This window comes from Crinia signifera, chromosome 3, assembly GCF_055691185.1.
Source record: "Crinia signifera chromosome 3, ASM5569118v1, whole genome shotgun sequence".
Lineage (NCBI taxonomy): Eukaryota > Metazoa > Chordata > Amphibia > Anura > Myobatrachidae > Crinia > Crinia signifera.
Window position 1 is genome coordinate 278,952,661 of NC_139219.1, and position 60,948 is coordinate 279,013,608.

A 60,948-nucleotide genomic window follows, 5' to 3' on the forward strand; every position below is an offset into this window, starting at 1 on the left:
ACTAAGAGAAGAGATGTCATTGCCAGAAGAAGAGCAGAAGACATTGGCAACAGAGAAAATCACAACCCTGAAGTACATGGAATTCTACAATATAACTTTTTTCCTTTTCTTGCCAGATGAAGACACAGAGCAAAGAATTTGAAAGTCACCTGGATGAAGGCCCTGCACAAGTCAATCTGAAGATCAGGGAGGAGCATTGCCAACTCTTGAGTGAAAGGGCTGTTGCAGAGCATACTCATGTGAGCCCACCAGGGCCTTTCAGACAGGTAAGGCCTCAGTGGGACACCTATCTCAGTAACATAACTTTGGTTTGTAGACAACAATTTGTAACTTGCCCCTTTTCTTGCCAGGTGAAGACGCAGAAAGCTAAGGCTTGGTGAGAGATGCCTGGATAAAGGCCCAGAGAGAGTCAAGCTGAGGATCAGTGAGGAGCATCGCTGACCCTTGTGCTGGGAAGGGCCATTGCAGAGGGTAATCATCTGTGCCTGCCGAGGTTAGACAGACAGGTAAGGCACATCTCTCATTAAAAGATCTACCGGGTCAAAAGGTCAACATAACAATGGCTGATACACACATGGTATACATCTTGTATATTTATCTAGGCAGATTGCTTAGAAAATGGTCTAAAATCGCCCTGTGTGTATGTCCTTTAAGTGTACGTTACTTGAAGTGCTTTCTGAGTATATATTTAGTAATATGTCACCTTCCATTACTGATATTTAGCAGTGTTTCTGTTTACAGAGCACTTAGCTTGGTCAGCGGCTGCTGGAAAGTCCGTAATATTCCATTGTAATATGTGAAGCTGATAACATAGATCTAGTTACAACAGATGAAGGGAGGCAGGCTGAGGGCACATGGATGGCATGACTTGCATGACTGTGTAAATAGGTTAGAATGCCAGTCAGAGAACCAGCGCTAGACTGGGGGAGATGTAGGTAAAGGTGGTATATGTCAAACGTGTTAAACCCAGTGCTATTTGCATACTACCCAACTGTCCTGCTTTTCGCAGGACATTCCCATATTTTGGCACAGTTCTGTGCCCCTTCCGATGGGCTAAGCAGCAGGGAATAAACTCTGTGCAGCAGGGGATAAAGGCAGTGGGGGGGGGGGGGGGGGGGGGGGGGGGGCACCAGGTGAGGACCAGGGGGTGGCAGGGATGTCAGCTAGGTAGGAATGGGGTGGTGAGTGCAATCAGTAACCCGATCATGTATGCAGAGAAACTTGATGCCAAGAGAAACATGATGCCAACATCGCTACTGCTGTGGCCAGTCTGCGTGATCATAGACTCGCTCGTGAAAGCAATATTCTTCATTGCTATGTCGGTGCTGCCTATGTGCACGAAGTTGCTGAGGACTTTGTGATGGCTTCTGTTGGTGTCTATATTATTTTCTGGGCAGAAGCTTCATTGCGGTGATTAGCAATTCCGTAGCCTGAGAGATTTCATCTGTGTAACCGTGTGTGTATAAAATGAATGATTTAGGCCCTAAGTTCTGACCATGTTAATAGCTTATTGAGGCTGAGCAGCTATTTAAAAATCATCTGGTCATGCAACTAGTTCCGTAGGGGGACCATTTATCATTGAATATCCTCATTTTAATTTGCTACTTAATTAGACACAAGTGTTTAGTACTATTACCCTAATGTATTACTGAGGGACAAGAGCAGATATTGAAGATACCGTCTGTGATTCCTCTATTCTTTCAGACAGCCCCAACTCTCTTAGTTTTCTAGGGGGGGGGGGGGGGGGAGGGGGTACCCTGCTGCCTGATCACACTTAACGCTGTAGCCTGTTGTAGCCTTAACATAGTTAACTGTGAGAGGCCGTATCCATTGGTGGACAGTTGCATGTGACTTTGTGCAAATGCATACCTCCCAACTGTCCCGCTAAACGCGGGATTGTCCCGATTTTTGGGGACGTTCCCGCGGCCCTCCCGCGGCCGTTGGTGTCCCGCTGCGGGGGGGGGGGGGGCAGTTGGAAGTTCCCCCCAATCTGACCGAATAGATGCTGTGCACATGCGCACAGCGTCTATTCGCGGCCGAAAACGGGGCGCGGCTTAATTAGCATAAGCCACGCCCTCATTAGCATAGACCATGCCCCCTTTTCGGGCGCTCGCGTGTCCCTATTCTACAATGAAGAACGTTGGGAGGTATGCAAATGCTACAAAACCCTTTGCAGATGCACATCTGCACATTTTTATGTGCAGGGAGTGAGACATCGCCAGCAGTATACGCAGGTGCAGAGGCGGAACTACCATTGGTGCAGCAGGTGCATTGCACCGGGGCCCCTGAGGACTAAGGGGCCCACTACTGCCTAGACAAGCAGCTTGTACCTCTGTCACCCACTGTTGTGGGGCCTAAATTGTACTTTTGCACCTGGGCCCACCACTCACAAGTTCCGCCACTGCGCAGGTGCTGATATACCAATCGTCTTTAAACACACCATCGCAACTAGGGTGGCTAATCCTGGGATCGGCTTGATCTTGGGATTTGACTCTAAAATTGCAGGATTGCACAGATGCTGCCTGGCTGCTCCCAACTCGGCGTGCGGCTTTGCACAGCATCACTTCAGACTTCGGTCACACCGCCCGCCCCAAACCCAGCCACACTGCCTGACTGTGTCGCCCACGCCACTCCCGGCCACACCAGCCACCCATCTCATGGCCACAGTGCCCAACCTCAACGCCCGCCTCGCTCATTGCCACACCGTCCACCTCACTCCCGGCATGTGCAAGGTGCCCAGTTTATTGTTGTTGGGGTTTTTTTTTTTGGGGGGGGGGGGGGGTTGTTTTACTAGGGAAGCCAATCTGGGAAATCCCAGGATTGTGCATTTTTCAATCCAGAATCTCTGGGCATCTTTACTGACATGTCTATGACACTCCCATCTGCGTGCGTGTGCTAGGCCACCTGCCAGTAGCTGCTCAGGAACACACAACTTTTCTGATGCTGTATGCAGAAGCAGCGCTACCCACTCAGCAGAGGATGCAGTGCAGAGAGGTGCCAGGCAGGAGAGGCGCTCTCCTTGCTGCTGTGCTGTCCTGCTGCAGCTGGCAGCCTAAAGTCCAGTTCAGCTGATCTCCGGTCCCTCCCTTCCAGTAGCACAGGCAGGAAGGGTTTATACACACACTCAGGCTGCCACTGCATCCCATTGCTACTTTCTGTCTCCTCCCCCAGTATATGCTGTTGCCCACCACCCAGTGTTGGCGTCCATATGTCTGTGTCAGCATCTGTGTTTCAGTGTCTGTGTGTCAGCTTGTCAGCTTCTGTGTATATGTGTATCAGCATCTCTTTATGTATCAGCGTCCATCTGTCAGTGTTCATGTGTCAGCTGATGTCTGTGCCAGTGTGTCAGTGAGTATCAGCATATGTCTATGTATAGGGGGAATAGATTTTGGAGTTTAGAAAGATGTGAGGCGCTTCTAATACTCTGCTGCCTGCCTTCAATATTCCAGGATCAATCCCTTTCATCCTATAAAGCGTTTTTGATAGGGGTAGAGAGAATCTGAAAAAAGGTGTCTTTTTTCAGATTCTCTGGGCGAGATTTATTGTGTTGACCGTTTTTCAGAAAATGCGATTTTAACTCAAATCGCCGTGTATCGCCATTTTTTAAATTCGCATTTTTTTCCAGAAATCGCGTATTGAATGGCTGGCGCAAAGCCGCCTGAAAAGTGCGATAGATGGCGATAGACGGCGATAAGGTGCGAATTGAGTCGATGTAATACGCCATAAAAGTGCGATTTCCGGGTTAGGTCATGTGCGTATTTGCGGCCAACCGGAATGCGATTTACACCAATACACCTGATCAGCCCATACAACATGCTAACCTATTGGCCCACCTTAGTCCCTTGCAATACGCATCACACCCCCTATATAAAGGGGCGCAGGCGCCATTTTACCCTTTGAAAGGGAGTAAGGCGTTTGAGATGGAGAGGAGAGGAGGATTGGTAAGGTGCAGAGGAGGCAGAGGGACAGCCAGCTTGGGCCCAAATACCCCAACCACTGGGAGAGGTAGGGGAGTGAGAGGCAGCACTGCCAGAGGCAGGACAGGGAGAGCCAGCATGCTCCCAGCAAGAGCTGCGCCAGGGAGAGGCCACATGGTGGAAGCTGAGCAGGTGGCTATGGAGGATGAGGAGGAAGCAGGCACAAGCCAGGTGTCCTCACAGGAGGAACAGAGTGCCAGGCACACAGAGGAGGAGCTGCAAGAGGGGGATTTCTCAGAGATGGACTGGCCTGTGCAGGAGGCAGATGAAGCAGACTTGGAGGTGCTGGGGGAAGAAGCAGGACAGGAGGAGGAAGAGGGTGAGGCTGAAAATGTGGAGGAGGAGGAGGAGGAGGATGATGCAGCTCGTACAGCTAGTGGGAGGAAAGTCAGGTTCTCATATGAGGAGAATATGGCCCTGGTGCGTGCACTCCTGCCCCTGTATGACCGCCTACTTGGTCCTCACCATCACCGCACAAGTGTGGCAAGAAAGAAGGGGATGTGGGACAATATCACCTCGGTGGTAAATGCAGTTAGCACACACAAGAGGAGTGTGCGGAACGTCAAGAAGCGATACAATGACATCAACGCCTCCTCAAAGCCAAGCTTGCCCTGGAGAAGAAAGAGGCCTGTCGCACAGGAGGTGGCCCTAGGCAGGAAGTCAGCTTTAAGGCCTATGAGAGGCTGCTACGCCGAATCATCCCACCGGAGGTGCTTCCCGGCATCCACATTGCCGACACAGACAGGCCCCCCACTCCACCGCCAACTGGTAAGTGTCCACACATGTCAACTACACATTTTGCTATGTCATGTGCGCATGCTATTATGGTGGTATGCTTTATGTGTCCAAAAGATTGCTGTGTGTGGAACTACATATCCCAGCAAAATCACATTTTGCTTGCTTGCATTGCTAAATAATGGACTCTGCATTTTGCTGGGTTATGTAGTTCCACAGATCCAATTAATGTGTGCTGTCCTAATCACTGTAGGCCTGCAGTGTACTTGATTGTTAATCCATATCAATCCTCTGGGTAGTTGGAAATGCACTTTACAGTCACTTTTACATGTGTAATCTGCTGGTCTTTCCTGTTATTTGCAAGTGGATTAAAAATATCGTTCACAGTCATAATACTGAAATAACCACTTCAGTTCAAAGTCTTCACATTCCTTATGTAATCATATCAGAGTAAAAAAGTTTGATTTTGTTAAAGTTTTTATCAGCATATTTGAAAAAGTGACAGTTAGGTGCAAATCAACATTATGGAAAATGTCTTCTTCTTTCAAACAGCTCCATCTCTGGAGTCCCAGCCTGCTGTTGAGCAACATCAGCCACATCCGATTGTTCACACTGTCCAGTCTGCAGGTGAGATATCATAGTGTTACACAAACACATTGCACATTTCACACATGGCTGCAGAGGCGTAGCTACGGTGGAGCCGGCGGAGCACAAGCTCCGGGCGGTGACATGTCACCTGGCGCCCCCGCTGTGCCCGGCATCAGTGGGGTAAAATCCGGCGAGCGTCTCTGATGCACGGGCTGTAGGCACGCCCCTCGAGCTCAGAGACAGCCAATCGGCATCCATCCCGGTCCCCGGCCCGCCCCCTGCCGACTGCTGCATGTTAATGAACTGAGTGTCGGTGAGGAGGCCGGGTCCTAGCTCCGCACGCCCTGCATACACATAAAAATACCGGGGACACCGCGCCGCAGCAGCCTAATCACCGGGGATTCCAGCGGAGGAGCCCTCAGAACACCATTTCCTGTCATCGCCGCCCCCAAGGTACGAGCACCCCCGCCTGCTGCCCTTCACCCGTGACAGGTGCATCCCTGCCAAAGCGTCCGGCCTTTCCCCGGTGCCGGGACCCGCAGAGCTTGCACTCTATTCCCTATGTTAGTGCAGTGACCTGCAGAGTTTACATTTTATTGCCTGTCAATGCTTTGAGCTGCGGAGCTTGCACTCTATTCCCTGTCAGTGCAGTGATCCGCAGAGCTTACGCTCTATTCCCTTTCATTGTGAGTGCTGTGGCCTTCAGAGCTTGCACTCTATTCCCTGTCAGTGCCGTGACCTGCAGAGCTTACACTCTATTACTTGTTGGTGCTGTGACCCGCAGGGGGGAGGGGGGCGCGAAACATGCCCCTGCTCCGGGCACCGTGGAACTTAGCTACACCACTGCATGGCTGTCCCCACCACAGTAGCCTGTGCCAATGCATAATGCATGAGCAACACCTAACCATTCCAACTAAGGTAACATGACCCACCATACACCAATCTGCATAGCATACTTACCACTCTTTTCTCATTTGTAGGCCCTTCACAACCGATGCCTGAACCTACGGATCCCATGCAAAATATGGACGACATGAATGAAATCATCCTTGAGTCGGTGCCATCGTTGGAACCTGCACAAAACCAAGCACACCCAGTCAATGAGGCCCCATATACGCAGTCACATAGGCAGCAGCCCCCAATCAGTGCAGCCACCAACACCCCCACTAGTGCGGAGGAGTTGGCACAATCCATCCATCTTTTCAAGGGGAAACAACTAGCTTTTATGGAGGTGCAGACCACCCAACTAGAAACCGTTAAGGGGTATGTGCGTAACATAGCTCTGCAAATGAGACGAATTTCTCAAAGTGTGCGGGCTAATGTAGGGACACAAATTCGTCTTGTCTCCACACTCGCTTAGCAGAAAGTCCAGGTACACCCTGGCACAGTACCGACGAGAAGCACGGAGTGGTCGGGGTACCTGGATCTGGTGAGCAGCATCATCCCTCCTGCGTAGCTCCTCCAAACGCCCCAGCTCACACACTAGCACCTCCAGTCCACTCTGCAAAATGTCCATCTCAAACAGCCTCTCAGGTGTCCATTATCATGTGGGGGTATTTGTAGGGGAGTTAGTAATTGCTATGTGGGTCACCTGTGAGAGATTTAACCGTTTCTACGCTCAAACGCTGGCGATTTTATGCAAATCGCCACCCTGTACTTGGTCTATTTTTTTGGGGGGGGGGAATCGCATTTTGCTGCCGATTTCCAAATGCGGCAGACATTAAATTAGCGATTTGTATCTTTTTCAATGGGAAAACATCTGGATGTGATGTTGTAAATCGCCACTTCAGAAAGCCACTTCAGAAAGTGCGAATTAGCGGCAAAAAGTGCGATTTATGCTGCAAATCACCACCCATTAAGTAGTCGATTTGGGGAAAAAATGAAAAAACGGCCGTTTTGCGAAAAAAATCGCCAAAAACCCAACATCGATCTCTAATAAATGTCACCCTCTATGTCTAGGTGTTGGCATCTATCAGTGTGTCAGTATCATTGTATCAGGATTGTATGTCTTCATCTGTCTGTGTGTCAGCATGTCAGCACCTGTCTGTGTCAGCGTCTGCATGTGAGTTCCTGCGTGTCAGCGTTGCATGTTTCAATGTGTCAGCGTCTTTGTGTCAACTTGGTAGTGTTCTTACTACAGCATTTGTGTGCAAGCATACATGTGTCAGCATCTGTCCGTGTATCAGCATCTCTCTGTGTCCCAGGGGCTGTGTGTCCACATGTTAGCATCCATATGAGTGTGTCAGTCTGTATGTCATTGTGTCATCTACTGTGTGCCAGCTTGTCAGTGTCTGTCTTTCCCCACCACCTTGCTCTTTAACCATGTGGCTGCTGGGGTTATTCAGACCTGAGCACATGACTGCGATTTCGCAGGCTGGTCAATTGATCGAGTGCATATGCGTATGGCTTGTATTACTCATGCGCAAGTCATCCTGCGATAAAATACTGCTACTTTTTATCACTGGCTTCGCACAGTTTGATTGACAGGAAGCCAGTATTCGGATACAGGGAAGGCATGTGACACGGGATTTCAGGGAAGGCATGTGACGTCGGCTCCATCTCCGAACAGCCTGTTTCTATTGCAGCAACGGAGTAGGTCCTGGGCTATGCACAGACCGCTGTGCTCGCCACGCTTCGGGCTTCGGGCACTTTCTATTCTCAACTCCATGCCGACGTGGATAGTGGGGGTATGAAAAGGTCGTAGGACGCGTACCGCCGCCGCTCGCCACGCTTCGGGTTCACGTTTATAGTGGGGGGTTGGCGTGGGGCTGCATTTAACATCGTAAGCACCCATTTGGGTGCTTAAAAGCACCCTTTAGGGTGCTTATTCAATTTTTAATCGTATAGGGGCCAAAATCGCATCGCATCGCATGCCATCTGTTACATGGCATGGGATGCAATGCGATTAAAACATTGCTCCCTCGCATGCCATCACTGTGCTAGGTACTCCATCACATGTCATCACTGTGCTAGGTGCTCCATCACATGTCATCACTGTGTTTGGTGCTCCCTTGCATGCCATCACTGTGCTAGGTGCCTTCTCACATGCTATCACTGTGTTAGGTGCCCCTTCAAATGCCATCACTGTGGTCTGTACCCCCTAAAGATAAGGGGAATGCCAGGAGCAGGGTTCGTGATATCAAAGTTAAACCAGACAAAGATCACAAATTTTAAGTACAAGTCTACTGAAAAAGAAGAGAGGGTAAATAACAATGAAAATGGATAATAAATTGCACAAAAGTACATGGAAACCAACACACAGCTCTAAAAGAGAAATAAAGAGTTTTATGGAGAGTGTAACACCGATAGGTCTATAGGGATGCTATTCAAGGTGGAAAAACCCAGCCTTTCCCTATAAAGTGAGCAGCCGAACCATTTTAGAATTAGAAGAGGCGGAGAATTTGGCCTCTGCGGTTTAGAAAATAAAAAGGTTGTGGATCTGATTTTTGAATAGTCGTCACAGAGGGATTCTTATTTAGTTTCCATAATTGGGCAATAGCAGCTTTGGTGAGTATGTGACCCATCAGGTATTCATCACCTACTGATAGATGACCAGGGTGTAGGTGGAACAGTGTTGTGATCGGGTCAACAGGTATGGTTTGTACCAGAGCAAAACTCAACAGCTGGAATACCTCTTTCCAAAGAGGTTGTAAAACAGGGCATGCCCAGAATATATGGAAGATATCACCTTTATGTCGGAGCTATCTATTTTGACAACTTCAGTTGATATTACTCTACCACTACAGCAGGGACAGTTCTTTACCTGGCTGTGGCAGCTGCTAGCTGTGGGCTGCACAAAGGCGTAGTTGGTTGGTAGGTGAGACACAGTGAGTCAGCACTAGGCTGTGGGCTCTGGTGGGGATCACCGGAGGAGGAGTTTTCACTCACCCACTCCGGCAACAAGATTTTAATACATCAAGTAGGTTCCTGATCACCTCAGTAAAGAGATGAAAAAGGAAGTTCTGTAGAGGCACAATGATCTATAGCCAACCATGTGGCCAGCTGGTGGCTGGTGATCATCACGCTCCCATGATGATGGGCCTATTTTTATGCGGAGACCGGAATTTGCAGCTCCATCTGCCCCTATTGTTAATCTGACCCTGCATTAGGTAACACACTCTTCACTTGGGTTCCAAAGTGTTTCCACTTTACTTTGCAGGCTTATTCCTGTAGCAATGGTTTAGACCCTTCAATCTAGATTAGCAGGATTATTGCCAATACTGGACCTAATTCAGCATGAATTGCTGTTCAGAGAATTTGCAAATCGCGCGAGTGACTGCGCATCATTTGCATCGCACAGGACCAAATAACGAATAAATAACCCTGCACACGGATGTCGCAGAGTAGACGTAGTTTAATTCACAGGAAGCTGTCGTTCAAGGGTGGAAAAGTGCAGTTTTCTGGGTGTGTTTGCGAAAACTCAGGCATGTCCGGGTGTTTTTAGGGTGGGTTTCTGACATCAGCCATGACCACTTCCAGCCTGATTCTTAAACAGGTTACTGGAAGCCCTAAACTGGCGCAGATGGAAGCAACTATTCATTGGTTCGGTTTTTACGAGTGGATCTGCTAATACATCACTATGGGGGTGGTTTTTATCTGCTCGCTATATAGCGAGTTTGGCCCTGTCCCGATGGTTGTGGGACTGCACATGGGGCCTTATTCTGATCGGTGCGGATATTCCCGCATGCGGACGGACCGCCGATGTTGATCGTCTGCGCATGTGCAGAGGTCACTCTGCGCATGTGCAGGCGATTTCGCCGCACGTATTCTTGACACGCCGCACAGGGGGCGTAGAGGGGCGTGAGGGGCTACTTAGCCTCATTACCCTATGCATACGCCCCGCGTTTCATGGGCGTTCCCATGCAAACGCGGGGCGTATGCATGGTAATGAGGCCGTGACGCGTGGGTACGGGGCGGGCATCTGACATCGCCGGATGTCAGCTGCCCGCCCCCATACATGATTTCACACGGACAAGTGTCCGTGTGGTCTTGTGTTGCGGGACCTGGTGGAGCGTGCGGCCCTGCATTCGATGTTCGGCGACCATCGAATGCAGGGGCTGCTCCCAAGACGGAGGAGGCGTATCCCCGTCCAATTTCATGCGGATCGCCACATATCCGCGTACGGACGGCAGGTGGCGATCCGTATGGAAGGCGGGGATTCGCCTGCACGGTCGCGGCCGCATATTCTGATCGGGCCGCACCGATCAGAATAAGGCCCCTGGTCTTTTATGCCCATGTGCAGGTCCCCGTTGCAAACGGCTTGCATAGTCACCGAGCTGTTTGCAGGAATCTGGGCAGGCTGGGGGAGGATGGTGGCAGGAACAGGGGTCGCCAATGGGAATGCCCAGCAATGCTGGGCGTTCCCATGGCTATGTGTGCATGGGCGCAAGGGGAATGTGATGCTTTTGCAATTTTGGAAGGGACGTCTTTTCTTTCTGTCTGCGCGGCGGCTTTCTGCTCCCAGTCTACTGCGCATCTCTAAATAGCGATCCGTGCTGGAATACGCCCATTGTACCTTGTACCTGCTAATTGCATTTGACGCACAAAGAGAAAGAAATAGTCCAAGTTCTATGCTTATAAAACCATCCCAGTAAAATGATGAGTGTGTCAGGATCGGAACTGGAATATTTCTTAATAAAACCAGTAATAACTAATACCGTACAATACCACCCATATACATGTGATTAAAAACGCTGGTATCAGTTTCAGCATCAGGGCAATGAACCTTATCCTGCCAGGTGATTTTTCTATTGAGCAAAGGGAGTTCTCTTATTTTCTTAATAGCATCGCTAAATGCTATTGGTTGAGTAATTAACTTGAAATGTATCATTTAAGGCAATATATAGGTAGCATTTGGACTGTGAGCGAACTGACCAGCAGAAGCCAGGTGAAAGCACATGTGGCCTTTACTGGAGACATAGGTGAGTGAATGAAAGCATTCTCCTGTTTGCAATGTATGATGCACTTAGGATTTAGATAGCATTTGGTTACATTCTTATCTGGATAAGCCCAACAAATGTTCCAGTATCCGCGAGCACTCACACATTCACCTTTTGTGTATGCAAACAGAGTAAGTCTTTGTACGTACAGTAAGTGCTTGTTCTTTTACGTGTGGTGCACTTAGGAAAGCTAAAAGGTAACATTGCAGGTCACAAACTGGCACAGAGGTAACAGCGTAAAGCAATGGGGGTTATTGAGACCTGATCACAAGGCTGCAAATGCACAGGCCGGGCGATAATCGAATAACTGCGCATGTATGGATCGTAGTAAGCCTGCATGGGCCATTCTGCGATAAAATCTTGCTACTTCTTTTTATCCCTGGTCATACACAAGTGGATTAACAGGAAGCTGTCATTTGGGGGTGGTAATGTGTAGCCAGGGGTGGGCTGTGTGTGGCGGCGGGATGATGTTGTTAAAAGTGTAAGGGGGTCAGCTAGCAATCAGCCTGAGTTGCTGGTTCAGTCCATAGAAGCCCATGTTAAATTCAAAACATGGGCTTCTATGGAGCCACGCAGAGCCTATCAGGTGCGGAAAGCACGCTCCAAATTGGCTGAGGGAAGACCAGGTGAGAATTCCCTCATTCTCAGGGAGGGCCTGCAAGTGTTAACACGCTTACAGCTCCCTCAGTCAGCTGGATATGGTATTCCTTTTTTTTGATCCCTGGATGCTAATTGGACCAAAGAGGATGCGATCTTTGGTGGATGGGAATCCCCTGGAGAGGGGACCCCTTATTGGGGTGCTCCCCACTCTCCCAGGGACCCGGCCCGGGTGGATCAGTCATGGTGCTCATGCTTTGACTGGGGGACCTTATGTAAAAAGTGTCCCTCGGCTGTGGCATGACACTGCTGGCTGTTTGAGCCCGATGGTGGTTTCTGAAATACTAGGGGACCCCTGTTCCTTTTGTACCCCTGTATTTTGGTAGCCAGGACCGGTCCAAGAGCCTGTTGCTGGTTAGAGAAATACAAGGGGACCCCATTTAATTTTTCCGTCTGTATTTCTGCATTGTAAATTAGCTCTATGACCATATACGGCCAAGTTCTGTTGATGGTGTACTCATTTGTACAGCTGAGTTTGGCTGAAGTTGCCGTTCATAAAAACTCGGCTGGGCACCGGGTCCTGGCTGTCTGTCACATTGAATGGGTACAAATAAGTGCATTTGTACCTATTCAATCTTAATACATTTCCCCCACAGCCTTTAATGATAATTGCACTGAATACAAGTTCTTTATAATTGTATAGTGATACCTGGCACTCTTCCCTCTTTTGTTTAATTTGGCATTGGATCCCTTCTCTGGTACTTTCTTCACGAGACTGCATGGATGGGTATTCAAATAGCTGGTACTGAAATATAATTTTCTGCATTTGCTGATGATTTGTTTATTTTTTAGACCCCAAAACAGCTACCTATACTAATTTATTTACTACATACTTTTGAATTGATAGCTGGATTTAAAATACATTTTTCTAAAATGGAAGCATTACCCCTTTTTCCCATAGCAAAACAAGGATGGACTGATACATTTCCCTTTGCAACACTTATTTAGGTATTAAATTTGCCTCTCATTCATCTCAATTATACAACCTAAATCCTCTTTTTCTGCAATGAATAAATGGGCCCATCTGCCTCTATCATATACTGTGTATATATATAAAGGCAGATGCCATCTTTACAAGAGGATTTGCTTTCCAAGATTCCTTTATTTAATACAAATGCTTCCTTTAATTCCCCCAAAATAGCTTTTTCAGCTTTTTTTTTTTTATCATAAATTTTTATTGAATTTTGTTGGTAGTAACAATAAATTGAAAATAAAAAAGAAAAATAACAAGAACATTACATCAATGTGGTGCATTATTCAGGAAATACTGTACGTATATAATATGTGTTTACAATATGATAATCATTAGAAATCATTTACAGTGACAAGAGGGCAGGGAGAGCATGTGGGTAGGCATTGGGTATGGACGGCAAGTCTTCCATTTCGGATGTACTCACAGTTGGAATGGATTAGGAACATCGATCTTGTATATAAAATGTAGAGGTCTTCCATAGCCCCAGATTTTACCGTATTTACCTAAGCAACCCATTTTGGAAAACATAAATCGTCCATGGGATATAGTGGTATTAAAAAGTGCGACCCACATAGTAGGGGATGGAGGATCTGGCCCCATCCTGGTTCTGGCAATACAAACACGGGCTAGAGTGAGAAGGTTATTGACGTATATCCTGTGGTGCGTGGGGAGAATGTCCTCCAAATCGAAACCAAAAATACATATACGGGAATTATAGAGCGGTACCTGCACACCCGTGTCTCGGATATTAGCTAAAATTGCTTCCCAGAAAGAGTACACCTGCGGACAGTGCAGCTCTTTCAGCTTTTAATAAAGTATTGACCAAATTTATTTTGGCTGGTAAAAGCCCACGTATATCTCTTTTTTTAAATTACAACAAAGAAAAGAATTAGGGGTTATTAATCTTCCATGTGTTCGTTTATATGCCTTGGCGGCCAACTATTGCCTGATTAGTACCGCTGACATTGGTCTGGCAGAGTAAATAGGGTCAGAATGCGGATTTACACCTGCGGACTCCTGTCACCCTCTCCTATAAGGAGTGTGATCATTATTGCTACTAACCTTTTGTTTTACAGGTGTCCACTCAGCATTCTATTTTTATTTCACACATAGCCCATTTTGAAGCTCTCTTTTCCATTTGACATAGATATCAATTTAATATTGGAGCTGCTGGTACAAACAGCGTGGGACAAATATCAAATTGTAGACTATTCAGAGCTGATCACTGCAGGGGAATTAAGCAGAGCCCTGCGATCAGATAGCCAGAGTTGAAACCTGCTCTGTGCCCTGTGCAAGGCTGTGACTGACCTGCAAAAATCTCACCGATCAGCGTCTTGCTGCAAATCCATATGAAACTCACCATCAAAGGATTTTCCCCAGCTGTACACTCTGTGCGTAATGCAGAACCGACTGTGCCTGTGCATAAAAAATAGGCTTATTGAGGCTGGAGCTGACGTCAGACACCCTCCCTGAAAACACCTTGACACTCCCAGAAAATGGGGGTTCCACCCCCAAACATCAACTTCCTGTCAATCAACTTGCAAACGGCTTGCTATCCGAAAATACGCTGGATTTCAATGGCCTTGTGCATGCGCATTTCGATCCATATGCATGCACATTCGTTCGATAATCGGCCACGTTGCAAAATTGCAGGGCTGAGATTAGGTGTTAATAACCCCATTGTTTATGATTGCTGTTTCTGTAGGATGTCTGAGCAGAAGTCTCCTGATGGGACTGACCTGAGAGCTCTTCTCAAATGGCATCGCACCGAAATTGCTGTAGCTGTCACCGACCTGTTCCCTCTGCTGCACAGCATGATAGACAGAGACCTTGTGCCCGAGGACCGGTTCCAGGTAGGTGCACTGTTCTGCAAGGGGCCCTTAGAAAATCCTACAATATGTTGCATCTAATTCTCACACTGGATTATCTTTATCAGATGCCACCTCTTACGCACTATGGAACCTATTCTGGTTGCTTAGCAACCAGAATACGTTCGCAGCCGACCGATGGTTGGGCTGTGCGCATGCGCATTTCTGTGCATGTGCATACGCAGGGTGTGTGCACACACGGCGAACATTCTACACAGGGGGTGGAGAGGGGCGTGGGGCGCCGGGCAGCCTCATTACCATATGGCATTCGCCGGACGGGGTTTGGTGGACTCGCAAGGCTGCAAATTTGCAGCCTTGCAAATCAACCAGAATAACCCCCTATATTTTCCTTTATCTCAGGTATTGTGTTCGGCACAATATAAATGACAAAATTGGGCACTGGGTAGCACATGGCATAAGCTAATAGGCTGAACGGGGGGGGGGGGGGGGGGGGCACAAGGTAACACATGGCACCAGGGGGTACTGCCAGGGGTCTGTACAGAGAGACAGGAGGGGGGAAGGACTGGCGTAGTGTTTGGTTATAGCAAGCTGCTATAGGAGAAGTTATAAAGATCTTCTTGGTATAATTCTAATACATTTAATAGCTCAAACTGTGGAGTCAGATATGGAGCATAATAGTTGAGGCTCTGCCTCCCCTGACTGCAAGTCCTTGGTCTAGTTCAGGGCTGGGCAATTGCGGCCCTCCAGATGTTAATGAACTACACATCCCTGGATGCTTTGCATTAGTTTTGCTATGTAGCCATGCTGAAACTGATGCAAGGCATGCTGGGATGTGTAATTCATCAACATCTGGAGGGCCGGTGTTGCCCAGCCCTGGTCTAGTTCATGCTTTAGATTGAGCGTCCACTCAGAAAAGGTCATTTTGCCATCTGGTTGTGATTAGCATTAATAATACAAACATCTGCACATGTTACATCTGCCCCACCTGCAGTGCACATGGTTTTGTCCATTAGCAAACCAAATGTGCTTTGCAAATTAACCTGATTCCTCCCCTATATGTTGTTTTCCTAGGTCTAATATACAGATGGAGCACAAGGACCTGAGCTGACGCAGGCTGGGGGACAGGCATTCCATCTGACGGGGACGCGCGAGGGTCTCACACACTTGCGCATCCCGTCAGAACGGCGGCGGGAAGCAGCTTCCCTGTATGTCTCTGCTTCCGGGAGACAGGCAGGGATTGGGGGGGGGAGCTATGGCAGCTGGGGGGACTGTGGCGGAGGGCTCAGTCGGAATGGGGAACGCAACCGTCTCTTGCGTGTGCGCCCCCTTCCATTGGCTGGCGGCGGCTGGAGAATGGCGCTTCTGTCACCAGGAGCAGCTCCAATGGGAGTTGCTGCATCTGTATTAAAATATATAAATAAAGTACTGAATTGCAAAGCAGAAGTGAACTAGGAGACCGTAGAACTGGAAGTTTCCAATTATTCCACAGCTTTGCTCATATCTACTAATTATATACTTTGTATCATCACCTCCAGGCTCAGATGTGTAATAATGTCTATAATCCTTATCTGCCCCACAGGAGACACAGCGTGCCGGGGAAGGAATCGGAGCACAGAAAGCCTCCCACGCTCTTCTTACCTGGCTTCTCACTTGTGACATGCACTGTGTCCGCGGCTTTTGGTCTCTCTTATCCACAGAGTATATTTTAAAGAGCTACCCTCGGCTATCAGGAATTCACAAAGCTCTTCAGATTGGTAAAAATACCCATAATTCAGTTGGTAGAGAATGATAAAACTTTTCCCAAAAATAAAACAGCTCTATAATTCCTATATTTTCCTATCAGGGGCAAAATTAATAAAATTTGCCATTTGATCTGAAATGTAACATTACTTATTGTTACGTATTGTGGCAGTAAGAAATGACCAGCAATGGACTGGGGATTTAAATGTCTCTGGAACAAAAGTTGCCCTAAGTGGGCATGGTCTAAAGCAAACATTGGTGAGGATAAAAAACCATTGGCCTTAGTACTGACAACATTGGTGAGGATAGCAAACCATTAGCACTAGTACTGACAGCATCCAAGTGAATAACATACAGCATACCACCCATCTTTCTAGTGGAGATTGGGTTCGTGTGTCAAAGGCATATGCCTGGAAAAAGTGATATGGCCTCATGGCAAAAAGCTTGGCACCACACATTCCACTGAGGAACCCAGCAAGCACAATATACATATCATTCAAGATGTATTTTTCGACATACTCTCCATTGATTTCAATACACTTCTCCTATTGATACTCCAACCTCTTGATTCTGCTCAGGAAAAAGTCCAGTAATTGGTCCTCAAACCAGTCGGTAACAGCAGTCGGGCTCTCGTCATCAGGAGCAAAAGTCTTCCCATGAATTTAGGAATAAGTCACTAGGAGCCAGGTCTGGTGAACAGGGGGAATGGTTGCTCTTACCATTTTTAACTTTTAGTTATATTGTTTCATTTATCATTCAATATCTGTAAAACAAAAATCAGAATTTTTCTGTAATTTTTCACATTGTCCTACTAAGACCTCTACATACAGTAATAGGGAAAATCTATACGGGGCCACATCTACTACTATAGTTTATCTTTGTTAATTCTACCAGTTATTATACAGGGTCAGGCAGTTATAACCCATCTCTCTTTCCTCAGCTGCTGCCGGCTTACCCCAGCGGAAGGCTCGGCGATGTACACCTGCCGCCAAACACTCAGAGGATCACAAGCCACTGGCAAAACGAAAAGCTGGTGGAGAAAAGGACTCTGGATGTGCTGTACTTCTATCTGGCCATGGTAGGAGGACCTGTATATTACAAGGATTTATATACAGATATGCAACACAGACATTACCGCTGAAGACAAACACAAGGACGTTAGACCAAGGGTGGCCAAACCGGTCCTCGAGATCTACCAACGGTCCACGTTTTCCAGGTTACCTAGCTGCCGCACAGCTGTAGTCATTACTAACTGTCACATTTTAAAACATGCTGCATTCATTCCTACTATAGATCCACAGGTTGCCTGGAAAACATGCACAGTTAGTAGATCTTGAGGACAGGTTCGGCCACCCCTGAGTTAGACCAACCAGTAGACAGAACTGAGAATGTTACAATGAATCCATATGATAGAGCAGTGGTTCCCAACCCTGGTCCTCACGTACCCCCCAACAGTGCACGTTTTCCAGGTCATCTGGCTGGTGCACTCATTACTCACCGACACATTTTACAAGATCCACAGGTGGGGATAATTATTTCACTTGCGTGTGGAGACCTGGAAAAGTGCACTGTTGGGGTACTTGAGGATCAGGGTTGGGAACCACTGATAGAGATTGCCCCACAGCACCAGTAAGTAGCACCAATATTACAGGAAAAGGGGCAAAGGTTATGTTGTGATTAGGAAAGTTGCGAGCCGGGGTGTTTTAAGGCTTGTGGGGGGCCAGTGTGCAGATGTCTGTAGAACTTACAGCTTATAACTTCTAGAAAACAATAGCTTGAATCGGCGATATATTAAAACTGTTCCCCAGGTTTTAATTCATTGCTGAATTGAGCTATTACGTTCTGTACATTATAACTTTTTACAAAATTGAATTATGTTTTTGCTGGTTTTGGTTATTTATCTAGTAGTCAGTGCACCAATTCCAGGTAACCTACTGCTTTTCTTCATTTGTAGAATTAAATTTAAATAATTGCCAAGGCAGTGCCTCCTTCAAATATTTTGCAGAACTAACTAAACCAAAAGTTAGTTACTACTTCCCTTAACATTCAATAAGGTTTGAGATGTATGAAGCAGTGGTGTTGTCGGGAGTTTTTAATGTAAATGTGAGGGAAAATAAATTGGATTCCTGGGTATTATAGTAAGCCAGTGCAGGGATTTGCATGGTGGCAAGAGGGGAAGACCAGTCTGAAGACCCCTATACATTACCGTGACTTCTCCGAGGGGATACGTTGCAGCCAATCCCCCTTGAGCCAACCGTGAAGGTGGATCACATGCAATATATCGCAAGAGGTCCGTTTGCATGTGATATTTGGCATGCAATCCCATTCCCCGCTGCCGGGCGGCTGATCTATTTGGAGGTTGGACATGCAGGCAGGTGCGATCTCTGACTATGATCCGTGCACTTGTGCACGGGATCGGACATCAGATCGGATCGGATGTCAAACACATCCAATTTGGTCACTTTTCACCCAATTTCTAGGTCCAATCTGTCAGAAATGGGTGAAATGGTCCCAAATCGGACAAGTGCATAGCTAGCTTTACTGTAACAGAAGCAAGAATCGATTGACTAGGGGCAACATTAGTAGGTTGCAGTAGATGATGTAGGAGATGATAAGAGATTAGATTAGAACCTTGGTTGTATTTGGGGAAAGTCTTTGCGATATTTCAAAAGGCGGTGAAACTGGATTGGGGGAAAGAAGGGATGCGACGAGTAAACCAGAGGGCAGAGACCAGGCTAACACCAAAGCAGCAGCCCTAGCTTGCTAAGGATGTTGTGGTTGTATTGGTGGTGCTGCGAGTTAGTGATTGGTCGGAAGGAAGGTGGCAAATTCTGTTTCTCTCATGCTAAACTCTAGCTAGAATTGAAACATTAATTTTGAAATTCTGAGATTCAGTTGATCATGTGATTTAGTGGTAGATTCATTATTTTTGCAGTGTGCACAGTTCTGAAAGATTCTATATCGTTAAAATTATCTGCAAAAGGGGATACTTACAAATATTATTTCATATATATAGGCCCTAAAGCCTAATGGAGATGAAGGGGGAAGCGAGGGAAGTATTTGCATTCTACTGATGACTGATCTGCTGTATAACATTTTGCTTCCAGTTGGACCCCCAGCCAAAACTAAGCCGCCTCGGAAAGCAGAGAAGCTGGGGTCATCACTGTTGTCACAAAAGCAATGTGAGTAATGCAAGTTGTTCTGATTACCAACAATTATTTGGCCTACACATGAGAAGGACAGACAGTGTTCTTTAGATTATCTTAGATGTCCACTAGTCATGTAAGCTGGTGCCTGTGGTGTTCTGTCCCCACTTGGCACTTTGTGGCACAGACACAAATCATGTGAAAGGGGAAATGCCATCCACTCTTTACTTGGATGTCTGCTCTTAGTTTCCAGGGCCGGCGCCACCACTAGGCAGGTTTAGGCATTTGCCTAGGGCGCCGGCCACTGGAGGGCGGTAGTGAGCTGCAGCTGTGCAGCAGCAGCAGCCTGCCGGAAAACTACCGCAGAGGAGAGCCAGCCGGAGGAAGGAAGGAACTGGAAGGAAGCTGCCTGCAGCGATGATCTTTACTTTACAGGCAGACAGAGCCACAGGCAGCTATTCGGTGAGTGATTTCCCCCCTCCCAGTCCCCCCGCCGGAGCTGCCTGACAGTCCCCTCGCCGGTGCTGCCCGACAGACAGTCCCCCGCCGGTGCTGCCCGACAGACAGTCCCCCGCCGGTGCTGCCCGACAGACAGTCCCCCGCCGGTGCTGCCTGACAGACAGTCCCCATTCCTGGCTGCGGCAATCTTCACCGGTGGCCGCCCCAGCCCCCGCCACCCTAGTCCCGCCACAATGCGCGGCGCTTGCCCCCCCCTCCATTTGAATTCCGAACAAAGTATACTGGGCTGGGCACAGTATTATGAAGTTTCAGAAATTGTTGAAGCTGCTTCTTAGGGAAATGCTCTGACAGGCTAGCTGCTAGCACATCAGATGAGAATGTTTTCTGGTGTTTAGTCTTATATTGCGTACAGGCAGGTCATTGTGCAAACTGGCTATTCCTGGTTGAGTTGTTTGGTAATGGCTGCAAGTGTTTATTGTAGGCTGTCATTGATACTTTTATATATATATATTTCTTTTTAAAGCGCCTGCCCTAACAGTTATGAGATGGTGTGCTGTACCATGCACTGACTGATGTAGCACACGTGTCTGCTCTTACAGTACAGAACATGTTTGTCCCTTTAACAACTCTTTTACATAATTGTCTAAAATGATTTACTGGGGCTAATTGTGCTAAAACCAGTAAAGCCCCAACATTCATTATGAAGGAACAATTCTATCACTGATAGCTCTGATAAAGAAATGTACTAGTAATGGCTGATTACCCCCCTAATGCTTTAAAGTGTGTTCCAAATTTGTTTTAGAATATCTTGCAAAGGAAAGGTACTTCCCATGGGTTTGGGAGTATGAAGGCAATCTATGGACACTGTTCCTCTACATCCATGACTCCATAACTGTCAGTGTGAGCAGTGTTACCAGTGAAGTTTAAAAGCTGGGACCAGCAAAATCCTTGCTATCATTGTTGATTTAGGTCCAATGTATATATGGCAAAGTCCCTGAGATTGTGTATGTAATAGAAATATATTTTGAGAGCTATCTATCTCTATCTATCCATGATCCATAAAATACTTCATGGTCCTGGTCAAAATGAGTGGCTATTTTTGGGTCTAAATTTTATAGTGCACAAATGGCTGTCTTGCTGCAGGATGGAAGTTACATTTGTAGTAGATTGTAAGCTTGCGAGCAGGGCCCTCCTACCTTTGGACTGTCTGTAAATACCCTGTTTGTTGTATCACAGTCTCCTTTGCAAAGCGCAATGGAATATGCTGCGCTATATAAGAAACTGTTAATAAATAAATAAATAAATAAATAGTAACCGGGGGGGGGGGGGGCGGTATCCTGTAGGTTTGCCTAGGGCGCCTAGATGCCTTGCACCGGCCCTGTTAGTTTCCTTTACAATCGTACTAGATCATTTAACAATCTTGAAACAAATGGAAGAACATTTAAGGTCCAAACACACTGGGCGACTATGCCCAGCGTGTATGGACAGCGATGATGTCAATCATCGCTGCGGGGAAAGTCGCTCAGTGCATACACACTGAGCGGCTTTCCCCCTGCCCGGCGCTGATGGAGGGGGGAGGACGGTATTGCATAGCGCAGAGCTATGCAAAGCCGTCCTCAACGCCGCTCATCTGCTGGTATTACCAGCAGATGAGCGTCTTTCCCGGCGATGATGCGGGAACGCGCAGCAGCGCTCACCGCTCATTGCTGGGGCATACACACTGGGCGGCTTTGAGCTGAAAGCTACTCAAACAGGCTGTTTTGAACGGCTTTCAGCTCAAAGTCGCCCAGTGTGTATGGGCCATTATACAATGGGCAGTAGTCAATGCTTTGTGCGAGCTGTGAGAGCAGTGCTGACTGCTCGCTCTCACAATTCGCACGGTCAGTAATCAACTGACCCCCGTCTCCACCTCTCTGGGTTTTTACGACGACATAGAAACGGTGTGTGCGGCTGCTAAAACAGCGAGGCCCACGGCTAAATGCATATCTCACCATTTAAGGGAATCTGTCACGGTTTTTGATTCGGACAGGTGAATGCCAGACCGGGAATTGGCTTGACCTGACTCAGGGGTGCGGAGTCTAACCGTACCGGTGGTTTTCGCCAGTGACCCCTCCAAGCGGGATTTGGGCTTCGCTGCACTCGGTACGCCGGTCGCGGTCCCCTGGTCAGGTTTCCCACATGGTGCTGGTAAACACTGGGCGTAAGGCAGGGTAAGCTCTGGAATACTCATGGTCAGACTTGCCGGGTCTGGAACTTGTAGACAGATATAGGTACTATAGGAATAGGCTTGAGCAAGAGTCCAAGTACTAGCCGGGTCATACACTGGGAGTCACAGGATGCAGTACACAGGGAGCGGGCAGGAGAATGGTCACAGAACAAGCCAAGGTCATACACAGGATGTCACGAATGCAGTACACAGGGAGCAGGCAGGAGAATGGTCACAGAACAAGCCAAGGTCATACACAGGATGTCACGAATGCAGTACACAGGGAGCAGGCAGGAGAATGGTCAGGAGAATAGCCGGAATCATACACTGGTAACACTGGATATCAGCCCAAGCACTGGGAATGCTGGAGCAGGTTAGTGAACCTATACTCTGGCAGCTTCTGTCTGCCAGAGACTGCCTTTTTATAGAAAGCAAAATTAGCTGGATACTCACAGGTGCTTTAATCAACGAGGGCTGAGCATGGTCAGTTTACACAGAACTTCCTTGCAGGAGAGATTCACCAGGTGTTGTAACTAATTAGCAGAGCTCAGATCACACAGACTTTCCTGCAGCATGGAGTGGACCAGAAGCTGTAATCAGCATGTAATGTTCAACTATACAGAGCTGCAGCTCTCAACAGCATGAGACAAAGCCAGCAGGTTTTTACAAGCAGGTAACACTGAAATACTTGCATATTGTGACAGAATCCTTACAGTCCTCTGACAGCGATGATGAATACGGTGAGCCGTTTAACCCCTCGCCGGCCGCATTAAATACGGCCCATTGACCTCACCAGCCCCAGTAGCCCTGGCGCTCCTCCTGTGACTCTTAGATAAGTCCTAAAGTAATGGGGCAAAAATAATTAAATCCATTTGTGGAACTACTGCAGTTGCATTACTGGGAATGCAGGAGTGAGCAGAAATATACTTACTGCTATATTGCTTGGGCTGAACAAACTTCAAAGATGATGTGAGATTTATTTAGCGAAGTAATGGGTACCAGCTCATGTAAGAGAATGTTCACCCACTCTCAATGGTGGCTTTAGAGTTTTTGATTCTTTTTATTTAAATAGAGGATTGGAATGGAAAAGTGACTATGTATGTATGTATCATATGGCCAGCACTGCATTGTCGCACCCAGGCACATGGTATGAACCTATTTATGCATACAGTATATATGGTCTCTCTTGTGTGATATTATCCACAGCTCCACAGAAAGTGCCAACTTCAGCGGGGAACAGTGATCTAAGTGAAGAGAAGCCTGTGATGCTCACCATCAGCAAGCCATTAGTGAAAGACAGGAGGACCAGCACAGGTAGCACCAATATATTGTACCCATATCTGACTAAGGCGGTCAGACGGGGAAGTGTCCAGGGATAGGCTACAGGGGTGGGGATGGGGGTTTAAGGTTATGTTTGGAGGTGGGGGGTTAGGTGGTTAGAAGAGGGTGTTATGGTTAGGCTACTAATTAGGTGGCAGGGTATGGGGGTTAGACAATAATGAGGAGGATTAGGGTTAGGCTGCAGGGTGCTAGGATTAGGCTGCAGGGAGGAAGGGTGGTGGGCAGGGGTACATATACTAACCTGACCCCTGTTGGGATTCCCTCCATCGGAATGAGGGTCAGTCTTTCTTATGTATACCTTAAGATGGCACCAAGGACATGTACCTAGATATTTGGGGATCTGAGAATACGTTTTGGGAGTGTGTGATTAATCAGGTGCGCTGAACCCTGCAGCCAAGGTGCACCATCCACGCCGGTTCAATCCTCAGCAAGCAAATGTATGTATGTGGAAAAAATGGTAATCAGCTGGCGCTGGGTTAGATGTGTATAAATTTTCTCAGAAAAAATCAGGATACTGTCCAAAGTAAATTCAGTATATTTAATAAAAATAAAGGTTAAGGTCATATAAAAAAACAGTTCTTAATATCCATACATTAAGTAAGCAGTGTCCATAAAAACAAACACCTGGTGGAAAATGTTGAGCCTTCAAACAGCAGTGAATGTATTTGAGGACAGACACATCCACAGGGCCCTTGGTGTAAAGTACAAAAAAATTATCTTACAGTACCTCTGTTTTTGTCTGGGGCTCCTGTGTCCAGTCACGCTTCTGAATTTGTGTCAGCCGCGTTGTCAGTCATCTGAACTCACATTGAGCGCTGTGTCTCCCAGCTAATACTGTGGTCCCGGTTTTTAGCAGAGACACTGCCGTCTCTCTATGCTGCGTGCACAATGGGGAAAAATGGTTTTCAGATCAACTATATCTCTACAATGATGGCAATTGTTTGAAGAAAAAAATTGTCCAAAAAAGATAAAAAAAAGCTGAGCCTTGAGAAAGATAACCAGTGGGTAGAAACGTGTTGACAGGAGCAGGTGGACATGATCAAACTTTTTCAGCTTTTTTGACTTTTTTTACAATTTGTTTTCTTCAAACAATTGCCATGATTGTAGAGGTATAGCTGATCTGAAAAAAAAAGTTCCCCATTGTGCACGCAGCGTAGAGAGATGGCAGTGTCTGCTAAAAACCAGGACCACAGTATTAGCTGGGAGACACAGCACTTTACTTAATGTGAGTTCAGACGACTGACAGCGCGGCTGACACAAATTCAGAAGCTCGGCTGGACACAGGAGCCCCAGACAAAAACTGAGGTACTGTAAGATCATTTTTGACAGGTTTCCATGAGGGTCATGCACAGTGTGTATAGAAGAGATGAGCAGTAATGTGTGCACACCCTGTACTATGCTTGACTTTGGCCTGGACTGCACAAATGCCAGGGCCGAAAACCAGCTCCAGTCCCTCACTGACAGCTAGGCTTACATGAAGGTGTAAAACCTCTGTATTATCGGACCCTCTCTTTCTTCCAGGTGTCTTTCTGTGTCTATGTGTAGTATAATTAGATCTGCTATTATATACCATGCTGCGATAATCTAATCAATTTGGTGGGACTACCCCAAACTTGGACTTCCAAATGGTATTAGGTGAGCAGGTGACCACTTCATGACATTAAGGGGTACATTTACTAAGATGGGAGTTCTATTGAAGATGAGATGTTGCCCATAGCAACCAATGAACTTCTATCTATTATCGGTACTTATGTATTATCTGGACTCCCATGTTAAATGCACCCCATTTTTTCATACCCCTACTATCCAACTATGCATGGAGTTGATTTTATATAGTGTGGCGAGCGCAGCGAGCCACCGTGCCCGAAGCGTGGTGAGCGCAGCGAGCCCCGCGAGGGGACGCGGTCTCATAAGAAAAACGGGAGTCCAGATATTACATAAGTACCCTATTATCTTCTAGAAAGTACTAAAATAAATAAGTAGATTCTGATTGGTTAATATGGCAACATCCCATATTCAATAAGACTTCCATCTTAGTAAATTTACCCCTAAGGGCCAGATGTATAAAGCTTCAAAAGTGATAAAATGGAGAGTGATAAACAACCAAACAATCAGCTCCTACCTGCCATGTCACAGGCTGTGTTTGAAAAATGACAGATAGGAGCTGATTGATTCTCTGAGTCCATCCTGGTGACACAGCTCAACCTTGGGATGTAGGAGGGTCCGCAGGAGCAAGGCACCTATGCTGACTTCTTTTGCGAGGCAGGCTCCTCCCTTCTGCATCCCAGAATTGCTGACTGGCTGCTGTCTGCAACCATTTTGTGTAGAGTAGCTAGGTGTTTTTTATTTTATTAACATTCAGGAGCAGGTGTCCAGTGTGTTTCTTCCACAGGAAGTCCATTCACACTGAGAGCGCAGCAGAGGTGGACAGAAGCGCGTCCTGTCAGCTCTCTGTGTGCAGAGAGACACAGCTGCGTCTCCGTCTCCTGCACAGCGTTTCAACCTCCGCTACAGAGAGGTTTTTCTTGGGCCCCGGGGGCGTCCTGAACCGTCTCCCTGCTTAGGGGGGGATCTTGGGAGATGGGCCCCCGCTATGGCGGATGCCATTTTCAGGGGTTTATAGGCTGAAATCCTGAGAAGGAGTTGAAGCCTATTACAGAAGTCCAGCGCAGCTGGATGATTCCAAGTGGTCCCTTGAAGGAGGGGAGACACTGGAGGTGAGGAGAAACACGTGGGAGTGGCTAAAGGGGGAAAAGGTGCCAATAAGGCTTCCTTCACTCCTGAAGAAGAGACTTGGTCTCTTCCTGCTCTCTGTACTGGCGCCCTTTTCTCTCCATACTGCGGAGCTGAAGGAAGATTTCATTGCAGTACAGAGGGAAGTTTCTCCTGGGCAGCGCTTTCCCCATTGATCGCTGAGGATCCATTGCAGTAAGCAGACAGATAAGTACACTGCTACTTTATTCTGTACAATTGACTGACATTGTGCACCATGTGTTATCATGACAGGAAGGTGTAGTGCTGCTGCTCTGGGGATATTAATTAACTGCAGATTTTGTTGTGTTAAATTAACTATTGAACAGATGGATCAGGGGGATTTGTGCCCCTCATGTGAGTCTGTGCCCAGTGGGGCTCATGCCCAGAGGTCTGTGCAGTCTGAACCTGCGTGGGCGGCTGCATTGGGGAGGTCTATGAATGCTTTGGTTAAGGCTTTGAATAGGCAGAGAGATGACCTGGTGAAATCTCCTGGCCCATTTTCCCCCTCTCAAACCTCTTTGGGCTCTATTACCCCATCTCAGGGGGACCCAGCGTTGTTGCAGGTCATGCAGGACACTGCGCAGAGTGTTCATAAAATACCTAAGGTTACCTCACCCAGACACCCCTTATCTACACCTTCCTTGTTGAACTTAGATTCTGATGAGGAGGGTGTGTGCACGGAGGATGTCTTTTAGGACCAGAAGGACAAGGTTGAATCTTCTGTTCCTGGTATTGAGGATTTAATCCTGGCAGTTAAGCAGACTTTAAGTCTTTGTTGCTGCTGGGTGCTGCATTTAAAGACCAGGTGGACAAGAAAATGGAATGATGCCTTAAGGCAGTGTTTGAAGGAGTGGTATTGACCCAATGCCCTATTATTGCCTCTGCATGGGTATCCAAGGCTATGATTAAATGAGCTGAAGCCTTAGGTAATCAGCTTCAGCCTGATTCTGAGGCCTTCACATAGGCTGAAGACTCCCCGTTATGGGTTCAGAGTGGGTTCAGAGTGGGGGGGGGGGGGTGTCGTCTCCTGCAGTTTTGGGACCAGTGGAACATCTCCACCATGGACCCTTGGGTTCTTTCCATCATTTCAGAGGGTTACAGGATACATCTCAGGGGTCCCCCCCAAAGAGTTTTCTTCCAACACCCTTACCGCAGGAAGCTTGCCTGCGGAAAGCTCTCTTGGGGGGCAGCAACGTCCCTTCTCAAGAAGGGAGTGGTGGTCCGGTACCTCAGGAAGAAAGAAAGAGAGGATTTTATTCCATTCTCTTCTTGGTCCCCAAACCAGATGGGTCCTTCAGACCCATTCTAAATTTGAAATCTTTAAATCTGCATCTGTGGGTGGACCATTTTCGCATGGAGTCTCTTTGGTCTGTGCTGTTAAGCATAGAATCGGGGGAATTTCTAGCATCAGTGGACACCCAAGATGCTTATCTACATGTGCCTATCTACAGGGAACATCAGTCTTTACTACATTTCGTGATAGGAAAGACTCATTTACAGTTCCAGGCTCTTCCTTTTGGCCTGGCTACAGCGCCGAGGGTCTTCACAAAAGTGATGGCTGTTATGGCAGCGGCCCTCAGGCTAAAGGGGATAGTAATTATCCCATACTTGGAGGACCTCTGCTCAAGGCGGAGTCAGCAGAGAAGTTACAGAAGCATCTGGTCATTGCAACACGGTTCCTCCAGGACCATGGGTGGTTGTTAAATCTCCCAAAGTCTCATTTAACACCAACACAGAGACTTCAGTTTCTGGGGGTGATTTTGGACACACACCTTCATGGTGTGTTTCTTACAGAGTCCAAAACAGTGGACATGGTCATCTGGTTCTGCAGTCTCCAAATCCAACAGTTTGGCAGGGAGTAAAACTACTAGGCAAGATGGTGTCTACCTTCGAGACACTGCAGTTTGCAAGGTTTCACTCCAAAATATTTCAGTGGAACATTCTCTCATGTTGGTCAGGGAATTCAAAGACCATGAAGCAGGGACGGCTGACGCTGTCTCAGGCGACAAGGGAGTCCTTGATCTGGTGGACGGATCTGGAGTCTTTGCAACTGGGACATCCCTCCGCTTGTGGGATTGGCTGGTTGTCATGACCGATGCCAGTCTCAGGGGCTGGGGGGGGGGGGGCGGTAGTTCTGCACCTGAGGTTGCAGGGTCTGTGGTCCAAAGAAGAATCCAAATTGCCAAACAATATCGTGGAGCTCCGGGCAGTTTGGAATACCCTGTTGCAGGTAGAGGCCTTCTTGAAGGGATCACCTGTATGCATACAGTTAAACAATGCCACGGCTGTGGCTTACCTGAATCATTAGGGCAGGACTCGCAGCAGGATGGCAATGCAGGAAGTCTCGCGAATTTGGTGGACAGAAGTGAACATTCCTGTTCTGTCGGCTGTGTTGAATCCGGGGATCCGGAAAGTAGAAGCTGATTTTCTCAGCAGGGCAGAGCTGCTGGAGGGGGAGTGGGCGCTTCATCAGGAAGTCTTTCAGGAGATAGTGAACCTCTGGGGGCTCCCAGAGATAAACTTGATGGTGTCCAGGAACAGCTGTCAGGTTCCCAGGTTCCACTCTTGGACCAGGGATCCGACCGCGTAGGCAGTGGATGCCATGACAGTTCTGTGGCGTTTCAACCTAGCCTACGCGTTCCCTCCATTCCCTATGATTCCACGGGTCCTGAAGAGAGTGAGGACGCAGGGGGTGCAAGTCATTCTGATCACACCGGACTGGCCCAGGAGGTCATAGTATTCAGACATACTGAGGTTGTCGAAGGACTCTTGGTGTCTACCTCTTCTGTAAGCCTGGACATACCCTCCCAAAGGACCGGCTCTTGAACGTCCCATGGTTGAGCTGTGTCACCAGGATGGACAAAAGAGAAAAGGGGATTTTTGTAATAACTTACCGTTCGAATCCCTTTCTCTGAGTCCATCCTGGTGACGCAGCGATCCCTCCCTTACACTCAGTAAGTTATACCGTTTCATGTGTTATCATGTTATATTGTTATTATTTGATTGTGCATATTAATATGTTCAGGCGTTGTACTGAGTACTGTATCCTAGTGTGCTTTAGAAGTTGAACTGAGGAATTCTGGGATGCAGAGCGTGGCGAGCGCAGCGAGCCCGCCAGGGGCTTAGTTGTGCTCACCATGCTGTCATGCCAGTCGGGATCTCGACGTTGGGCTAATGACTGTCAGGATCCCAACTGTCGGACTCCTGTACCACACCCCTACATCCCATGATTGAGCTGTGTCACAAGGATGGACTCAGAGAAATGCTAGTCACACATCAGACCAACTTTCCTCCAACCATCCAACTAGTTGCTTGGATGGAATAAAAATATGGTACTGGATGGGAGCAAAGGACAATCAGAAATGTGCTCACAAACCCAGGAAAAAGGACAAAAACATTCAGTCAAATTGTTTAAATCAAACAAATTCAACTACAGTACCGTGTCTGAGCGACAGTTTTTGTCTTTTTCCAGATTTTGGGAGCAAATTTCTGAAGTAAATATTACATTTGCTCCCATAAAGTACCATATTTTTATTCCATCCAAGCAACTAGTTGGATGGTTGGAGGAAAGTTGGTCTGATGTGTGGCCAGCAAAAGGGATTCGAACAGTAAGTTCTTACAAAAATCCCCTTGTGCATAACTCATCATTGTCTGTGCTGTGTATCACTGTTATATTTGTAATTTTGTATTTGTAATACGGAAGAATGTTTGTATGGTAGAGACTGGATGTGTAGTGTCATTTACTTGTCCTGATACAGCTCTGTAATGAAAGTGGAACTGTATCAAAGACAGGTCCAAACAGAAGGAAAGTGTGCTGGGAAGTGTGGAACAGGACTGTATCCAGCCCCTCAAGCTGACTTTGCGCCCAAAGCTGTTCTCTAGTCAGGTAAGTACTATTAATATATATATATATATATATATATATGATACAGAAGTACCAACACACCCGCCATTCCTAGGAATGGGGTGCAAACAGCACCCACATCCCAGGGTGGGGTGCGGTGGCCTGTGACCACACACTCTAGTAAATACAAACACAGGGGGCCCAGCACTCACTACAACAAACTAACTCACCTTAACATTCAAATAATCAATTAAATAAATAATGGGGTTTTAGTTCATGAATTGATCAATGCATTTAAGCTTGCAGCCCATCGCCAAGGGACCCCATTTCACTGCAAGTCCTACACTAACAATTGGTTTTCTTGGGAACCTGGCACCTGCTTACACATCATAGCTAAAATGAACATGTGTTTTTTTTCTGGGTTAATGCTCAACTGCCAAGTAACTTATGGCTTTTATAAAGTGAGACAATCCCAAACACAGCACCTGAATTAGTATTAAAGGGGCAGCTGTCACAGGTTTCAGGTAAATGAGCTTATCAAGGGTGCATGAGAAAGCTATGATCACAGTAACAGAGGTTAATTAAAAATCAACCCAAATATATAGATACAGAAGTACTAACACACTCGCCATTCCTAGGAATGGGGTGCAAACAGCATCCACATCCCAGGGTGGGGTACGGTGGCCTGTGACCACACACTCTAGTAAATACAAACACAGGGGGCCCAGCACTCACTACAACAAACTAACTCACCTTAACATTCAAATAATCAATTAAATAAATAATAGGGTTTTAGTTCATGAATTGATCAATGCATTTAAGCTTGTAGCCCATATATATATACATATACACACACACACACACACACACACACACACACACACAGCATGGCCCACATTACTAGTGACTAATGCTGTGGCATAGACATAGAAATATGGCATCGCACAGTAAAATCAACATTTGGAGAATATGAATTTTATGTTTCTTGTTTATAGCATTTTGTGTGCGTTTCTGCAGTCACTGAGGGCCCGATTCAGACTCATACATGCAGCCCTGTAGATTATCAAAAGACCGAGCATGTGCATGGTACACTGTGCGAATGCGCAGGTTCCCCTTATGAATGGACCATAGCCTTTGTTGGCCGCTCTCAAGGTGATTAACAGGTACCAGGTGTTTGGAAGCATAATGCCGGCGGTTTTCGGGGGTTTACTGGAAAATTCAGGCATTCCCTGGCCGTTGGTAGGCAGGGCCACTGACTTCAGCAGCGGCCTGATTCTCCCCACGACCTTTGCAGCGCTGAGTAATGGGCCCCATACATCAGCAATCACAATTTATAGATTTTCAGATATAGGGATATTTTTGCCAGATAAATGGATTTTACAATCTATCTGACTTTGCCCACACATTACAGATTTATTTCAGTGATCGGCAGATTTTTCCATCTAAAGATTGCATCTTCATATCTGGAAATTGCCCAATCGATTGCTGTTCATAATGTAAATAGATGAAGAAGACGAATTGGGAATGCCCACACATATAAAAAAGATCTTCAGATAATACCAGATTATTAAACATGTTTAAAAACCTGATTAAGCAATCGATTGGCGATTTTGATTGGGATTGCCAAAAGGGGGAGCCCACACATCTAAAATTAATTGTGGCAATCATCTCCATATCTGAAAATTGTCACAATTAATTGCTGATGTATGGGGCCCTTAAGTCTAGGCTTAAGGGCCCCATACATCAGCAATTAATTGTGACAATTTTCAGATATGGAGATGATTGCCACAATTAATTTTAGATGTGTGGGCTCCCCCTTTTGGCAATCCCAATCACAATCGCCAATCGATTGCTTAATCAGGTTTTTAAACATGTTTAATAATCTGGTATTATCTGCAGATCTTTTTTAGATGTGTGGGCATTCCCAATTTGTTTTCTTCATCTATTTACATTATGAACAGCTGAAATGACAATCGATTGGGGCAATTTCCAGATATGAAGATGCAATCTTTAGATGGAAAAATCTGCCGATCACTGAAAAAATCTGTAATGTGTGGACAAAGTCGGATAGATCTGAAAATCCATTTATCTGGCCAAAATATCCCAATATCTGAAAATCCATAAATTGTGATTGCTGATGTATGGGGCCCATTACTCAAACAACTTTCCAGATTGTACATTGTACTATGCCTTCTGTGGAAGAGAATTTGGCACTGTTATTGGACCTATTAGTCAGTCAGCAGCTAATAACCAGGCCCCCAGCATGGAACCGTGTACTCGGGGTGGCATATTAATGCAGCAGGAGGAGGCTGTGCTCCAGCAGCATTACCCAACAGCCTCTGTAACACCCATATCAGACAATTAAACCCCACAAACTACCTCCAGGAGCTGCTCCGGGTGTGCTTGGCACTGTGAGGAGCCTATGTGCCGGAACAAAGTGGTAGGTGTCTTCACAGCGTTCCGGTGTCATCATGATGTCAGGGGCAAGCTGTACTAATGGGAGATGGAGTTGTGAGAGCTCAGATGTCAGTTCAAGTGTATTTTTGTTCATTTGGTCACAATCTACCAGAGGATGCTCCGAGATTTACTGGTAGATCATTATCTACCTTTTGGCCAGGTCTGATTTACATCCTCGGGGATTCCTGATGTGCATTATGGAGACCGATGTTCCAAATCTGCCTTTGTTACTATGCGGTTATTATTGTGTAGCAACTTGAGAAATATACACCCTTATGATCTTTAATCGAAGGCACCAGGTTTCTTACGTAATAACTATCTATAGAACTTGATGGCCTTTTGTAAACTGGGGTCAGTTTTTCAGCCGTGTACTGTATTTGGTGTTATTAGCCTTAACAAGATTTCCGTAGTTTTAACCTCCAAAACTGCACTTCCCCAGAAGCTTAAGGGCCCGGCTGCTGACTATATGTATACTGGTTCAACCTGCTCCTCCAGCACTTTATGCCAATGTGTGTGCTGGGCAGATGGCTGTACAGGAGACAATGACAAATTAGCTAGCGTTTATATGGAGCTTTCACGTGTCTTGGTTCTCTGCCCTCCTTACATGTGATTATCTTATTAGAAGTTTACTGCACATTTCCCTACCCCTTCGTTTGCTAATGCCTATACAACATTTCTGAACGTAACTTGAGGGCTCTCTGTTATTCAGTTACACACTATACGAACCCATCGCCTGTGGCATTGCAGACTGAATAAAAAGATCAAGTGCATACATGTGGTATAAAGAGGATCCACTCTATGGATGTGTGTGTGTGTGTGTGTGTGTGCCTAATATGTCAGGAGATCAGTTTTGTCATGTTATTCCCAAATGAGGGTATGCGCCTTATATCCCTAATGAAACAAATGGTGGGGTGGGGGGAGGTGCCAATTATCTTTCTGGCCCACGGCAACAAAAAGTCTAGTTACGGCTCTACTACTCACTATTGTTTATCCCAGTTTTGCAAGACAAAACTTTTTCCTGTATTATTGTCGCTGTGCTATAAAGTAGTTTTCAGTCTTCAGACAAATATGTGGTACTGAACTATTATTTTCTGACTTTCCAGCCTCCCATCATTGCTGCTGCGCTTACTGCTCCTGAATTGTCACAACATCAGGTGACTTCTGAATTATCCCATCGTCAGGTGACTTCTGAATTATCCCATCGTCACGTGACTCCTGAATTATCACGCCATCAGGTGCTTCATAACTTTAGTCCATGTACCTATAACTCTCGTTCTCTTGATGTAATTCTACAAATAATGCTGAATTTAATTTAGCGATCCTAATCTACTTGATTTATATCATACTTGCCTACTTTTGCAAACTAGTATCAGGGAGATTATAGTTGGTAGTAGAATTTTACACCATGTCCCATTGAGGGGGCATGTCATGCTCCACCCAAAGGGCTTTTCTAATTCCATATATGGAGAGATTGTGAAAAGAGATTGTGAACGTGGCACCTAGAAGCGTGGGTGTGTACTGCTACATCTGAGGAATCTTTCATAATTACTTAGATCCAAATGTAGACGAGCCCCAAAGCAGTTAGTAAGAGCTACTATACTTGGTAAAGTGCTGGGAAATGGTGCTGATGATTCAATGTAAATGTATCTGTCTCTCATTCCTTTTTCCCCAAAAAAATGTAACAGTGTAATGTGAGCTAGGTGAAATAAGGGAGATTGCTAGACTAGTCAGGGAGAGAGGGAGATTGCTGTTATTTCAGGGAGTCTCCTGCAGAATGCAGGAGGGTAGGCAACAATGATTTATACTCACAAAACTTCTTATTATTGTTATAAATAGCAATTACTTATATGGTAATGTTCTTACTAGTATATCTTCAGTTACTGTATAATAATAACAACTTTTGGTTCCCTCTTTTCCATGTAACCGCTCCTGACCTTCATGCTTCTGCATATTGCCTTCTATCTCACACTGAACAGAGTAATGATGATGAGTGCTCAGTCTGTAGGGATGGTGGGGAGTTAATATGCTGTGATGGATGTCCCCGCTCTTTCCACCTATCGTGTTTGGTGCCCCCACTTACCCACATACCAAGGTACATTCAATAGTTTTTTTTTTTTTTATTTTGTTTCATGACAAACAGAAAAATGCAGCATTATGGGTAAGGTAGTTTTCCCTTGACTATAATATGCCAATAAGGAAGAGAAAAGTGTTTTCCTGATCAAAACAGAAGCAGAATTTATTTACTCCTGTATGGTGCCATGCCTCTGTTTTATCAGACATGTTTCGTATAACTGACCCTTTAAGGATTGGTTATTACAGCTGTATTTAGGAGCATCCATGTCAGGCACTGAAATAACTCTCTCTTCCTTGCTGCCACTGTAGTGGTACATGGAGATGTGACTCTTGCAATACAGCTGGACCAAATGTTACTGAATGCGGGGACAATACTAACGGAGAAGCTAAGGTGCGATCTGTAAGTAACACAGGATTTTTGCTTTACTTATAAATGCTCATGAATTGATCTTAATAATTTAATTCCAGGAGCAATGCTATATTTTTAATTAAATGTTACATAAAGGAAAGATAGAGCAGTGTACTGTAATCCAGTGTGTGTGTGTGTGTGTATGTATGTGTGTGTGTGTGTGTGCGCGCGCGTGCACCGGAGCAGTACAGTGTAGCCCAGTGTATGTGTGTGAAGGCCACTAGTACTGTTGTGGGCATTATGTATATAAGGAGCACTGCTACTGTTGGCAGCATTATATCTATAATTGGTAATACTACTGTGGCATTATGTGTAAGGGACACTACTACTGTGGGTATTATATGCATAAGGGTCACTACTATTGTCAGCATTATCTGTATATGGGTCACTACTATGGTCGGCATTATCTGTATAAGAGGTACTACTACCGTGGGCAGTATGTGTAAGGGGTACTACTACTGTTGGCATTATGTCTAAGGGGAACGAGTACTGTGTGCATCATGTTTAAGGGACACTGCAACTACTGTGTGCATCATGTTTAAGGGGCACTGCTACTGTGGGCATTATGAGTAAGTGTTACAAAAATAATGGAGGCATTATGTGTATAAGGAGGACTACTGGTGTACTCATTATTTTTATAATGGGCAGTACAGTGGGCATAATTTTGGCATTATGTATATAAGGAGCATTACTGTGGGCATTATGTGTTAGGGGCACTACTACTGTGTGCATTATGTATATAAGGGGCACTACCTCATTCTTAGCAGCTGACCTTAGGGGCACTACTACTGTGTGCATTATGTATATAAGGGGCACAACCTCATTCTTAGCAGCTGACCTTCCTCTTCTAGGTCTGTCCCATATCCATTGCAATGGGAGGAGCTGAAACGTACATCTATGCTTCATCTGTGCATTGAGTCGGTGGGACTCTCTGTCACCCACTACTGCTCTGTCTCCAACTATCTCTCCCTGTCACCCATTGCCTTTCCCTTTCATCTCTCCCACTACTTCTACGTCTCCCACTATCTATCCTCATCACCTCTCATTCCTGTCACCCATTCCCTGGCATCACCCACTGCCACTCCCTATCATCCACTGCTTCTCCATCTCATACTATCTCTCCTCGTCACCCACTGATTCACCCTCTGCCTTTCCTCACTATCTCCTCATAAATCTCTGACACTCTCCTGTGTTACTATTTTCCCATCTTCCTTTCCCTCTCCAAGGCATCACTCTCTTCTGCCATATGTATATAACATTCCCTTTGAAGCTAAACCCCTTGTTGTGATGCCACATCCACTCTTTGAAGCACCCAAATATTTGTTTTGGATCCAATATATTGTGTGTTCCTTCCATTTCTATTAGCAACTATAGCCCCCAAAGGTTTCTATGGGGGGTGCAATGCTGTCAGATTTACTCACAGCTAACACCAACTGAAGATGGCATTTGTCCATTGTAGCCTATGGGCTACAGATCAGTAAATAAGCTGGCAAAGGGCTGATCCCTAGCAATGGCCACCACGCACACATGCTCAGTAGACTGTACAGTGCCCCTGTCATCACCACAGAGGCTTGGCTAACAATTGCATGATTTGGACCCCTTTAAAAATACCTCTAGTAAATACTGATAATTGATTTATGATAATGTTCCAGATAAATGACAGTTATGTAGAAAATATACCATAGTCCTTCCACAGAGGAGGGTCCGCAGGCAGTTCCCCTGTACTCTTGTGGGCCAGTCTGACCCCGTTAAGCCCCATACTCAGCAAAAGAGCTGAGTCACCCCTTTAAACCCCGTAAACACGGTGTGAACTGGCTCTTTTGCTGAGCTATGTGCTTCAGCACGATTGCTCGGTACACACAAAATGCACACTGTGATGCTGAGCGATCGTGCCGAGTGGAACTTTGCCTATTTTTAATAGGCAAATCCCCACGATATAGCAGGAAAGCCAGTGCAAGCACTAACTAAGAAGTTGTAATAAAGGTAGGGGGTTATTCTGGTTTACTCGCAGGGGGGCAGATGTAACATGTGCAGAGAGATTTAGATTTGGGTGAGTTATTTTGTTTATTTTTACACTGCAATATAGATCTCACTTTGAAGTAAAACCCTATCCAAATCTAACTCTCTCTGCACAAGTTACATCTGCCCCACCTGCAGTGCACATGGTTTTGTCCTTTTGAGAAGGAATTTGACTTTGCGAGTGAACCGGAATAACCCCCATACTCCCTAGTCCTGTATTCAGCTAAAAGAGCACCTAACGTCTACATAAAATGGTTACATCATGTTGACCTTTTGAACCTGTTGACCTTTCACCTTTCGACCTTTTGTATCTGTCGACCTAATGCATGTTGACCTGTACATCTATCTTCCGGACACCAAAGATACCAGTAATGCAGGGACACAGTGGTACAGTAGTATAACATGCAGGGTATTGCAGCCAATAGGTGGATCACCTCATGAGCTAAGAGGGTTCTCAGACTTGATCGCATGCATACGGCTCGTAGTACACATGCGCAAGGCCATCCTGCGATAAAATCCCGCAACTTTTTTAAATGGCTGGCTGTAGGCAGGTTGATTGACTGAAAACCTGGCGTTTGGGGGTGGTATACACTGGCAGTGTCAGGGAAAGCACAGGCACGCCTAGGCGTTTGAAGGGAAGGTTTGTGACATCAGCATGTTTCTATTGCAGCCTCCGAGTAAGTCCTGGGCTTTGCACAGACTGCACACAGAAAATCATTCAATGGCGCCTTGCATATGGATTTGCTGCTATTTGCAGTTCGCTGTAACTTTTGCAAGCCAGTTGTAAGCCTAGGACATTGGTTTGCAGGTTTTCTCAGGGTTGGATTTCACTCTAGCTGGGCAGAGATTACCTGATAGCAGGACTTCACAAATTATCAGAGGACCAATCAGGTTTGAATAACCCCCTAAATGCTGAACATGTGCACAGTACTGTAACACTGTTGCACATCAATGATATCAGCAGTTTGCACATCTGCAGTAGCACATCAGTATGGAGGTCATACCTCTATGCAGTCTCTGGGTCCTAGTGCCCAGCATGTTCCAGTACAAGGACAGGGGCAGCACAGAGCCGAGTGCCTGTCCTTTAGCATATAACCCTCAACCCTTTTTAGCACCTAGTTCCAACATAATGGTACTACTGTTGCATTAAAAACAACAACAACAGGCATAGGCGTGCGCAGCACATTGTATGAGGGGGTGCACTGTCAAAGTGGTGTGCTTAGCACCACCTATTGGGCATGTCTAACACCACCTATTGGGCATGTCTAACACCGCCAATCAGGCGTGTACTCACTAAAATATAAAACGACTCTCAGCCACACCATTATCTCCTGCCTGTTTCAGTTTTAATCTTCTAATTACTCTGTGTAACAGTACATGCAAATAAAGTCAAATTCATATCTGGGTGACACATAGGGTTACCACCTAGTCCCTTTAATTCCGGACACATATTAATTACACAGGTTCTGTGGCTGGCTGACTTCAAGACTCCACTTCACCTGATTTTAAACTGCCACAGAACCTGTGTAATTAACATGTGTCCGGAATTAAAGGTCCTAGGTGGTAACCCTAGTGACACAGATACTGTATGTAGTGATACTGTATGACAATAATGTAATACAATTAATAATGCAAAAATGACATAATTGATTGATGGGCGCTTGTTTTAATGGAATACAGGTCTAAAAAGCAAAAGTCTTTGGTAAAAGGTATTGCTGGTATTACTAAAAAAGTGTGGGGGTGGGAGCACAGCATTAGGGGGTGCCTGTGCACCCTTAACACTCAATGTGCGCACACCTATGACAACAAGGTACTGCATATATTTATTTATATATAGGCTGCAAATAGCATCAACAGTTCTACTCTATTTCTCCTGTCTAAACATCCAGTATATGGACAAAACAGGAGTCCCAGTCACTGACTGGCACTCACAGAGCATATTCCTTTCATTACGTGTGCAATGACATCTGGTATATTTACTATCCCAAAATAAAAATGATTCTGTGACTCAAATAAAACAGTTATTTCTTTATCGGTCACCCAGGAACCTCTGGAGAATTCGCCTCAAAATAGCAGCAAAGTTCGGGAGGTCCGTCCAGAGAATTGTTGGTCCGTGAGGTAATAACTGATATAATATTCCACTGAAAAATACTCGTGTATCTAAGACATGTCACACAGATATAGGGGGTTATTCTGGTTGACTGGCTCGGATGCGAATTCGCACACCCTTGCGAGTCCACCAGAACCCGCCCTGCGAATGGCAGGCTGCCCACCCACTATTCGCATGCAGTGCACATTGGCACAGCCTGGGAATGGATGTTTTACATAAACATCCATTCGCAGGCTGGGGGAAAACTCCCACATCTGTCAATGGTCACCCACATCACCAGGCAATTTCCAAGGGAATGCCCAGTGTTCTCATGGGAAAAACCCATAAAACACTGGGCATTCCCATGGGCGATTAATCCGTAACGCCACCCCACCCCGCCCGCCGCCCGCAATGTTGGGTGAGTGCACCCGGTGAACAGTCTGTTGCCTGAATGAGAGGTAAAATGTAATTGGGTGAGAGAATCAGAAAGTGAGACTTTTGTTTTTTTTTAAAGCGGCAATCATTTACACTGCAAAACCAGTTTGAATTTGCAGTGTAAATGATTGCCGCTTTAAAAAAAACCTGGAGATTTCTTAAAAAATCTCTCACTTCCTGACTCTCTCATCCTATCACATTTCACCCAATGCATTAGATCTGAATGTAGCAGCATCTATTGGCGGTCGCCCGTCTGCGAGTTTATCCAAATGCTGCTATAATCTCCTTCCCTTGGGTACATCCTTACATGTGAAGTTATACTGATTGGTGCGCCCACTGTGTAATGCACGTGTCGTAGGGGCTTCCAGAACTTTTCACAAATGCGCATTTGCAAATGATAGCTCATCTATGTTAACGTCATTGTTGTCAGGAGCCAGGTTTTATGGTTCAATCTGTTTTGTTTCTGTTTGGCTTTTGACTCACTGGTGACCTCCAGTGGTAGGTCTGTTGCCATTACAGCCCTGTGTTCTTTGAGCTATTATTTACAGGCTGTGAGGTATTAGCTCGTTAATCAGGAGCAGCCTGGAGATTCACCAGCTGTTTCAATCACCTGAGGCCTTTATAAGCCATGCTCTCCTGGGGATCTCGGCCAGTGATAGCTTGTTGTTTTTCTGTGCTGGTAGCTGCAGATATACTGCTCTCTGGTCCTAGGTCCTGCTCCTGTTCCATTCAGTCTGGATTCTGTCGGAGTCCTTCTCACTTCAGTCTGGGTCCTGTTTACAGTCTTGTCCTGTGTTGTCTGGGTCCAGTCAAGTGTACTATCCTGCTGCAGTCTGGATCAAATATCATTGTCCCCTTGCTGTCCTAGTCCAGGGACCTCCAGCCGTGGTGCAGCCATTGTCCAGCTGCCGTCTCACTGCGGTCACTGTACAGCCGTAGTCCAGCCGTTATCCAGCCGCCCGATTGCTGCGGTCAGTGTCCAGTCTTGGGCCGGTCACTTAAGTGCTCCAGTGGAGCCTGGTTCCTTATTCTTTATTCCTACGGGCAAGCGGCCCTTCCTCCTTAGTTATAATCATTATTATCCTGGTTCTGCTCTCCGTGGTTCGGAGAGGCCCACAACTGTGGGTTTACGTCTGTTTTGGGGTACCGTCACTTTAAGAGTACTATTTTTATGTTGGCGTGTGTTGGTTTGGTGGCACCCTATTGTTGCTTTGTTCTGGTGTTTGCGACTCGGTCGCGCTGTCCCGTCCTTGGCCTGGTGCCGGTTAGTCAGGGTTTTTTTCAGGTAGGCCCGTTAGTTAGATCTGCCTTTTGAGATACCCCCTGGCGATTGCTCACCCCTTGTCACCACATAACACCTGGCTGCATCGGGGTCGGAGCAGGCTTAACCGGCTCCTTCGAACGCGGCGGCTACAGGCGAAGCCTAGCACTACCGCAGGGGTATTCCATCTGCCCGGGGGACTCAACAGAGTCAGTGTAGGGTTTCGCTGTGGCCGTTCTAACCAGCGGTCCCGGCTACGGGCTCACGCCTGATCTCCAACTCCCTGCCTCCTGCATCCTCACGTACTGTCTCTGGATTTCCACGGTGGGTAACCCCCAAGTCCGTAACAATTGTGTTTGGATTGCGTGCAGTCTTTACTGTTTGAAGGGGATTGGAACCTGTTGATTTTATAACAGTATGATATAAAGAATATAGGCAACTGCTTTGCATGGAATGATCTCATCTAAATAATTGGCTTATATTCTGCTTTTTACATGTAATGACCCAGCCTAACAGCTGTTTTACTCACTGTAAGCTGAGCTATGTGCTGGGACTAAAAGCCCCCTTACACTTGTCCAACTTATTGTTCAACAAATTGAACCTGATTGACTCGAGATTTATCCTATGTGCAGGAGGATCAATCTCTTGCAATCTCTTGGTTATACCCAATGGCACAGGATTGTGCATTGTGTCCTACACATCAGGCACATCAGATTTTGTCAGACAGGCACATCAGATTTTGTCAGATAAATTGACTCAATCCACCTGAATTGGGTCAAATCTCACAAAATCTCACAAGTGTAAGGGGCCCTTTACACATCACAACATATTAATGCCCCCCAACAGTTCTGAATTTAAGGATATCTTAAATATAAATAAGGATTATTTTTTACAGGTGACCACAGTCATTTTTTATTAAACCACCTTAACTTACTGTATACTGGATGGGGAGTGGGACTAAAGACTCTATTAGGGAACCACCACTACACTATACTATACTATTAGTAGCCAATGTTCCCAATCCCAGAATCTGGACAATAAGACGAAACAAAGTAGTATTTTAGGAATGAGAAGGATGGTGGTAAACAATGATATTACTCCAAATATAGGCCCTCATTCTGGTTGACTCGGTAAACTACGAAGCTCGCAGCTTACTTAGTCCCAGAGGGGCTGCCCTGCCGAATGGCTGCCTCACCGCACTGCTGTATCCCCTCGCAACCATGCAAGGGGATGTGTTATAAAAACACATCCCCTCGCATGTCCCGCTGGCGGTGAAATCATTTGATGGTTGCGACCATAAAATTATTTCTCCATGGAGACTGACTTATATGCTTGGGCTTCCGCCCTAAGACAGGGCGGGTGGCTGACGTCATGTGACGTCTGCCGCCTGCACCTGTGTCAAGCCATCATTTGCATGGGCACTCCCAGCATTTGTATAGGAACGCCCATGAAATGCTGGGCATTCCCATGCCCAACGCCGCCTCCACCCCCATCCCGCCTCCCCATTTTGCAAGCGCCATGCCGACAATGCAGGTCGGTGAGGGCGCTCGCACAGAAGACCTGCACTTGCGCATAACTAATTATGCGCATGCGCAGGTAAAAAACATCCATCCATCTGATTAAACCAGAATTAGGGTCATAGGGCGGGATGTATTAATATACATCGCCGCCCGGCCCCCGCAATGCTAGTGCATATGTACTAACATATGCGGCTGGCATCGCGGTGCGGTGATGGAGGCCCCCGCAAAACCTGTAATGTGGTTTGCGGGGGGTCTCCGTCACCTCCTGGGCTCTGCGGCGGTTCCCAGTGTCTCCTCCTTCCCCTGCAGCCAGAAGGACATCCCCGGCTGTGACATGCTGCTGGGGGAGGAGGAGCAGCATGGAGGACGGGGAGGGGGTGCGGACGGCAGGCAGTGGGCGGCGATAGAAGCCCGTAGGCTTCTATAGGGTATTGCCACCCAAAGGTGGCGATACCCTACCCGCCAAAGACAGTGCGGACGGGTTTTGGTAAATTTGAAAATGCGGTAAAACAGGTTAGTACATCCCGCCCATAGTGTCACTCTCTCTTTAGACACAACAGAAGTATGTTTCCTACTTGTAACACACATGTAACTATTGTTTTCTACTTACAGTGCAATACAAAATGTACAGTTTGGTGCGGATCCCCACCATCAACCAACACTCCAGACTAGGGCCTGCCCCACCCCCCAGACTTATTCACAGTCACATGCAGAGAGCTCCCCCCAGCTTCTGCCTAAGCCCCAGAATGTGTCACACACACGTTCCTCTGAAACACCTGTGCCACAGATACTCCCACAACCTTCACTTGGACCACTGGTTAGGAGCTCCCAAAAAAATCAGACTGTTGCACATCTCATCCAACCCCCACATTACACTGCACATGCTCCTCACATTCTCCTTCCAAACACTTTGCAGTCACAGTTGCCCCAGGCTCAAAAAACATTCACGGCCACAGGACACCACCGTGAGGTCAGTGCTGCACCTCCATGTGAGAGGCCTGCTCTGTTGGTACCCAGAACAGATCCCTGCCCAACAGGATCATCAGCTCGAGGAGAGGCTGTGCCAAGCTCTGGAGTATTGCAGACAGAGGTAAGTGAGGATAACATGTATGACTGGTCTACTTAACTACAAACCATGTTACACCCCTAGGCATAATGGGGGACATTTACTAAAGGAAATTTGTAAAAAAATAGGTGTATTTGTATCCAGAAATACACTCATTTTTTACATTTACTATCCCAAAAATTTGGCAATTCGTATTCCTATTGATGTGCTATCAATAAGAATACGAATTGCCGTATTTTCGGGATATTAAATGTCAAAAATAACTGTATTTCTGGATACAAATACACCTATTTTTTACAAATTTCCTTTAGTAAATTTCCCCCAATATGTCTGCTGTACCCCAGGAAGTTCTAAAGGATAGTTCAGCGGTTCCCAACCTTTTTTCTCTCCAGTACCCCTTGATTAGGCTTTTCATATATGAGTACCACCACCTCCTCTCAATTTTAAATAACCACAATAGTTACAAGAGGAGTGGAAGTGAGCGGTATGCTTATATTTAAGGCCCATATACACTAAACGATGTGTTCATTGAACGATATTGCTGAACTATTTGCCTTGAACTCTCCAGTGCCCTGGGTAACCGATTTTGTGCATAGACACTGAACGATAAACAATCTAGTAATATGCAGCTTTTTATGACTGGCATTGCTAAAATTGAGCTGCATGTACAGATAACAGAAACCCTTGAACTGCGCACCCACTGGCCTATATTTTGAACAATATTTTTCAGAAGGACCAAAATGAATGATATTATTCAAAATAACGCCCAGTGTCTACGCACCTTAAGGAGTAGTGGAGGAGTTGTGTGCGCTCAGGAATCGGTTCCCTCTGTGTCTGGCCGCTGGCTGTGTTCTGTCTCTGGGGTTCCTACTAATGCCTGCAGGATTAATGCCACTGCTTCTTCCACCCGTCTCAGTGCAGGGGGGGGGGGGGGGGGGAAGGGGGGCACCAATATTTATTTTGCCTCCGGGCAACTGGGAAGAACTTCCACCACTGATCTGTGATGTAACAGCTAGCACAAGGCAATCTAATGCTGTGTACACACGGGGGAGATATATTGCTCAGCCATATATGGCTGAGCAATATATGGCTGAGCAATATATTGCTCAGTTTCTCCTGTTCATCAGCGACCAGAGATGGTCGCTGATGAAAATGAAACTGCCCGGGGGAGCCCGGCAGTGGTAATCAGCTGGTCGCAGGAGCATGTTCCTGCGACCAGCGATCACCACAGAGGCAAAAACGGGAGCGCGCACCCGGCGATATATCGCCGGTGCACACTCCCATTGCGGGCAATATGGTCGCTCAGCGACCATATTTCCCGCGATTTTGGACAAAATCGTCCCCGTGTGTACGCACCTTAGGACAATTCATTTGTACATGTCTGATACATGGAATGTATTCTTTCCAGGCTGTTTTAATGGTCTTTTTGTAGAACAAATAAAGTTCAGGTCCCCGTTATCAGAGTGCCAATGCACACAAAAATAATGTCGAAAAATATAATTCTTCTGTGCTGAGGTGTTCCCCTTGCTAAGTTTAGCTCTGAATGGGGAATGGAGAGTAAGTCTGGAGGAGGTAATGGTCATTTTCAAATGGGAAGTATTTGATGTGGTAGATCAGCAATAAGAGGAGTTTCTACAGATGATTTTTGACTTAAGTCATACACACACTAAAAGATATTGTGAAAGATATCGCTCAGAAATGGGCTTCTGTGAGATATCTTTCATAATATTATCGTCTAGTGTATACACTCAGTATCATTAATGATGCATGCTCCCACGTGTCGTTAATGTCTGCAGAACATTAATTATTATTATTACTATTATTATTATTGTTTATTTGTATGATGCCACAAGGGTTTTAGCAAAACTGAATGTCACACCCCTCACCTAGCAACAAGTGTAAACACATAAACGGCATAGCAAAAGACAATTGCTGAACAGTACAACATTAAAGCAAAGTGCTGAATGCATTGGTAAACTAAATGCTAATAATCTTAAATTTTTAGAATTACATATATGATCTTATCTAGATATAGCAATACAGAATGGCATTCCTCCCAAGTTTTCGCCCGCTGTGCCTCTGAATTGACACTGTGCACATGCCCACAGTGTCTATTCTGTAAGATTGGGGGTGGACTCCCAACTAACCCCCCCCCCCCGCAGTGGGACACTGCTGGCCGCGGGAGGGATGCGGGAACGTCCACAAAAAACTGGACATTTGATCGATCATACGGTATTGGAGTGTATTTAAAGGGTTTTTGCATTCATAAAAGTGGCGCGCCACATGCTGGTCACTGCCACCTTTTTCAATAGCCTTTTTGATGGCGGACCTGTGGGCCACCATGCGTTCCCTAAATGTCCGTTCGGTTTTGCCGACGCATGATCGTCCGCATGGACATATGAGTTGGTATACAATATATTTGGATTTGCACGTTAGCCTATGTTTAATTTTTATAGGTTTGCCCGTTAAAGGGTGATTAAAGCTAGCACCTGCAATTAGATACTGACAGGTTGTACAACCACATCGTATACAACCCAGATTTGCAGTGAGAAAAGTAGTGGCTGTCATAGGTTTAGGGGTGATATCAGGTCTAACAAGAATATCACGCAGGCTCTTGCCTCTAGTATACGAGAGTAGTTTAGTATTGGCACTTTGAACAATAAGCCATCGTTTTTTCGATATTTGGTTAGTGCCTTGACTAGTATGGTTAAATTGAGTGCCCCATGGTACCATCGGGGCCGTACACTTACTGCAGAATGCTGTCAATAATTCTGCTCTATCTCGGCTAAGTGCTTTCATTTTAGCCTGTTCCAAAAGTTTAGGGCAATAGGGCAAAAATTTGTTGGGCATTTTATTCATCTCAACAAGGGCATTTTGCTTGTCCAAATAAACTGATATTGGTTGAAATGGTGAGTTATTTGCTGAAATTATAGGGCAGCCTGGTGGTTTAACCAGGGACTTATGTATTTTGGGTGTAGTATATAGGATAGGTGCCACTGGATGAGCTGGAATCAGAGCATCTCTAAGTTGTTTGGTAATGACTTGGGATGATATCGCCTCATCTAGTATAATGGTAAGGTCTTTTTTAAAGTCTGACGTTGGATCAATAGGCAATCGGCTGTATACGGATGGATCTCTGAGTTGGTTGGAGATTTCTTCTTTGTAGTCAGATAAATTCATAATGACCAAATTCACCTTTATCGGCTGGTCTAAACACTATATATATATATATATATATATATATATATATATATATATATATATATATATAATTTTTTTTTTTTCTTAGAAAAGCACATGAGGAGAGCGGGCCCTGCTCGTGAGAGCTTACATTCTAAAGAGAAGGGGCAGACAGATTGGGGTGACATAGAAGGGGTAGAAGTGAGCATAAACAGAAGGTTCGGAAGAAAGATGGCTGGGTTTAATGAAGAAGTGGGTCTTGAGAGACAACTTGAAGGGGGTGATTCAGTATCACTCACTAAGCAGCAGTCGTTTGCGAGGGGATGCGAGCTGATGTACGCGAACAGAGTACGGTGTATGCCTGGTACAGTGTATGCCTGCAGCCTTTTGGACTGTAGCAAGATAGCTGGTCTGCACTGCAATGCATGAGAAGTAGAGATTCAGCAGGACTGACCTGTGTAAACACTACATTTTTACAACTGCAGGCTATTGTATTGTTCCCACTGACAAAAAAAACCTGAATTGACATTTGGAAGTTAGGCAATGCATAATGGCTTGGGTACACAATCCCGACCGTCAGAACCCCAACTGAATTCAGTAGGTGTTTTAACAGTATTTCCTAACACAGGGGTGGCCAAACTGGTCCTCATGATCTACTAACAGTCCATGTTTCCTCAATCACCTAGCCAGTGCACAACTGTAGTCATTACTAACTGTCACACTGTCAAACATGCTGCATTCATTCCTACTATAGATCCACAGGTTGCCTGAGACACAGGAACTGATGGTAGATCTTGAGGACAGGTTTAATAATAATAATAATAATAATAATAATAATAATAATGATATTTATATATCGCTTTTCTCCCAATAGGACTCAAAGTGCTAGGTTTGGCCACCTCAGTCCCATCTCCAAGTCTAAAGAGCCGTACACACCACAATGACCCCGCCAACGCCGATATTGGTGGTTGGGGGACCGGCATCAGCAAGTGCATACATACTTGCCGATGCCGCACACGAGGGAGGCGACCGCGACAGGCCGTCATTCACGAAGTCGTTCACGAAGACCTCCTTCGTCCGGACAAGGGAGGGGGTTGTTAACGATGCATAGCATACACATTTGACGATATTGGTTTCAATATCCTTCAAAAAGCCCTTTCTGAACGATTGTGACCAATATCGGCTAGTGTGTATGGGCCTTAATGCTAATTGCTTCCCACCCACAACCTAAACCTCCCCATACTTCCTAGCGCTAACTCCGATACTTACTGTCTGTATCCGTCATCATTCTTCCCTGCAAACGATGATACAAAATACAAAATAAGAAAAGGTAGTTTAAAGATGTTGATTCAAACATCTGTTATGCAGAATCTCACCATAATTAAGTGCTTATATTTCCTTATTCTCTTATTCTCAGACAATGACGGAAGCTATGGGAAGCAACCTGACATTGAGCCGACAAGAGCTGGAAAGTCTCATTACAGAGGTGAATACCAGAATATTTCAGGATGGACGCTAAGATTTGCTATAAACATATTAGCCGTAGACAAACACATAAAATATCTCACTATATAAACGTAAGTTATTAAACAGCTAATACATACAATAATATGATATACAAAGCTGAATTTGTGAGATAACAAAGATCTTTCAATATATCAGTAATTCCCAATATTTTACCAACATTCAACCTATCACTGTAGAACACAAATGTATTCTGTGGAACTGGGGCCTAATTCTGTATGGATGTGCAAATCAAGGACTGCACATGCGTACCGTACCGTATGCACCGCATATGCGTGAGGGGAATTAGCGACTGAAAATGTGATATGGATTGGAACCGCAGTGGACCCTCAGGTTGACTGACAGGAAGCTGGCATTTTTGGGCAGGAACCTGATATTTTCTGGATGTGTCTGGAAAAACATTGACGTGCCCAGGTACTTTTAGGAAGGGTATGTGACATCAGCGGTGACCACCCTGTCTCCGTCACAGATTAGTGGAAGCCTTGGACTTACGAACATTTCCACAGATGGCAAAAACGATCAGATGGTTTAAAACATACTTGCCTACTTTTGAAAACTAGTTTCAGAGAGACTATAGTTGGTAATAGAATTTCCTCTACCTCCCCATGGCAGCTGCACTATGGGTTCTTCCCCTCATTAGGTAGGTCTGGAAAGGAAAAAAAGACACAACACTGCCCCTATATAAGGACCGCCCCTACAGAGGCTCAGTGTCTTTTTTTCCTTTCCAGGTAGAGGAGGCTTACCCCACAATGCTGCTACCTTCCCCGCTGCCTAGTGCAGTTGGGGTTTAGGCAAAAAGAAGGCTACCCGCTACCTAGAGTAGTTGGGACACCTGTCTGGTGAACCCCCTCCGCTAAAATGTGGCTGGGGGTTATGGGCGAAATCCCCGCAAACATACCTGCCGTCTGTCCGGAAACACAGTGAGTGACAGCAGGACTCGCGCCATGCTGCGTAGCGTCTCTCCCTTCACACGGAGCACGAGCACAGGAAGCGCCGGAGGCGACGTCAGACGCGGCGTCTGGCGTCAACTGGTGCATGAGGACGCGCGCGCGCGCGCACGGAGCCGACTTATGGGGAATGTGATGTCATCAGGGGGCGCAGGGCGCACCTCTATGACAAACAACGCCAGGACTTAAAATGGCGCCGCAGACAGCCGAAAAACGCTGCTGATACTCACCAGACCAGACTGACACCGGGTAAGGCTCCAATGTTAGCTTGCTAACGGAGCACTATACTGCAATATTATCAGGCATTTTTTTCTGATTACCTTATCTTGTGCTACAGTGATTGCAGTTATGGAGGATGATAAAAAGCAGCAAGGGAAATCGGGGTAAGCCAAGAGGAAAATGAAGGGAATGCATGTGAATGGACAGCCATTAAGCAAGGGCTTATGTGTTTACAGGTCAGAATCAAGCAAGGATAAACTGGAGTGTAAACAGAAGCATAAAAAATTACATACGCCTAAATGCTCGGTGTGTGATGCGCCCCTGCCAGAGAAATGCAAGGGCATGGTGTGTGATAATTGTAAGAAAGCCCCCATAATGAGGCCAGAACAGATGGCGGACCTGGTAGCCATGTTAAAAACTTCCTTAGCAGACACCTTTGTTACAAAGGAAGATCTGAAGAAGGGATCACACAAAAGGCCCAGGGAACCACCTTCCGAGGACTCTGACCCAGGGGAAGGGCCCGCTATTGATCCACAAGAGGAAGTGGAAGAAGGGGAAGTGACACAGGAGAAAGCGGAGCTGGATTTTAATCCAGATCTCCTTAATAACTTACTTACTCTAATAAACAAATCACTCAGTATTGAGGATCCACAAGAGGAAGGGAGGTTACAAGACCTTCTCTTCAAGGATAAAAAGAAAAAACCCAAGTCTTTTCCCCTATCCAAACCACTACAAGACATAGTGGAGGAAGAATGGGCTAATCCGGATAAGAAAATAGCCGTGCCGCTTAGGGTTAACAAGATGTACCCATTTGACACGGAGCAAGTGAAGAAATGGGAGACGGCTCCCAAAGTAGACTCAGCCATTGCCAGACTGGCAAGGAAAACTACTCTACCACTTGAAGACGCCAATGCGTTTAAAGACGCAATGGAAAGGAAGATGGAGGTGAGCCTGCGTAAGCAGCACATTACGTCAGGGGCCTCCATTAAATCATCCTCGGCGATAGCAGTGACCTCGAGGGTACTGAGATCCTGGTGCCAGGACTTAGAGTCTGACCTACTGGATGGAGTGAAAAGGTCAGAACTCCTTAAAATAGTCCAGAACGTGCAAATTGCCGTTGAGTTTATCTGCGATGCGTCATTGGATGCGGTCAGATTAGCAGCCAGGTCAAACGCAAGTACCGCAGTAACCAGGAGAGCACTGTGGCTCAAGTCATGGTCGGCGGACGCCCAGTCCAAAAACAAACTGGTTTCACTCCCGTTTCAAGGTGATTACCTATTCGGGAAAGACCTGGACAACATCATCTCAAAAACGACAGGGGGAAAATCGACATGGCTCCCTCAAGACAGAGGGTTTAAGAAACCACCAAACAGATCACAAAGACCCCAGTTCCAAGACTTTAAGGAGGCAAGAACATACAGGCCGGGCAGAGGGTACAGGAGACCCTGGTCCGGTGGAAGGAGCTCCTTTCGTGGCCAAAGGGGCAGAGATGGACGGTTTGGATACAGACAAACACAATGACGCCAAGCAGAAGGTAGGGGGCAGACTGAAAAAATTCCACTCAGTCTGGGCCCAATCTACCAAAGACAAGTGGGTGATGGAAGCAGTATCATCAGGATACAAAATAGAATTTATACAAGACCCTGGAGTATGGCTGGAAGAGTCACCCATACCAAAAGACAGGGAAGAAAGGCGGGCACTGAAGCAGAGCCTACAAAACATGATAGCACAAGGAGTAGTGGTGGAGGTCCCCAAAGGACAAGAGATGACGGGTTGGCAATCAAGGTTTTTTGTGGTCAAGAAACAATCGGGAGGATTCAGGACCATTCTGGATCTGAGAAGGCTGAATGCATACGTGGTAGCAAGAAAATTCAAGATGGAGTCTCTCAGGACGATACTCCCGGATATAAAGAAAAACGCATTCTTGGCTACGATAGACCTCAGGGATGCCTACCTTCACATACCCATCTACTCAGAGCACCAAAAATTCTTAAGATTCCGCATATCAGGCGTAACCTACCAGTTCACAGCTCTGCCATTCGGCCTGTCAACATCCCCAAGGACATTCACCAAGATACTGGTGGTGCTAGTAGCGAAGTTAAGAGAAGAAGGCATCACCGTATGGGCGTACTTGGACGACCTATTAGTAATGGCTCGGTCAGAGGATCAAGCAGTAAGCCACACTCACAGAGTAATGCAATTTCTCCAAGAACATGGCTGGATTATAAATCTAGACAAAAGCCAGCTTCAGCCCGCAACAGCGGTAAAATATCTGGGGGTTGTCATAGACTCAAGAGCAATGAAGGCAATGCTGACGCAGGAAAGAATAGCAAAGCTAAAACAGGAAATAAACTACTTCCAAGTAAGAAGAACAGTCAGTTCAGCAGACTGCTTAAGGCTACTGGGCCTAATGTCGGCGGCATCAGATGCTGTAAACTGGGCAAGGTTCCACACAAGAGGCATACAAAACTGCTTTCTGTCTCAGTGGAACGGAGACAGCAAGAGGACCACACAGAGGATCATACTGTCAAAAGGAGCCAAGCAAGACCTGCTCTGGTGGGGGTCAAGAGGAAGACTGGGACAAGGCAAGTCCTTCACCACAGGGGAACAGGTGCTAATAACAACCGATGCCAGCATGGCAGGCTGGGGGGCAGTATGCGAGGGGGCAGCGGCCCAAGGACAGTGGTCAAGGCAAGAAGGAGCACTTCACTCAAACATCAGGGAGATGAACGCAGTGAGAGAGGCGTGTCAGTTCTTCCAATCCCAACTATATCGCAGAGACATAATAATCAGAACAGACAACGCGGTAGTAGTAGCGTACCTCAACAAGCAGGGAGGTACAAAGAGCAGAGCGATGATGACAGCAGCAGCAATGGTGCTGAGCTGGGCGGAAGCTTGGACGAGCAGTCTCGCAGCAGTATTCATAGCAGGAAGAGAAAACCAGCAAGCGGATGCCCTGAGCAGGAAGCAGATAAACCCAGGGGAGTGGGAATTATCCCAAGGAGTATTCGAAGAGATAGCTCAGAGATGGGGCTATCCAAGGATAGATCTCATGGCAACCAGAGGCAACAGGAAGGTAGAGAAGTTCATATCCAGACACTGGGAGGAAGGGTCCTGGGACACGGACGCACTGACGTGTCAGTGGGAACAAGGCCTGATGTATGTGTTTCCGCCTTTCCCGGTTATATCGAGGATACTGAACAAAATACAGAAGGAAAAGGCAACGGTAATAATCATTGTGCCCACATGGCCAAGGAGGGCCTGGTTCCAGAAACTAGTCAGGATGGCAGTAGCAGGGCCATGGAAACTACCGGACCAAGAAGACCTGCTATGGCAGGGAAGATATACGCAACATCAACCCAGAGACTGGAACTTAGCGGCATGGTTGCTGAAACCAGAACCCTGGTAAATAGGGGCTTCTCTTCTAAAGTAGTGAAGACCTTGCTAAGGGCCAGAAAGAGCTCAACATCAGGCACATATTACAGAATCTGGAGGACATACACACAATTCTGTATAACCCAGAGGAAGGATCATAGGGCCATACCAACAGTACTTGACTTCCTCCAGTCGGGCCTGGATAAGAAGTTATCGGTAAGTACATTAAAAGTCCAGGTGTCTGCGCTAGGCGCCATACTAGACAGGAGAATCGCAGAAGATAAGTATGTACAAAGGTTCATACAAGCATCCAAGAGGATAAGGCCAGAATTTCGTAGCCCAACCACACCATGGGACCTCAATTTAGTGCTAAATACGTTAACCGAGAGCCCCTTCGAGCCCCTAGAAGAGGTGCCGGTGAAGTGGCTAACGACCAAAGTGGCATTCCTGGTGGCAGTAACATCCACAAGAAGGGTATCGGAGTTGCAGGCCCTCTGGGCAGAAGAGCCATTCCTGAACTTTTTTGAGAACAAAGTTGTCCTAAGAACAAACCCTCACTTCCTGCCCAAGGTAGTCTCATCGTTCCACATCAACCAAGAGATAGTACTACCGTCTTTCTGTGCAAAAACAACTAATGAGAAAGAACGGAGGCTTCACAAGCTAGATGTGAAAAGAGCGCTAACCATTTACTTACAAAGGGTTGAGAGCTGGAGGAGAACAAAAAGGCTCTTCGTTGTAACAGAAGGCAAGAATAAGGGGCTTGGAGCCTCAAAAGCTACCATCGCCAGATGGATCAGGACATGTATAGGGGAAGCTTACAAGCTAAACAACAAGGAAGTGCCACAAAGCTTAAAAGCTCACTCCACCAGAGCCGTAGGATCCTCCTGGGCCAGGAAGGGAGCAGCTTCCCTAGAAGAACTTTGTAAAGCAGCCTGCTGGGCATCAGCCCACACCTTTGCCAGACATTACAGTTTGGATATCGAGTCCTCCAGTGACGCAAAACTAGGCAGGAAGATACTGAGCGCAGTAGTATAAGGACAAACATAAAAAACTCCTAAATAAGGGGAAGAAAGTTAGTTCAAGGGACCTACATGTAGGTGACGACAACCTACTTCAGTATGAGGTATTATTCTCTTATTCGGCCCCACCCAAAATTGTTTCTTTTCTTTTACACTGCTATGGTATCACCCATAGTGCAGCTGCCATGGGGAGGTAGAGGAAAGTACGGATTCTTACCCGTTAATACGCTTTCCTCTACTCCACCATGGCAGCATTATTCCCTCCCTTGGGATATATGATGCAATATAAGATGTTAATTTAAGTTAATATATGAGTGCATATTCGCTGATAATCAAGACACTGAGCCTCTGTAGGGGCGGTCCTTATATAGGGGCAGTGTTGTGTCTTTTTTTCCTTTCCAGACCTACCTAATGAGGGGAAGAACCCATAGTGCAGCTGCCATGGTGGAGTAGAGGAAAGCGTATTAACGGGTAAGAATCCGTACTTTTGCAAAGCGTCACATTGAGGTGGCGTGTCATGATCCACCCAAAGGGCGTGTCTAGTTCCATACAGTATATAGAGAGATTGTGAAAAGTGATTGTGAACGTGGCACGTAGAAGTGTTGGTGTGTAATTTAAAATGACTTATATCCAAATGTAGATGAGCCCCAAAGCAGTCAGTAAGAGCTACTATACTTGATAAAGTGCAGGGAAATGGTGCTGATGATTAAATGTATCTATCTCTCATTCCTTTTTGGTCTCCAAAAACAGTGTAATGTGGGCTAGGTGAAATTAGGGAGATTGCTAGACTAATGAGGGAAAGAGGGAGATTGCTGCTATGTCAGGAAGTCTCCTGCAGAATGCAGGAGTGTAGGTAACTATGATGTAACAGTGTAATGTGGGCTAGGTGAAATGAGGGAGATTGCTAGACTAATGAGGGAGAAAGAGATTGCTGTTATTTCAGGGAGTCTCCCGCAGAATGCAGGAGGGGAGGTAACTATGATGTAACAGTGTAATGTGGGATAGGTGAAATGAAGGAGATTGCTAGACTAATGAGGGAGAGGGGGAGATTGCTGTTACTTCAAGGAGTCTCCTGCAGAATGCAGGAGGGTAGGCAGCTATGTTTAAAAATTATATATGGATTTGCAAGTGGATTGCAATTAGCAATCCATTCATAATTCGCTCGCAATTTAGCTAGAGACATTTTCTTTCTGTCTGAACAGCTGGTTTCTCCTCACTGTCCTCTGCAAATTCTCACTTCAGTGATCCATGCTGAATTAGCCCCTTCTTTTGGAATAACTGGTTCATACTGATGTATTCATCAGCTTGGACTCAAAATAGACTGACCATCCTGCTCTATTCCTAATAAAATTACACATTGGGGTATATTGTAAATAGATTGGTCTGTAAACACAATTTAAATGTGTATTTATTATTCAGTACATTTTTAAATAGGTACAGACATGAATTTACTGGTGGTTAGGTTTGCTGACCACAAAATGTCTTTTCCTGTGTGACTGAACATTTTACTACCCATGTAAAAACTTATTTGAATAACAGAGGTGTGTACACTGATATACTGGCATATTTCAGAATGGTGGAGAATGGTGATTTCCCTACAAAGGTACAAAGGTACAAAAATCAGCCTTAAATTGGCCATACACTAATACAATTACAATTTGGGCCCTTTCCACCTGATTTTGATGGATTGCACGAGAAATCTGGTGGAAAAATTGCATGTGTTTTATCTCTGATTCCGATCTGAAGCCAAAGATCGGAGGTGCGGCCACATGCGATTCCATCAAGTGCTGCGGGATCCGAAATCGTATGCAAAAAAAAAAAAATGCATATGGTGTATCATATGGGATCCTGTTGCCCGGGAAGCTCAAGGGAGAGAAGTCGCACAAGTGTATAAGGGACTTTAGGATATATGACCTGACCTCACAACACAGGGACAGGTTTTTTCCTGGAGCATTTTTTCGTTCCCCTCCAGCCGTCCCCTGCCTGACTCCGTCCCCTACCCGTGCAAACGCCTTGGCGACTGTGATACTTGCCAAAGGCGTTCGCACAGGGGGTCCGCACATCCGCATATATGTGCATGCACAGGACCTCAATCTTTGGGCTGAATTCGGCCCCTTTCGATACATACTGAATTACCCCCACAGTCTCACCTACAGCAGTAGCATGTTGTAGATCGGGAGGAGAGCAGGCACGTTATTTTTAAGCCTAAAATAACACGGTTTGTAGGTCAATCTGGAGGGGGCGGGGCCAGAATGATGTAATTCTAATGGAATTGAGCCATATTGGCTCCACTCCCTCCCCATTGACCTATGACCAATGTAAAGTTATCATGGCTTAGTGGGAATGACACAAATGTCACTTTGGGGGTATATCCAGTACACATTGAGCTGCTGACATGCTGACATGCTACAGTTCCTGTCTCCTATCTAGATAGATAGAAAGGTTAAAGTGGGGTGGTAATGGAACTCTGTTCCACTTTCACCACAGCCCACACAGTAATTCCAACAGAAAGCCTGTCCGGGCAATTTCCTTTTCTGACACAGCGTATGTGATGTCATGCTGTCAATTGAAGAGGAAGGGAAGTTGCTGGTGGGACAGAGACAGATCTGTGTATAAAGGGCACTTAAAGTGGACATTTTATGTAAGAGGTACTACTGCTGTGGGTGTTTTGTGTATAAGGCTACAGTATAAGCAATACTACCGTGGGCTTTATGTGTAGGCGACACTACTGTTTGGCACTACATGTATAAGGACTACTACTTTGAGCATAACTTGAATAACGGGCAGTACAGTGTGTCATAATGTGAATAAGGGGGACTATTATGTGGAGTAATATGAATCAGTTTATATTTCTATTATGTGGTGTAATATGAAAAGATTTCTATTTCATAGACAAATGCCATATTAAATAATAAAATAAATGTAGGCTTTGGTGTGTTAGGTACAGGCCATGGCTCTCTGTTGTGGCTGCATCCTCATGTCATAACTTTTCTCTTCTGACAGAGCTCATATGATTGCTTCTTACAGTGGGCGTTCCAGAATATGACCAGGCCTGCGACATGATTTATCATCCCCTCAACTTGTGCTTCAATTGCATCGATTTCCTTAAATATTCTACTACTCAAGTTAGGTTTTTTTTCACACAGGAAATGTGATCAAACACTTCTAATAATACATACAGATACATTTCGCATTAAGAAATAAGGGGCAGATTTATTAAGCTCGGTGAAGTGATAAAGGGTCTGGTTTTTATCACCGGCCAATCAGCTTCTACCTGTGAAGTTACAGGCTTGGTTTGAAAAATGACAGGTAGGAGCTGATTGGACGGTGATAAAAACCAGACCCGTTATCACTTCACCCAGCTTAATAAATCTACCCCTAAGTCATGCGTTTGGCACTATTCTTTAGACAAAGGAGCAGATGCGATTAGCTGCGGTATTTACTGCGCAGGTAAATCTGAGTTTGATCTAATTATTGTATACCCAAGACCAAATCTACTCTACATTAATCCATAGATTTTGAGTTATTGTAAGTGCTGAGAATCTATGGGTTTAATGCATTTAATGTGGGTTTTCCTTAGCAGCTGCGAGGCAAAATCTGTACTAAGTGCACCCATTGGGGCTTAACACATGGGATAGGTGCACCTAATTAAATAGCTGTGGGCTGAACGGCTAACTGAATCTGGCCCTAGGCATTCATGCAGGCACCCGCCGTGAGGTCAGGTTTGCTTACGTACAGGGGTGTCACAGATGGATGATTCGGCCAATCTTTGGTTTCTTGTGAATGTTTTTACCAAGAGTTTGCATCAATGGTAATATCATTAAGGTACATCTGTGGTAATACCGCACAGGCCAATATTCTGAGCTGGCTGAATAATACTAAGACCAACCTTAATGGTTTCATGGAAATACAACCGAGAAACATTATTGACATTTTTTTTGTTTTAAACATCTCTGTTACAGTGTTTTTAGATTTTCACTATGCCTATGCTCAGACTTGGATTTGCCTGTTTGGAAAAACTTTTTGTGCTTTCTTTTTTGTCTAGTTTATTTTTCCAATGTAAAGCAATAAATACGATTTGCACTAAAAATGTTTTTAGAAATTAAATTCCTGAACTACATATGAATAATATACGGTAGTTATATGTTAACATGTAGACTTTTGCAAGTAATTTGTTTCACTGATAAATAAAATATAGCAAGTAAGTTTGTTGTACGAGTTTTTCCATTACCTATATACAGTATATAGCCAGGACTGTCATCAGAAAATGTAGGGCCCAGGACTGACAAAATATTCAGGGCCCCCCATCTTGAACCCCCGGCGTGCCTGGTGAGACATCCGGGGTGCACTACTCAACCTCTACATTGCATAAAGGGAAATGTGAACTTTGCTTCTGACAAATTATACTTTACAGAACAGTACTATGCCCCTTTTCTGTCTGTGCCTGGGACTGGGTCCCCACAGACCCAGGGCCAATACCACCACCAGCTTTAGGCAATAGCCTGTGGGCGCTGGAAGAAGTAAGGTCATCCTCACACCAGCACACCACTCTACCCACAACCCCCCTACATAGCGTGTGCTGGAGCAGGTCGATGGTTCCCGCATTCCCTCCGCCCCAGCGGGTCTGGTGTAAGACAGCGGCAGCCGCAACCACCACCTCCCCCCCTCCTCGTGAAGCAGGTGAGTGGTGTCCACACACACCCCCCCGTTGGACCGGGCGCTGGAGCAGGTGAGTGGTGGGTCGCCCCACACACGCACACTGTCGCAGTAGCTGGGAATCCATTTTTTTTGACTGAACTGAAAGGATGAAATTCACTTGCAGTTGCGACCTGGTAGTAGCCTCTGCCATGACAACAGTTGGAATGTAAGATTTGTCTGTCTGCAGATTACATGCCATAGAGGTTATCATTGCATTTCTGTTCCACAGCCAAATTTAGCACCAGATTTTTGGAATCTGTGAAGTGGGTTAGTCTTCATAATACACAAGTGTCTGCTGACAAAGGCCACACTGCCTACTTGCCTTCTTTCCCGGAAGGACCAGGAGGCTCACAAAAATCAGGAGGTATTCCCGGATGCACGGAAGAGTGGGCAAGGTTACCATATCCAGTTTCCACCTCCAGCCTATCTGCCCACTTTCTGAATGAAATAGGCAGACCTGGCGGGCGATGATGCAATTTTCCTTGAATCTCATCATCGTAATCTCGCCTACACTTTTCAGTGCCGGTAATCTCAGCATTGTATAGTGCAGGGTGGGTTCACGATAACAAGATTTGCAGCCATGCCCCCCTGTGTAGCCTCTTTACCCACATTACATCATACAAGACTCCAGTGTGATTGCGCTGCTTTGGGTGGTGTAGCATATTGTCTTTTTCTGGGCCCGTCTCCTTCGGGAGATGGCCCAATTTGATCACATGGCTCCCTCTGCACGTGTTTAGGCACAGCACTGGTGGTAGGGAGCACACCTCGGGCTCCTGAGTTTTTTCAAACTCATATTGTCTTTTGCTTTCAGTTTTGCATCACAGATGCAGCTAAACTATTCACAGTGTACTAGAGACATCGGGATGTGACTACCACTGCTAAGGAAGTCGTTTTAAACATTGACAAAGTTGCAGATGAAGCACAGCGACTGCAGTGTGGCAATTAGTATACCGATTCAGACTCATTTGCACACAGATGTACAAATATCACACATAAGGCCAGATGTATAGTAATGAGTTGCGAGTCTGGTGGCCATGCGAGATGCCAGCCAAACTCTGAGTTTTTTTAAAGGAGCAGACCCACGCCACCAGACAGAACCATTACATCCAGTCCAAACAATTGATCAGTGTATACTTGACACAGTACTTGTGTCACTTCCATGTGCTCATCATCCCAGCCCAGGACCTGGGGTGCTGAGTGGGGCTGTTTGGTGCGACTGAGGCCACAGTGTATGCGGACACATCTGTACTTCTTCATTCTGAACATTCAGCATCAATGAAGTCACGCTGTACTGTAGGAATATGTCAGTTGAAGTGCTTGTTAAGTTTTGGGAATGGCACTGAAAGTTCCTCTGGGCCCCTGTAGTTCCGCCTCCAATGCTCCTGACATAAAAAGTGTACCATCTACAGTTATAAAGTGATGCCATTTCGGGGGCCAAATGGAGTTAAATTAAACCGTACTAAAACATAGAAACATAAGGCCCTGATTTTGGTCCACGCATTCGCATCGGGGACTGATGGTTGTGCTCTGCGCATGCGCATAAGTAGTTATGCGCATGTGCAGGGCTTCTGTGCGAGTGCCCTCGCCGACCTGCACTGTAGGCATGGCATTTGCATGGGGGGGGGGTGTTTGGGGGGGGCTGCACTGGGGCATAGGAACGCTCAGGGTTTCACGGGCATTCCCACGTAAATGCCAGCGTGACGCGGGGAGCCGGTCAGAAGCCCACAAATATAAGTCAGTAAGTTGCGAGCTTTGCAGATTACCGAGTAGATCAGAATCAGGGCCATAAATTATCCTCCTGTTTGCAGATGCTGTTGGATAATTAGAAACAATAGTTATCCAATTAAAAAGCTGTCTAGATATATATATTCTATAACAACTATAGTGGTTACTGTTCATATCCAACATAATTACATTAATCTGTATATTATTAAGAGAGTGTAGACCATGCTTCATATTGGACCACAATTCCATAATATTTGCCAGTGGTGGAACCTTGCCAGTTATGGTATGTTGAACTGCTTGACACGTGTTCTATTTGGTTCAAATCCTGCAAGTGAGGAGATTAACTCATGATGCCAAACATAGAGGAATACTTCAGCCATATGCTGGTGGACTGAGGACCAGTGTGGTGGCACATTGTGTGCTGAAGGAGCCAACTACCATTTGAGTGAATGCATGACTGGGTACAAATGATCTCCATGGATGGTTATGTAGAATCTGACAGCCATTGCTGCCTGCAGATGTTATCAGGGCTCCTAAAGCACTCCATCTGAAAACATCTTATACACCATAACAAAGCCGATTCCACATTGGACTGTCTTTTGTTGGCATGAAGGTCCAATACTTCATGGTGTTTTCTCCACACGCGTAATCATCTATCAACAATTGGAACCTCGACCTTGAGTCCATTGGCAGAGTTTACCCAGAGTTTGTGCCTTGAGTTGGCTATTGGCTCCTGTACTCCTC

At 46.0% G+C, this 60,948-nt stretch overlaps 1 protein-coding gene across 1 annotated transcript; it reads left to right on the forward strand.

Moving 5' to 3' along the window:
- The first annotated feature begins 14,683 nt into the window (after positions 1 to 14,683).
- AIRE (autoimmune regulator) lies at positions 14,684 to 56,979 on the forward strand. Its single transcript, XM_083174773.1, has 13 exons — positions 14,684 to 14,722; positions 16,278 to 16,452; positions 17,379 to 17,516; positions 19,546 to 19,620; positions 23,456 to 23,563; positions 30,133 to 30,230; positions 33,749 to 33,880; positions 34,622 to 34,737; positions 35,028 to 35,118; positions 39,191 to 39,264; positions 43,064 to 43,541; positions 48,115 to 48,183; positions 56,809 to 56,979. The coding sequence occupies exons 1-13, from the start codon at positions 14,684 to 14,686 to the stop codon at positions 56,842 to 56,844; spliced, it is 1,629 nt and encodes a 542-aa protein (XP_083030899.1). The 3' UTR covers positions 56,845 to 56,979.
- Positions 56,980 to 60,948: the final 3,969 nt, after the last annotated feature.

Excerpts from the sequence above, each read along its gene's own strand:
- AIRE (XM_083174773.1), top strand. The coding sequence starts at position 14,684 with ATGATAGACAGAGACCTTGTGCCCGAGGACCGGTTCCAG. Across the intron at positions 19,621-23,455 it reads ACTGTTGTCACAAAAGCAAT|CTCCACAGAAAGTGCCAACT; the intron begins GTGAGTAATGCA and ends TATTATCCACAG. Across the intron at positions 48,184-56,808 it reads TGGAAAGTCTCATTACAGAG|TGGGCGTTCCAGAATATGAC; the intron begins GTGAATACCAGA and ends TGCTTCTTACAG.